Source organism: Furipterus horrens, unplaced genomic scaffold, assembly GCF_987537825.1.
Source record: "Furipterus horrens unplaced genomic scaffold, mFurHor1.1.pri manual_scaffold_9, whole genome shotgun sequence".
Classification (NCBI taxonomy): Eukaryota; Metazoa; Chordata; class Mammalia; order Chiroptera; family Furipteridae; genus Furipterus; species Furipterus horrens.
Genome location: NW_028327179.1, coordinates 19,726,570 through 19,787,517, shown reverse-complemented (window position 1 = coordinate 19,787,517; position 60,948 = coordinate 19,726,570). Strand labels below are relative to the sequence as shown.

Below are 60,948 nucleotides of genomic sequence, written 5' to 3'. Positions count from 1 at the left end.
TTTCGTAGCAGATCTTATGAATAGTCCTAATCTCTTGAAGCAGGAAGCCTGTTTATACAAAGAAGGGAGCTTGAGCAAAGACTGAAGGGACTCGATAAGGATCAGCAATAAGGCAGGTGCACAGGAAAAGTCACATTAACATCTGCTTGTGTAGGTAATGAATGAGTTAGGCACTCCATGACTCAACTAGGGTTGCACAAAGACTACTGGGACCTAGGAGATGCTCAGTAAATGTTTGGTGCTTGAGTGAATATTATTAGAAAATGTCCTTATCATATAACAACTGGCCTGGTAACATTGGAAAACACAATTTTTGTTGAGGTAGATCTGACACTTGTTTTTGACTAAATTTTGGCATCTGAATCCAAAAATTACCTTAGTTTTTCTCTATCACATCAACTACTTAAGGTACAGGATACCCCCCCCCCTTTGTCCCAAAAATAATACAAAATGTACATACAAAGGAAAATAAAGAAAAAAATTACCTGAATATACTGTTTATTTAGAGTTATTTTATTTGTATAAAGGCTATATATTGTTACTGTAAGTCAAATTGTGTACAAGTAGTAAAGTTCTGCTACCAAACATACATATTAAGGTATTTTATCTTTTCAAACGACAGGCTAGGAAATGACAAAATGAGACACTTAAAACAGTCTCTGTCAGTTGGCAAAGCTTTAACAAATTGCTTCATGAGACCCAGTTTTATGTGCAAAGGTGGGAATATAATGTTCTTTCTGTCAACAAGTGGCTCGTGTACAATGTTTGGATCACCAGGTTTGAGGTCAGATCTTAGAGGCCAGTTCGACTCCACCCAATGATTCTCACGAGCTCTGCTGTCCCACATACACAGAAAACAGGGATACTTGGTATATCTGCGTTGCTGACCAAGAAGGAAGCAGACCATTTTAAGGTCAACACAGATGACCCAATTGTACTTGTGATATTGCAACAGATCAATGACTCTCTTCATGTCTTCATATTCTTCACAAAAACAAACTGAATGGCCAATTGGGACTGCACCAAATACATTGTCATTGTGAAGGAAGACACACTTCAAGCTCTGCTTTGAGCTATCAATGAACAGTAGCCATTCAATTGCATTATAGATTGGAATTTCCAATTCTCCATTAAACCATATATGTTATAGTAATACACAAAGCCACCGTCACTTCGAAAGTACTGCAGAAATGCACTGTTTCTTGATCGAAAATAAGATGCCTTTGCTCCTTTTTAAAGCAAGTTTTTCTCATACAGTCTTGATGCTAGGAGTTCTGAAGCTTTTTTGGATAGTCCCAAATCTCATGCCAAATCATTCACCTCATGCTGATCAAATTCCTTATGAACTGAGTCTTCAATTTCAAAATCTTCATCGTTGCTGTCACTTAGTTCTTCTCCATACTCCTGTTTTTTGAAAGAGGGTAGTTCAATAAAAACTGGCACTGGGATTTCAGCTGAATGAGACACTGGGCATATAGCTGATGATAGACTAGGATACTCTATTTTACATTTATTTTTCTTGTTATATCCTGACGTTTTCACTATACAAAAGTAACAGTCACTTGAATGATCTCTGGGCTCTCACCAAACCGTAGGTATACCGAATGGCAATTTATCACGTGTTTCTTTCGTCCATATCTGTACACTCTGGACACACTGCATGCACAGCTTGTGAGGGGCCCAAGATTTATCTTGATCACCAAGTTTTACTTTAAAATATGCAAAATAGGCTCGCCTGAAAAATGCAATGATGTTTGTCCTTCAGGAATGGTAAAACTGCCATGGATAGAACAAAATGAATCAGGGTTGTTTAGACACTTATGACGAGAAATAGCAGAGACAGACATGATCTGAAGGAAGGGAAATAAGTACATATGTAAATAAAAAAATAAATTCTGCTAACTCCTTGTATACAGACAAGAACTCGGACTACACTTCAGAATATGATTCACTATTAAGAGTGGCACACAACCTCTCACCACACTGTCTCATGTGTAACTGAATAGCCACACAAGTATGAACCTGTCTCCGGTCGTCAAGGTTGTCCACCTCTCCCCACTCGAGGAAGGTTTGCTCTCAGCCAATAGGAGAGCACTAGTACTTCCCTCAATCCAGGCTCGATTCAGCCTAGAGTGGTTGCATTAAGATAAGCTGTACAGAAATAAACTTGATGTTCTAGAAGAAAGCTAACTGAAGTTTTGAAGTCAGCATGCCTGTGTAAGTCTAAAAAGCTGAAAAATCGAACTCAACGGGAATTATGTTAAAAATTGTTCACCTGTGTAATTAGTGTAAAATATGTTCTAATTTCTTCTGCAACAGAATATTTGTTTGTACCTCTGGGTTTCATGTTGGTTTAAGATTAAGACTGTAATTCTGAGGTTATAGCCCACAAATAGCATAAGCAGTGGTCTAAGTGGAGTGACAGGCAGTTTCTTCCTTGAGTGTTACTTGTTCCCATTTGCAGAACATTTTTATGTTTATTTTCTGTGTTGACTGCACCAGCTAAGAAGGGTAATATTTGTCCTACTTTTCCAAAGAGGAAACTTAAATTTCAGAGGTTATGTCCCTGCCTAATGTGTTATGATTATTACTTTGCAGAGATGGGACTAGAAATGAGCTTCATATCCCTCTATTCTTTTTCCTTCCTAAAAAGGTCCCCTGGTAAAAACAAATACTGAATGCATAACTAACATATGAAGGTCAGACCTTTAATACAATTTTAGATGAAAGTACTGAGAGCCTCTGTAAAATAAAAATAAGTTGCCTAGCAAAGGTCTATCATTAATAATCCTTATGGAAAATCATGTTATATTAGTTGGAATAATAGGAATAGCAAATACTAGGTCCCAGACAGTCTCCTGAGTGCTTAATAGATATTAAATAGTTCACTCATCACAACAACTCTATGATATAGATACCACAAATACTCATTACTATCATTTCTTCTTAGTTATTGAGTTTGGGTTTCAAAGTTAAATAACAAGGGCTATCATACCATCCAAATCAAATTGGGTCCTGACCTTCAGATGGCAAATAGTGGGAGTCTGGATAATAAGTGATTTATTTCAATTTACTCAGTTCTTATAGTTAAATGATAAGGATACCTATTTTGTTATATTTACTCAACACTGGAAGAAAGTGAAGTAACTTGCTATGGACACTCAGTTCATAAATTATAGGTGCTGTACCTAGACTTTGAACCTAGGTGGTCTGGCTGCCAAGTGTTATGCACCAGAAAATTTAGGGTCTTAAGTTTTGAATAGAGAAGAGAAGAAAATAAAACATGGGATATTACAATGTGGGTGGGGGATAAGAACAAAAAAACATTGCTAGTGATGCTGATGGATTAATTTGGGCTTAATGACATCTGCTTACCTGCCATTTTACTTTAAAACCTGGGAAGCAAATGTGTTGTTTCTAAAATATCTGCTGCCCAGAAGCCCGATTTACTTAAATGTTACGAGAATAGGGATTAGCACAGCTGGAATCAGTGTTAGCTACTGCACCATCTTTCCGTGGGTCTGTCTGCAATTCCAGCTCTGAGGCATATGCTGAATAGGTTATGCTTCATTCAGCAAGTTGTACAAGAAAAAAAAAAATGTATTAGTGCTATTTCCTAATGATACTTACTGATATGTTTCTTAGGAAAACAGCTCTATAGTCAAATAAGCCTAGAACTCACTGCATCATATAGTGTCCATGGAGTATTGCACATTAGCATATTAAAAGCTTTATAAAGTTCTACAGGAAAGAAGTCTGTTTAACTTTGCTTAACCAAGCATTTTTTTCCAGACTATTTAATTAAAAAAAAATTGGAAGGGGTTTTATTGTTATTTGCATAGTACCTATTAACTGTCCATGGGACACACTTAAAGAAATCTTGAATTAATGTAAAAAAATGATTCATCAAGATAGATATTTTATAGAATTAGATCACTGCTTTGTTGATATTATAATGTTTCCTAGAAAGATGAAGCTACTTATACCTTCCAAGTCCATATGCTTTTGGGTATACAAAATTCTTACATACACATGATGTCATCTGAATTTTAAAGCCACTGTTTGAGAAAGCAGGGAAGCTATGCCTATCTCACTGGACACAAGGAAAAATGTGGCTCAGAAGGGTAGTGTCGTGCTCCGCAGATATCCAGAGTTGCATTCACTGATGCAGAAACTATTTCACAAATATGTTGAATTGTTGTTGGATGTACTTGTGCTTTAAGTTGTATTTTTCATCATGGTGACTGGTTTGTGTTGATTTATCACCTTTTGGACTGGTTCTACTGTGAGATATCTTATATAACATCTGTCCGCGGTGGAAAGACAAGTTTATGACCTTGGAAACAAAAAAAGAAAAATGTTCTGTGAGAAAACAGTGATGTTAATGTGTGTTCTAGACGGTGAAAATAACTAAATAATGCTAAAAACACTTTTAAAAAAGTCCAAAGGTTGGTCATTGTGAAGTTGTGTTAACTTTCACAAAAACTATTGGATGTAGAGTTATCACAAGAAACCAAGAAGAATTATAAATATCATGTTCTTCATCCAATCAGGACTAGAAGTTTGTCTTGACAACATTTTCAAGAGGATCATGGGATTTTACATTTGAGAATGATTTTAGAGATAAATTACTCTGGATTCATTATATTACAAGTGGGGAAATAGGTTCAGAAGAGTTAAGGGGTCTACCAAACTCTTACTGCTTCAGTGCGAGACTGGACAAAATTCCAAACTCTATCCCCTTTCCGTTAAGTGCTGCCCATTACAGGGAGACAATGTGGAGGAATTTCCAGGGCCAGATCTGGATGGCTTTTGACATGCAACTATGTTTAGAACCCTTGAGAAAGTGAATAGCAAGCCAGCCACCATAAGAGAATCTGACTATTAAGAAATATCCCTTCAATTGTCTCCTTACCTCCAATAGCATTTAAACGTCTGCTATCCTACAATTTCTAGAGTTCTTGTATGCTTTTGATTTCTGCCTAATAGCACCTAGGAAGCTCCTCATGTGTGAGAACCTATCCGGGTGATCTGATGACCTCTTCTCTTCCTTCCTGGTGGCTATAAGGGTTTTCCTCTACTTTTCTCTTCATTGGGCATTCATAGATTCAGTGCACTCTCCTGGCTATTCATCCTGATTACTTTGGGTTGTCTGTTAGCCTTTGAATTTTAATTCATGACAGCAATTATACTCTCAGCTAAACTCAGAATTTCCCCCTGGTATCTCCTCCTAATGAGAATAATGTGAAGTCATAAAACAAATTTTTGCAATAAAATTATATAGTCACAGTCTAAGTGGATTGTTATAAGAATTAATGATAATTTATACAAGATGTCTGGTATGTAAGAGGTGCCCAACAATGGGCGATACCAGTATTATTATTAATATTAGATGCAGGGCTCTCTCTTGGAAAAACCTTCATATCAATTTAGCTGATAGCTTTATACAAAATCCAAATATCATAAAAGCTATTCTGCATGTATATGGGGGAGAAGAGGCAGGAGTTTAACCAAGTGTAGCCCAAGAGCCCTTATTTCCAATGATTTTGCTTGATTCAGGGTTAGAATGACCTTCTGGGAAAACAGGCCTTTTGTTTTTCAACCAACCCTGAGTATTATTTTTCTCAACACAACTTTCGAATAACATTGAATCCAAGACTATAGTGGCTAGTAACAGGACCCATTGAGTATATAGACCCATGTGTTATAATCAATAGTCACAGTAGAGGCAGGGTGAAGCTGGGTCACAGCTTGTATTGGTGAAGGACATAACTAAGCCACCAGCAATTTTACTAAAATCTCAATGGAATAATATCTTTTTTCTGTCTCACTGTAGGCTACTTGAACATTTTTATAGAAGTTTATTTTGAATTGTATGTAGTATTTCTGAGTGTATCTTTTTGTATATACTATCTAGTTGTTGCTCTACTATTATGATACATATACACACCATAGTTTGCTGGCTTTGACATTTACCAGTTGAGTGAATGGTAGAAACTTCACCTTTCTTCAAGTCACTTTATCTTTGTCTTTTTATAATAGTCTTAAATCCTTTCTCTATGCATCTTGAGCACCACATGGCATAATTTTTGCTTCAGGCATCAAGCATAACTTGGAAACCTCAAAGGAGAAGGAAGATATGGGTACTTATCTATGTTTTTATTCTTTATAGTGTTCTTTCCCCTTTCTTAAAGTTTCAAGATTTCTTCTTTTCACATTTGCATTCTGTTGGAAGGATTTTTTTCAGCCATTCATTTAGGGTAGGTGCTGGCAACCAGAATACTCTGTTTATTTTACTGGAGAATGTCTTGATTTCCATTTAATTCCTGGTGAGCATTTTCCTGGATAAGGGATTCTGGGTTCATATTTTTTCTCCATTCAACATTTGAAAAATGTCTTCTTTTTCTGGCTTCCAGGGTTTTTTATGAAAATCTGTTATTTTGATTGTTTTTCCTTTATAAATAAGGTGATTTGTTATTTCTCTCTCTGCTTCCAAGTCCTTTTCTTTGTCTTTAGTTTTCAGCACTTCAGTTCTTTTATGTCTTGGTGTGGATACCTATAAATTTATCCTGTTTGTGTTCTGTAGGTTTATGACTATTGCTAAACTTGCAACTTGTCAGCCATTATTTTTTCAGACTTTCAGTCCCGACCTTTTTCTTCTTTCTTTCCAAGATGCCAGTGACTTAGATGTTAAATATTTTGATGTAGTCCTGTAGGTCCTTGAGTCTGTGTTCATTTTTTTCCCAGCATCTTTATTATCTGTTGTCCAAATGAGTAATTTTTTTTCCTCCTTCTATCTTCAAGTTCATGGATTCTTTCCTCTATTCTCTCCAGGGAGGGTGGTGGTTTGTCTTGATGCTAAGACGCAAAGACACTTGTTCCAAAAGAAAAGTTTACCTTGCTTTGTTAGTTCTCTCCAAAAACCCTAGGTAGCTTCATGACCAACAAGGAAAAAACATCATTATTATATATTATTACTTCTCTCCGGTCCCTTTTTGCTCTTTTAATTCAAACTTTGACCATTGATGAGTCTGAATTTCTAGGTACAAGAGAGGGAAAAGAAACTTCGAGTTGAACACTTTTCATAGTGCAACTATATAAATGATAAGTACCACTTTGGAACAGTGCATTTCTGGTTGCCATGAAGTCATATGTCAATTACCATTAATTTGAATTTTATGATAATGTATATCCGGCTAGTTTGACGTTAATCTTTGATATGCCTTTGGAAAAGTAAGTCTCTGCCAAAAACAATGGTGTAAATAAGATTTCAAGTGGGAACATTTATTTATTTAAGACAACAGAGTAGTTAAAAATTTGAGCAGTTTAACATGAAACCTAATATCAATAGTTTGAGATAAATGCTTCTTATGCCATTCAGGTTATATTAAAAACAGACCAATTTATCCATTCACTGGAGTGAAGCCTTTAATAGCAGTTGGATATGCTAGATCCAGTTGCTATCTAAACTTGGAAATAAACTATATTTACTTTTAACTAGTCTAGTTTCTGCCATTTCCTACAGTATGAAGGAAGCATTTATTGAGTATTTAGAGGGAGTTCCAGATCTGTGTTCACCAGTTTAATAGTCTACATCAATCTGTTGACTGATGGAGTCGATGGGTGTCTATGAACGCTCTGAGAGCTCTGAAGGTAGAAACAAAAACAATGTAAAACACTGTTTTTAGGAAATGGATAGGAAGACTTCAGAACATTTCTCACCCAACAGTACTCTCCATATTCTTTTAGTGTTTATAGTTCCTTCTAAAAAATTCTTCTAATATTTCTTAGTTTTCTCTGAAGCTGTGGGCAACAGATAAAGATGACATCTTGCTAAATAACTAGTTACCTTCCCCTTGGGTCCCACTTGTACTTCAAAATCAAAGCTTGAAAAATAACTGTTCAAATTATGTCCTACTCAATAATGGATTTGAATTTAGATCTGTAGGTGCAGATGAATAATGGTGTTTATCGCCACCCCCCCCAAGAGCATTTCCCCCATTTTTGAGAATAAGTTGAAGATCATGAAGTGCGGCCCTTTGAGTCATCATCGTTTATAGGAGCGTAAACATTGATCAAGTATCAGGTTGTGAAATTATTATTTCTCTCTTTTTAGGGAGTAAGTTACAGCAGACAGAGCGTTTCCACAAGTCAGGAAGCACTGGATAGATCTCTGGTGATTTTCTTCAGGTCCATCCATCCTGGGTCAGATGATAAGGGGCACAAACAGATCTTCTGGTAATCCCTTGAGAAAATATTTTAATTGCCTTTTTTCCCCTAAAATGATAATTCTTACTCTATGACAAAATGGTAAAGAAAAAAACACTTAATAGTTATTGTATATTTTGAATGTAAAGCTTAACAAATCAGGTCTCAGATATAGAAGTTTTTGAACAGGGAAAATTTTAAAGCATCAGTAACTAGCTTTAGATAATATAGAAAATGCTTAAAAAACAAGAAAGACACCACCTTGCTTTTGTGTCCTGACTCATTCCACTGTGTGTGTGTGTGTGTGTGTGTGTGTGTGTGTGTGTGTGTGTTGTGAGCATGAGTGCATTTAAAATTGTTTTCCTGTGGAGGCTTTCAAATCTGTACAATTAATAGCTTGGGGAAATTTAGCATTTTGTTATAAAATGGCATACATGAACTGTTACTGGGAGAGGCTTCAACAATGCCCCCCCCTCCCCCGCCGCCAAATAGCCAGAACTAGCTTATTTGTGGAAAGAATGTGGCTTAATATTCTTAATTTGCTGTTGCATTTCTTCCTATGGACCTGTACATAGAAAGTTGCTTTCACTTCTTAATATAAGAATGAAAAGTTTTCCCTAACTTCTTCAGTAATGCATCCAATAATAGCCAGCTTTATAGGAGAGCTCTATGCACTACATAGATGAAGATATTAGTTGTAGATTATTTTTTATAAAGTTTAGTTCTATGACTTTTTATGCTCTGTGACACATAGTTACAAAAAAGTATCCAAGTTTCCCGCAGCTTAAGTAGCAAACCACAATAAAATTTCCTTATTGCACTATCTTGAAAGGAATCTTTCTAAATAAAAAAAAGTTTCACTAGCTCAATATAAAACATTATCATCTGAAAGAAATCTGGAAGGGCATGTTAATACAGACAATGAGAAAAATGCAAATCTAGCACTGTCCCTATGGAAAGTTCAGGTTACAGACTGAGAAGTTAAATAAGAATAACGGGAAAACTGGGCCCACGAAACAGTCTGTGGTGTTAAAACTTGTGAAACATTTTGCTATCACTGTCTGCTTCTTAATGGCAATAGTGAGCTCCAGAAACATTGATTTTACATCTGTATTTATTTTTCCAGCCAATTAACCCAGTCAACTTCAGATTTGTATTCACATTACTCATTTGTCCCTATTGATTTTTGGAACTACCTCTGAATATTTACACTTTTTGTTCCAAAAACTCTGTTTTATCTCCTTAAGAAATCTCCTTAAAGATGTCTGCTTTCTTCTTGTTTGAAGTTAATTATATTTCCCTCTTGGTTTATGCTCTTCACAGAAATACTTAAAATCAAGTTAGGCCCTGTGTAACGCAGCCTCTTTAAAAGCATGTTACTTCCAAGACCCATTGGGCTTGCTGTTGACTAGGGACATTAAATGCCCTGTTCTTTAGGATTTTTAGTATATTAAAAATAAAAAAGCTTTCTATAGTACTTTGAATTCTATTTCCCTGCTTTAAACTCTGGTCAGATCTGCCTATTTGATACTTTTAACTAAATATCCTCTAGAAGATAATTTTATAAACCAATCAAAAGCGTTGTGTGGTAATGGAAAGTGCATAGAATTTGAATCAAATTATTTAGCTTCTCTGAGCCTCAGCCTTCTTGTCTGTAAAATGGGAGCAATTATACTCATCTCAAAATGTTGCAAAGATCAGATATTAAAAAGTAAACATTTTAATAGGGCACTTTGCACACAAATTAATATAAGGTTACTGTTTTTAAAATCATAAGAATTCTGTAATTGAGTCTATGATTTTTTTGAAATTTATTTTTTATTTTTATTCTATTACAGTTGTCCCAGTTTTTCCCCCTTTGCCCTGCTCTGCCCAGCCCAACCCCCACTCCCACAGTCAATCCCCACACTGTTGTCCATGTCGGTGGGTCATTCATAGGTGTTTTTTGACTGATCTTTTCCACTTCATTCCATTATTCATCTATTCCTCCCTCCCCTCCGGTCACTGTCAGTCCGTTCCATGTTTCCATGTCTCTGGTTCTCTTTTGCTTATCAGTTTATTTTGTTCATTAGGGTCCTATTATAAGTGAGATCATATGGTATGTCTTTCCCAATTGGTTTATTTCACTTAGCATAATATTCTCCAGTCTCACCTATGCTGTCACAAATGGTTAAGAGTTCCTTCTTTCTTTCTTCTGTGTAGCATTCCATTCTGTAAGTGTAACAGATTTTTGACCCACTCATCTACTGATGTACAATTTAATCTTTAAAACAAACAGAACACATGCATAGAGTTGTTTTTGCTCACTCTCCTTTCTAGGCAGAGGCTGGCTGAATTTCTCTCAACTAGTTAATGATGGGTCCTGAGTATGTATATATCTAACAACTTTATTTTATTGTTCTCTTTACTCTACTTAGTTTGAGAAGCAGCTTTAACAATTTTGCTATGGTCTGCTCTGTAAGTGAGTTTGTGTTTGGGCAGTGGTTTATCTGACACTTCAAAATTAAATGCCTCTCCAAATTGTTTTGCTGCATGGCTATGCCATACGAGGTATTCTTCTTACAGGTCATCTTAAAAGTTTGTCTCTCTGTCACTCATTCTATTTCCCTCTTTTTAGCAGATTGTATTTGCAAAACCCTTTGCAACAATATCTCCCATTCCACACACCCTCCTTTCAATGTGCCTTTGACATTCCTCCCATTAAAACATGAGTTCTATGTTTCCAATTAGTAATAAACCTGGTGGTGTAATATTATGTGACTTCCGAAGCTAGGTCATAAAAGCAATACAACTGTTGCCTGCTTCTCTTGGGATGCTTGCTCTTGGAACCCACCACTGTGCTGTGAGGATGCCCACACTAGTCCACATTGAGAGACCACAAGGAGAATACACTTACATATTTTCTGGTGGACAGACTAGCTGAGATGGAATTAGAGGAGACATTATGGGCTTATGGAGACATTGTAGGTAAAAAATGAAGGAGCGCCTAGCACTGAGCCTTAGTGCTTTTGAAGTTTGGAGGTTGATTATAGAGCATCAGAGGATCGTAGGAAAGATTGGTCACAAAAGCAGGTAAAAACTCGGCAGTATGGAGAACTATGTAACCACAAGGGAAAATATTTCAAGAGAGGTATCAACTCTGTGGAATTCTCCTGAGAGTCTCAGTAATTGGGGAGAGACAGCTGTTCGGGCATTTGTTTGGGCATGATGAAATCTGAGCCATGGAAAGTCTCTCAATAATCAAAGAATAATTTTTTTCTTAACACAGGTATGTTCTAGTATCTATGCTTTGAAGATAATGTGTCATGAATTATGAATCACAATTAGGCAGAATGTTTGATCAAAGTAAGAATTCTAATTCAGATAAGTCTCAGCCCCTGTATGGCTCTAGCCAACAAAATAATTAAACATGATTTCAATTTTACTTGAACTTCTCAACATTAATGAAGGTCTATGTCATAACTCATAGCCTCATTTCTAAGTCCCTTTTCCTTTCTCTTCTAATTATCTTGAACTCATAGCTGGGGCAGGGCAAGGGGGGGAAATGTGTGGAGGAACTGTGTGGAGGGGGGTGAGAGAGAGAGAGAACACTTGTGTGTTATTGTCTGTCCCCAATATTTTCACCGAATCTTTCCCAGTTACCCATCCTGGACTCTCTCTTTTGTTCCACCTTCCTCCAGGCTCACCACACTGCCTTGTCCCAGTAGTTGCTGAGATTTGTGGTCCTAGTACGAGCCATCTTTGTCCATTCTTGAATGATTAGAAGGCCCAATGACTGCTTTTTTCCAGACCTCCCTTCTGAAGGGAAATGCAAGAAGCCCTTGGAAATTGTATCTTACGCTGATTGTTTTTTCCTTGTGGATAAATTCAAATGAGTCAAATTATCTTCCTTCTTCAATTTAATTTTCCAGGAACGGTGGATGAGGTTTATAGGTCAAACTATTTGACTTTTGGAGGAAGATTCATTTAAATAAGTTTTCCACTGTTAACAATTTTCAAAAGTCAAAAAAAAAAAAAAAAAAACATTTCAGGGGCCTTAAAACATTTACTGCATTTGTGAAAGTTATGATCATTTCAATGGTTGACTCTTGCTCTTTTGGTGTTGTGGTGATTGCTGCTTTGGAGAAGGTTACGTGTTTTCCATAACGCCAATCTCCCCTTGAAATCAGTCTGTCTCATTCCTGCGGCAGTAGGGCAACTCTTTCAAGTTCAACAAGGAGACTAAATCAAATACTCATTGCTACTGTTTCAATAAGTGTATGAAAAACAAAAGCAAGAAAACCAGGCTCACATGGAAAAGATGACTGTGCATACTTGTGCTGTAAAGGTATAAAGTGACACTGATATTCTGTTAAACCTGTTGAGCATTTACTCAGATTCCTTCATCAGCATATTTCCAGGTAGGATAAAACATGAACAAATCATATTGTGGAAACTGTAAATTACTAGAGAAAGAAAACGAGCTAGGCTACACTTTTAGAGCTAAAGTATGCTTATACTGCACACTTCAAAGAGCTCTCCAAGTGAGAAAAATCCTGTAATTTCCGAATACACTCTGCCTATCAACCTTTTTCCTTATTGGTCAAGCAGATTTTAAGCAGAAGAAAATGAGAGCTAGAACTCATGGTTCATTCACTCACTTCCTACGATAGTTTAAATGCTGAGGTGTCCTAAAACTTGGGATAGTCTTTGGAAACTAAGCTGAGGAATTTTTTTCTTGTTTATTCTGGTCCAGTGCAAATATTTGTCTATTGAGACATATATAATACATTAGACTTGTAGACCCACCATCTGCTTGAAGTGAGCCAACACCCACCTGCAAGGAGACGGATACGAGTTGGTATCCTGTTCCTGCCGCCCTGCCGCCCTGGTTTGTTTGAGCTGCCCCACACTAAGATTTCCTGATAAACTTACAAAAGGGTGTGTACATTTTTGCAACCCATAAAGATTACTTTCAGGTCCTCTTCGTGTAATCTTGTGACAGTAATGGGATCAAAAGGAGGCTAAAAAATACCATCGGCTTTGGGCACATGGGTGTATCTATGAATTCTTCATGCTAATGATTTGGGGCAAGGACTAAAATAAATGAATAAATGAAGCCACTCCTGTTTTTCAATGATGACAGCAGGTCTGACTGTCTACGTTAGCAGAAAGAAAGAGATCTTCATCGGTGGAGAGGGCGATGGCTGAGAGGGCACTCTACTCTCAGGGGTTTGTCTTCTTAACTGACCGGAAGTCCTCATTTTAACTGACAAAGACATTTGGTTGACACTTGACCTTAGAGGGCTCCCTGAAATGCTTGCACTTCCTACTTAACAACAAGCTTATAGAACCTGGGGAATGAATCTGTAGTAGAACATTGTTCTTTGAAGCAGCTGCCATTTCTTTTTTCTCTCCTTTTCTTTCTTTCTTTCTTTCTTTTTTTCTTTCTTTCTTCCTTCCTTCCTTCCTTCCTTCCTTCCTTCCTTCCTTCCTTCCTTCCTTCCTTCCTTCCTTCCTTCCTTCCTTCCTTTCTTTCTTTCTTTCTTTCTTTCTTTCTTTCTTTCTTTCTTTCTTCTTTCTTTCTCTCTCTCTCTCCTCTCTCTCTCTCTCTCCTCTCTCTCTCTCCCTCCCTCCCTCCCTTCTTTCCTTTCTTCCTTTCTTTCTTTTTTTTTTGCCATTTCTTTTTGAAGAAGCCCTCCAGAGGACAAAACTTTCAGGGTGATCACCATGTCACCGAAAGTGTCCCCCTGAAGGGCTTGCCTCCATGATTGTTCTTTGGGAAGCCCCTAATACACAATAAAGACAGAAAGATGACTAGTTATTATATTTTAGAGTCTGCAAGTTTTAAAACAAATTACCAAGGAGTTTTTATGAAGGTTTTAGACTGGTATTAACATGCTGGAACCAAGAAAGATGATGGTCTAAGACCCCTGAGGGGATTTATGCAGTTTATGTGTCAAATCTAGTCATGAAAGCAATTAAGCTACACCTGCTCTTTGGAGGCACATTGACTTAGCCTGCAATTTTTCTTAGTATACCAAAAAGTTATATGATTAGTGTAAATAAAATTATTAAGGGTCCCTTAGGATCATTATAATTGGAAAGAGTGACTTCAGTGTGGTACCAGATGCAGGTTTTTAGGTAAACAGACAGTTTTAAGATGCGGTTGAAAGACCACTTATTGTTATACCTGGAATCTCTGAAACTTTAATCTTTCCAGCTCTCCATCATTAAATGTGGAAATACAGGTGAAAGTATTAACCACATATATCTTATGGAGAACAGCAGAAGTTGCTGAAGTAAAAATATACCTAGAGCCAGTCTAACAGAGAGAGACTTTGGGCTGTGGGCAATGTCAAGATGACACTATGTAACTCGGGAAGAGATTTTAGGAAAATTCAGAATGCTCTTATTTTATCAAATAAGAAAAATTCATCATTTCAATCAGAGATTTTATTTTATTTTTTATTTTTAGAGAGAGGGAAAAGGATAAAGAGAGGGAGAGAAACATCACTGTGTGGTTGCCTCTCACTCTTGCCCCCAAATGGGGACCTAACATGCAACCTATTAATGTGCCCTGACTGGGAATTGAACCAGCGACACTTGGCTCGCAGGCCAACACTTAATCCACTGAGCCACAGCAGCCAGCGCTCAATCAGAGATTTTAAATGAGGAGGCGTGTGGAGAATATTTCTCCTCTCCTGGCCCCCACGATTCTCAGGTTGAGCATCACGGTTATCCCGAGTCTCCAAAAGCTGATGGAAGCTTGACCTTTAGTTTGTTAAGGGTAGAGGCTGTCCTTCTTTTATAAAGGACATACTCTGAATATTTTCAGTTCTTGCACAATATAAGTTTTAATTAAATCTTATGGTTTGACAACATGAAACTCTGAAGCAGAACATGGTAGTGAAATGTGCTGACCCCAGAGCCAGACTTTCTGGGTTTGAGTACTGGCTCTGCTAATTAGCGGTGAACTTTTTTAAAAAAAACCAAGTTATTGAACATCTTTAGGCCCAAGCTAATGCATTAGTGAAATGAGGATAACAGTATTTCACACTTATGTGGGACATTAATGAGATAATCCATGCAAGGACCTCAGCACAGTGACTGGAACATGGAAACATCCATCATATATCTGTTTTAATAATAACTAAAAGTACCAAATATAATAATCAGCTCTTTCTTTGGGAATGACTTTTGTTTTTGAACTAAAACCACTGTATTGCTGTAGCTAGTTCATAATCCTGACTAAATTAATTTATTTTATAAAACTCTTGGAGTACTGCAATAATGAGGTGCGTCTGCCTGTGTTTGGGCACCAGATGAAGCCCCATGTCTGGGCACCAGGTGAGGCAGAGTTGCTTCCAATGCATAGGCTTGGTTGTATACTACTCTGTCCAGCAGAGGTTTTGAGACCATGGTGAAGTAAATCTATCCAGGACACTGTATTTTACCTTGGGGGGTAGGGAGGCGGCTGTTCCCTCTAGTGGAGAAAGCACAAGACCTCCGTCCCTCATGGTTTTTACTGAGAAGGGTACGCATGGGAAATACAAGGTCAAAATTCATAAATCATCAATAGCTTTAGGTGCCTGGATTACAGATGACAATAATAGGTTACAAGTGCCAGTACAGAAGGGGCAGTGACCAGTCTGTGACAGGGTCTATCAAACATCTTGACACCACACTGGCATTAGGTGCAAGGTTTCATACATTCTTTGCTAGAGATTGTTTATGCTTAACTAAGAGATAAGAAAAGCAGAGCAAGTTCTAAAGCATAATAAGCATTCTTTAAATCCAATTCTCGTGGAAACCCTCTGAATGGTTTTCGGTTATGTCTCTCATGCAGCCTTCTGTCGAGACTTAAAGACAAGCTGTGGGGGCAACTCAGGCTCATGGCCGGGGTTGCAATTCCCTAAACCACAAGGAGCGGTTCTCCACACAATAACATTTAATTGGGCAGAAAGTTTTTTGGAGGGTGTAACTAGAACCAGACAAATTTACTGTGAGAAATGATTCTTCTGTTCCATCAGGACTACTTTGAAAGTGTGTCATGGGAAGTTTTTCTGTTTATTTATCCATAGAAATCGTGCAAATTGGGGAAGGGAGGGAAAGGCATCTGCATTGGTTTGCTAGAGTTGACATCACAAAATACCACATACAAGGTGACTTAACAACAGAAATGTATTGCCTCGTTGTTCCGGAAGCTAGATCTGAGATCAAGGTGTTGCCAAGACTGGTTCCTTCTCCGGGCGTGAGGGAGAATCTGCTCCGCGCGTCTCACCTAGCTTCTGGTGGTTCTCTGGCAGCCTTTGGCATTTATTGTTTCTTGGTTTCCGCTATCAGGCCTGGATCTTTACCTTCATCTTCATGTGAGGTTCTCTCTCCACATGTCTGTGTCCAAGTTTCCCCTTTTTATGTCATATTAGTACAGGAGCCCACTATACTCTAATATGACCTTCACTGAATGAATCATTTCTTCAATGACTCTATTTCCAAATAAGTTCATATTCTGAGGTGCTGGGGGTTTAGGACTTCAGCCTATGAATCGGGGGAGGGGGATACGATTTAAACTGTAACAGCAGTCTATATCGGAAATAACTCTAAAACACTTTCAGAATTTGCAGTGATCAATACTCTGCAAAAATCCAGTTGCATGTTTATAAAGTTGTAGACAGCAGATTTATTTCATTTCTTATGAAATTATGTTTATAAACTGGTATTCATAAAGTTAATCTCAGAAACCACCAGGAGACTTACACAGGAAATGACGTCCTGCTGTGGCCACTTGCTCAACATTCACAATTTGTTTTGGGAGAGGGAGAGAGTGTGTGTGTGAGTGAGTAGAGACAGATTGCTTTCAAGGGCTTTCCACTTAGCAAAAAACGATAAACATTGCATAAAAAACGATTTTTTAATAAACAGAAAAAAAGATTATCTTTCTTTACTCAGTGAGGACGTCTGTGAATAGGCAGATTGTGTATTATGAACCATTTTCAGTGCAATGTGTTTTAAAGAGTACTACTCTAAACTCTCAAGCAAATCTCTATAAATCTTTGATGTAAATCAGTTTGTTGAAAATTTGAGTTTATCTGAGCTTAGCACAGTACCTTTTTAAACCTAATCTAAAATTTTGAAAAGGTCCACCAAGAAAACCTGACTTATGTTTATATTTTAGAGTTAACCCAATGAACAAGAATCTCTTTAGCCCCTGCAGTATGCCTTACTCTTTACTTTATTCTTGGTTTATATATGGTGGAATACATTCTTGTATCACTCAAGATTCACAGATGCTACATCTGTGTGAAGCCTGACAGCCCTACTAGATGGCTGGGCCATCTCCCACATGATCTTATTACATATTTAATTAAGAATTATAGATCTTACCACTAGGCTATAAAGGTTGCAGGGGAACAATATTGTCTTATTTTTATCTAGTTCATCTTTCAGCCCACTATACCAAACACAATGCCTGGTAAAGATTATAAACAAAATGTTTGAATAATTGGGAAATGATCAATTCTAAACCACTAATTTCATAAAGTGAAGAAATTAGATAGAAACATCAACTACCTTATAGAGTTTGTTAAAGTAGGGTAGAGCGAAAAACTAAATTGGCTACAAAATTATCCTGACTAATGTAACTTATGAAATAATTGTATATATTACATGTGTATATTAAGTATTAGCATATCTATAACCGTACTCATAATTCATTTATATGTAATAAAATACAATCATGTGTATTAAAATACAAAGGCACATACTTAGTAGCATTTTTATACTAATTGAAGAAAAATATTGAATATTTTATTTTACTTATTAGCTCTTAAAACAGCAACTAAATTGACAACTGACCTTTTTTAGTTCATTGCGTTTTCTGCCTCTGCACTGCTGATGCAACAGCAGAATCAGCTATATTTCTTTAGTCTTCATACTTTAAATTATTAAATATGAGAATTCCGATGCACTTTGATGTCTTAGCATTCATTAAAAAAATCAACTTTCAGTCTTTGATCTAAAATTTCAAAAATTAAATATAAGACATTTAATATTTTTTGCACATGGATATCTAGCACTGATACCTAGTTACTGTTCAAGTAACCTTCTTATATCCAAATAGGTTAGTTATTAAGTCTGCTTAAAATGAATGTGACAGTGATCAATAAACCCTGAAAAATACTTCTCTTTTTCTGACTCATGAAAAATTGGAATTAACAAAAAATCTATATATAGACATTGTATATCTATCTCATATTAAATTATACTTTTATACCTCAAGACAATTTAAATTATTTAAATGCAATGAAATCCAATGGGTAGTAAAATTTCTGTCCATCTTAAATACTCTCTTGCTTCTGAGAATTACTCCCAGATGATTATGAGAATATTTTCCATTAAAATACTAGGAATTTTTGTGGTATTTAAAGGAACAGAAGACATGGTACTGATTCTCCTGAGCTTTGTGTGACCAACTGAATTGGTGGTTAGATGTTTGATAATTTCAGAATGGCTGTAATCCTCTCCTCCTAGTTAACTAGAGAAATTTTTCAGTCTGCCAGAGGCAGTTACACTTGTCTTAAAATTATTAAAAGTATTAAATATCTACCCAATAATTAAGAAAAATACATAGTTGAAATGTTAAAAAATATTTTTAATTACTGTAATTAGTTTTTAAATCTATATTTTAATTTAAGGTAAAAAAGAAATAAATGGTTAACTCTGAAATATGCTGTTGAAAGTTCAAATAATAAGTGCACAAAGGTGTATCCATTTGCTCCGGCAACACGCACATTATTTACGATCTACTCTAGCAGGTTCAATACAGTGGAGAATTGGATATAGATTAGATTACATAGTGGAGTGAATGAGAGGTGAAAAAAAAGAAAGACAACCAGTGGAGACACCTCTTATTTAGGTCCTCCTGTCTCTACCCTGACCTAGCGCTCAGCTCATGACGAGCTTTCTTTGCTACCAATGCAGTCAAACTACTACATTGTCATGCTCAGGTTTTGACATTTATTAAAATATAATCTTACCTTTTACTGTATAAGAGTATTGCAAACACAAGTAGGAGGATAAATGGTAATGGGAAAGTACAATAAAAATGAACTATTCAAAAACATCTAAGGAGTAATGTTACAGAATCCGTATAGCACATTTAATATTAGTCCGATAACCAGAAGGTTGTCTTCGTGACATTTGACCTCTTTGAGGTAATCCCTTATAACTCTGATTGAATAAGTTTTAATGCTCTCTTCATGTTTTCTATCACTGAAATAAAAATAAATATATATTATTCTATTAGTAAATGAGAAGTATCAAATATTACACTCTTTTACCCCTGAATATAAAATTGGCCTACTTAAATCAATTGCTATGAAAATATGGGAATTTACCTACAACATTAAAGAATATTGCTTTCTTGATCCTCATCTGAACACTTGACACTGTATATAGTTTCTTTTAACACACACACAAACACCCAAGAATATTATGTTAAAGGTATACATATAGATATGTATATTTAGATCTGATTAATAAACTTTCTACATGTTAAAATAAAAAATATTATAAGAGGGTTTTGAGCGAGCATCTATATTTTTAACTGAACATTTTGTATTTGTATCACTGGATCTGACATGCATAGTTATCTTATTAAATATGGTTGACAGTGAATGTTGTAAAATATTAGATTAAGCCCTGGCTGGGTGGCTCAGTTGGTTGGAGCATCATCCCACCCACCAAAAGGTTACGAGTTTGATTCCTGGTCAGGGCAAATACCTAGTTTGCATGTTTGATCCCCATTTGGGTGCGTACAGGAAGCAACTGATCCATGTTTCGCTCTCACATCTATGTCTCTCTCTCTCTCCTTCTCTCTCTAAAAATCAATACATATATCCTCAAGTGAGGATTAAAGAAAAGATGTTGAAGTACCCCAGAAATTCTGATTTTGAAGGGAACTAAAGGTTTGCACTTTAAAGCCTACCATCCCCCTACTCCAGTGATTGTGATTTGCCGATAGCACTGTTTGAGGGAAGGTGCTGATGTAGGGCTTCATTGACTGTTCTAACAGTCAAGTGTCCACTACTACTGTAGTTCAAGATAATTTGTGAATACTTACATATTGGTAAATCCTGAGGTTCATATGTATATAGTCTATTAGAGTATCTTCCAGTTATATCAGCTCTGACTGTTAACGAAGGATCTGCGAAGAAAAAATAATTCAGTAATGCATTATCTAAAGTGTTCTTAAAATCATTCTTGCCTCAGAATTGAAAACAAATAAATGTTAGACAAACTTATAATGAGTTACCCTGATTTTTATTTTATTTTAATGTGTCACAGTTTCTTGTCAATGCAGTTTAGGGAACTTTACTGAAAGTTAATTGGGATATTGTTTTAATGGCATCATTTAGTTTACAAATATTTAAATTTACATATTATAAGTATAGTGAATTTTAATTGTAGAACTAATAAGAGCTGTTGCTGACTGGGTTAGAAATGACTTCCCTTGAACTAGGTTTTAAAATAAAGAAAAGTAAGAATGCTATCCATTTTGCAAATCGAATGGAATGAGATTATACACATACCCACAAACATGATTCTAGGCACATATTGTCCATCGGGTGATAAATTTTTATCTGTGGTCTCATGCTATGAAGAGGAGAAATATTGTTATTGGATTGGATTGTGTTTGACAGTCAATTTTGCACAAGGTTTTCATAAATTGTATATTTTTCCTTTTTACAATTTCACATAATATTCTATAACCACCAATACCTTATAGCTCTTTTTGTATTAAAAACAGAAAAAGGGGATTTAAATTTTCCAATGAATCATAATATCAAGAAAATATTGTAGAAAATACCATGAGATTCAGCATGATGAAATTATTCTGAGCCATTTTTTGTATTTCTTCATTTTGAGCAAACACTTTTTTGAGTGCTGTGGGAGAAAAACGTAAAGAGTGCCAGTCAGTTTTTTTTTTTTTTTTTTTTTGCCAGTCAGTTTTAAGGATAAAGACAGCTTCAGTATAAAGAACATAGCAAAGTAAAACTAGTATTTTCCATTTACATCTGTACCTTGGATGTAAGCAGTGCACTGGCCCAATGACCCTTGTCTCTCCCTGGGAAGCAATGATGGACAGTCTGTCCATGAAGACCTCAGGGGGTAATCCCATTAATGAAGTTGAATTTTATAATTTCATGTAACTGGTTAAAACAGCAAGTTCAACAAGTTTTCCCACCTTTTTAAAAATTTTATTTATTTATTTTTTTGGTGGGAGGAAGAAAGAAATAAAATTCTAAAGAACATATAAATATATTCAATGGCTTCCTAACAGTAACTGTAGTCTTTAAGCACCTGAACAAAATGATGGTATGGCAGTTGTCTTTTTAATTTTTAAATGGGATTTGCTGAGTGCTACGTTACCAATTTTTATCAGGTCACTTCTTCTAGTTCTTTTGGAAATGCAATAAGATCTAAGGAGCTAAAGTTACCTTGGCAGTATTGACAGTCCTCCAAGTGATGAATAACCATCAATGGCTTGTTACTAAACAGAGAGATTGTGGAGTTAACTGATTAACTCTGAGTCAAATGTACAGTGAAATTAGATGTCAAGTGTTCATACTTTCAACAAGACTTAAAGTAAAAATACTGATATTATTGACAAATCATAGCAATGTAGCCCGTAGTAGTATTGCTCAAAACACACCCCAGAATTTAGAGCATCATTGGGTAGCTCAGTGAAAATGGAAATTCTTAGGCTCCATCCCAGGCCCACTAAGAATCTCTACGGTGGGGTTCCAGGAATCTGTAGCTTAACATGCTCACCAGGTCATTTCTATGTACACTTTAGTACAGTTATAAAAATAAAATCTATTCTGTATTGAGAGATAAAAAGGTATTATTAATAAGATGTTAATTTCCAATGAACACCTGGTATAAGAGTTCAGGAGAGTAGAGTGAAAATTTTAATTTAGTTTGGGTTTTTTTTTTTTTTTTTTAGTTTTCACAAAAATTCTATTAATATTTGACTATGTGACAACTCATTATATACAAATAATCTCAGAGAGACTTCCCTCTTTATACATTTTTCAGTTTTATTTTGATTTTAACTATGAAAAAAACTTTTTGTGGTAGCTAGTGACTTTCCTGCTTGTTAGAATAAGAAAATACGATATTAACTATAATGAAGGAAAAAGGAATTATGACTTGGATATATAGGATGTTTTTTTTTTAAATTTGAAAAGATGCTGGGTACAAAAAGAGATAGACTAATGTATGCGCATTAAGCATAAATCTTTTAAAAACAATGCACAATCATGTGAAATACTTGTCGTTGAATAAAAATATTTTTAAAATTTATTCTCAGACGTGTTAAATAACAAACTTTGAATTGTTATTAATTTTATTTAATCCACAAACTTTGAATATAAGTAAATTTTAGGTAAAAATAAATCCTACAACTCACCTTTAAGCTTTATGGCAGATAGAAAGCTAGCCATTTGCCAACAACTTCAAACTTATTGCTGACAAAGCAGACTAGAAAGCCTATGAATGAAATATAATCCCTGCTTTTCAAGAAAACACTAAGAATATTTATTGGTATTTTTTAGAGGCACGTATAGAACTTAGTTCTTTCGATTACATAGCCCTCCTCTGCCGAATTTAGGTAGGTATAGATGTCCTGAGACAGAACAGCTCAGCACCGTGAGCCATTCTAATTTCTTCCCAGCACCTGCCCGACAGCTGGAAACAAGGACAGATAGGTGGAGGGAAAGACATTGATGTAACTCTTGGAAAACTAATTTCCACATCGGATTTCTGGGCAATACGAGTCCAAGGGAAAATTGATCAAGACCACAGAAATCTCAGTCTTAACAGTTCAGCTATGAATAGGTTGTCCAGGTATTCAAACCAAGACACCATTTCATTTCAGGAAAAGCAGAGAAGTATTTCCGGTGGACATTGAAGTAGAAACAGTCTTTTTAAAAGAGGGCTCTTTCCAGCAAAGAAGCAAGTTGTAAATTTTTGCAGTTTTGTAGGCTGTGGAGTCTTATTCATAACTATTCAACTCTGCCAGGATTGCACCAAACAGCCACAGAAAATAGGTAACAAAATGAGTGTGGCTGTGTTACAGTGAATCTAAATTTAGAGTCCTGAAACTTGAATATTATATAAGTTTCATGTGTCCAAAATACTCACTTTCTTTTGATTAAAAAAACTTTTTAAAAGTAAAAGTCATTGTTAGTTTATAGGTCAGATAAAATCAGGTGGTCCCTGGTCTAAAATCTCATGGACTAGCCGACCAGATTGTGATAAACTTGAGTTGAAAGAAAAAGTAAAAATTTTTTATAGCTGTACTCCTGAGATTCTCTACAAGCAGACCCTTCCAAGCCCAGTTTATCAGCATCATTTGGTGAATAATCTTTTAAGGTTCTACTTTTTTTCTTTTAAAATGAGTTACAAATTCAAATGGTTTAAAATCCAAAAGGCAAAAGGTAGAAATATTTCCTCTCACTCCTGCCTTCCAGAAGTAAACAATGCTACCATTTCTTATGTGTCCTTCCAGAGGTTTATGTATATAAATAGCATATGCATGTGTTTATGTGTGCATATATTTCTATAAATGTATATGACTTTGTTTATGCACATGAATATGTCAATGTCGATATCCATATGCATGCCCATGTGTATGTATATATTTCTTAGTTTTTTAAAAATATAAATATCAGCACACTAATCATATGTATTTCCATTTTGCCTTTTTAATAAGTTTCTCAGCTTCATTCCCAAAGATTAAGTAAGTCAGTAAGGACAAAAATTGTGTCACTTGGGCGATGAGCCTAGAACAGTGCCTGGCACAAAGCAGTGGCCACTCAGTAAGTATTTGATTGGTCATGAGTATGGATTAAAAAAAAATTCTCTGAATTGTTCTGTTCAGAGAGGCTTGGGAACTGCTATTCTAAACAAGTTTCCTATGTAAGCCGGTATAATGCCTAATGACCAGTATTGCTTTTTATATGGCTTATATTAAAAACTTGCTTGCTAATTAAGAAATTAATGTTGTTATTAAACATTCTAATGGCAACTCTTAGTCAAAAAAGCATACAATAGTAGAGCAAACAATTGCAGTATCCTTTCAGAAGCTAACTTGCTAGTCATTTTTGGGTCTTCTGTGAAGAGGTATTTATGTGATCTGTCAAAATTAACTGAGAGATATGTTACCTTCTTTGAATATGGAAGAGACCTTCTTCATAAGTCTGTACCCAAGTGATATCATCTCCCCATCCTGAAACAGAAGAGAAATCATGCACTAACTTAGGATCACAGAATAGCTCTGAAACAGGCATGTGACAAGCAGATATCTATTTATAGATACTTAAGCTACCAAGCAGTCGCTTGACATATGGTAGAGAGGATATATAATTATAACTAGATATGAAGAGGTGGTACCCTTTCAGATTATAGTGCTGAGATTTTGTGACTGTGTTTCAACCCTCAAGGTCCATAGCCTTGAAGCCAATAAGTGCTCTATAAAATGCTGTTATTAGTGATTATTGAAAAGACATTTCTGGGCTAATGAAACCTCTGGTTTCAGAACGAAGAGCAGAAAATAACAGTCTTTGCATACTTTGTAAGTCTGTTGGGAATACTTCGGATCATACTATACAGTGCCCTTGTATCTTGAGTGCCAAGAGATGTTGACTTCTAAGTTATTATATATCATGACAAAAGGAATTCCAAATTTTGCTTTGGAAAATATTCTAGTGTTTCATGTTTGAGAAACACAATAAAACACAGGTGTCTGGAAGCACCCAGAAGAGTGAAGGAGAGGGAAACAGAAAGCAATCAGTAGAGAGAGACCCACTATCTTTTAAGAAAGTGATACGGGTAGCTGGAAAGGTATATTAGAGATTAAAGAGTAAAATCAGTGAGTAGAATGCCCAAAAAATGTTCAGAAATACTGTAGAGTATTTTTAGGAAATGTCTCAGTTTACAGATAAGGAAGATTAAACTAATTTGAAATCAGAAATATTTGTATGTTAGTTTAGACCCAGATTTTCTTGTATGTTTAACATGTCACACTGCAGTTCCTGGTTTTGATATTATGGCTAAAAGATGGCCAGAAATTGTAAGCAGAATTATAAAACAAGATAAACACATTTCCAGGGTTTTTGCTTTTTGGTTTGTTTTTGATTTGTAAACTTTTTGGTAACAACTGTATTAAAATATAATTCACATAAAAATACAATTCATTGAAAGTGTACACTTTTTTGTATATACACAGTTATGCAATCATCACTATAATGATCAATTCTAGAACATTTTCATCACTTCAAAAAGAAACTCTGTACCCTTTAGCTATCACCCCCTAATCCCTTCTTCTCCACCAGCCCTGAGAAACACCTAATCTACTTGCTGTTCCTGGATATTTCATATAAATGGAATCATGCAATATGTGGTCTTTTGTGACTGGATGCTTTTCCTTAATATAATGTTTTCAAGGTTTATCTGTATCGTGGCATGTATCAGCACTTTGTTCCTTTCTATGACCAAATATTATTCCATTGTATGGATGTATCACACTTTATTTCCCCGTTCATCAATTGATGCACATTGAGGTTGTTTCTGCTTTTTGGCTTTTATGAATAATGCTATTATGAACATTAATATACAACCTTTGGTGTAGACACATTTTAAATTTCTCTTGAGTTATCTATTCGGCACAGAATTGCTGAGTCCCATGGTATCTACTATTAGTCATTTGAGGAACTGCCAGACTTTTATCCAAGTGGTTGCACTATTTTGCACTCTTACCAACAGTGTTATTGATTTGTTTTTGCCTGATCTTAGTGTCTTAACATTGGAAGACATGTTATGTTAGTTTCATAATCTATCTGTAATAATCCTGAAAGATTTTCTTTACAACTCTGCTTGAACACATGTAGTAACTTTACATAATATTCTGTATTAAAGAAGAGTTATTCTATGGCCATCATCAACAAATCAACAAACAACAAATGCTGGCGTGGATGTGGAGAAACGGGAACCCTACTGCACTGTTGGTGGGAATGCAGACTGGTGCAGCCACTATGGAGAACAGTATGGAATTACCTCAAAAGATTAAAAATGGAACTGCCTTTTGAACCAGCGATCCCACTACTAGGATTATACCCGAAGAATCTTGAAACACCAATTCAAAAGAACTTATGCACCCCTATGTTCATTGCAGTACTGTTTACAATAGCTAAGTGCTGGAAACAGCCTAGGTGACCGTCTGTAGATGAGTGGATCAAAAAACTGTGGTACATTTACACAATGGAATACTATGTAGCAGAAAGAAAGAAGGAACTCCTGCCATTTGCAACAACATGGATGGAACTAGAGAGAATTATGCTTAGTGAAATAAGCCAGGCAAAGAAAGAAAAATACCATATATTACCTAATACAGGAAACTAAAGAACAACACAAACAAAAGAACTAAATAGAACAAGGAGCAGAATAGCAGTCAATGGGGAGGAGGGGGGAGGGAGAGAAGGGGGATAAGTAAGGGAGGGGTTTAGTCAAGGAACGTGTATGAATGACTCATGGATACGGACAAAGGGGAGGGATATGATTGTGGGAGAAGGGGTGGGCTGGGGGGGGAGCAATGGGGGAAAAATGGGACAACTGTAATTGAAAAACCAAAATTTAAAACAAATAAATAAATTAAAAAAAAAGAAAGAAGAAGAGTTATTCTAGGAACAGCCAGTGAGACTGGTCTTCTACTTAGTATTTCTGTTCTGTTGTAAATATCATTCAATGCTGGAATTTCAGCAATGGGAGGAATTCCTATTCTCTACTCCTGTTCAATTTAGTCCCACAAAGATTAGAGGAACATCTACTGCATGCTTTTCTGCTCTAGCACTGGGTATGTAAAGGTAAGATAACATGGTTGCTGCTCTCAAACAATTAATTGTAGGGGAGCCATATTGTATTATAATTATTTGTTATAGATAATACCTTATCTCATAATCACAACAAACCAAAGGTGATACAGAGTTTGAACTCTCTTCAGGGTCTTTGTTCATTACCACAATTCTATTTCCAGCTATGCCTGCTTGTCTTCTGAGATTTTATTTATTCATACAATATATACTTATTGAGTACCTACTAGTGATATATGCCAGACACTGGGTTGGGTGCTGGGCAGTTCTTTTGGTTCAAAAAACAGTTAGGATTTTGGGGTCACTTTTTATTTTTTTGAAACTTTTATTACCTTTTCCCAATAATCTTTTTCTTCTTTCTAACATATTCTTTACTTCACTCTTTGATATTGCCCCCTGTTCTAAGGGACCCCATTTGTGACTCTGTACACTGTACCCAAACTCTTTCCTCTCACCCCTACCTTTAATCCTTGTTCCTACTGAGCCTCATTCTCCCTTATTTCCTACATGCTAATGGACGGTAAAAGGCTTAACCAAATGTGGGCCAGTTCTTAGTGATGGAGTTCCCAGCTGATATCAGTCATCTTCCCTATTAAAATAGTTTTTAAATAACTGAAATAGCAGACTCATCAACTTGTTTAAAATTTACCATGTATGTTGAATATATGTCTCATGAAATTCACGAAACATTTTAAAACAGACCTTTGAAAATGAATACACAGAATGTTGGTGATTTATTGTACAGTTGTAACATTCTGTTTAACTCAGTCCTGGAGGGTCTTAAAGGGCAAAGATAAGCTTAGCATTCACTCTTTAATACTACTGAGCTCATTGTTTTATAACTATTGTGATTATATAGGGAGATAGATAATAAATTATACTTTGGAAAATATTTTCTTTTAATTTAGTTCTTTCTAAAAACTTACTTGTCTTTTTGGTTTCTAGTTTCTGTGGTTTTAAACTGAAGTAGAATGAATTAACTTGGCTGCACTTTGATGGGCAATTGGCTGGTACTCAATACAGCAGTTAAGAAATGAACAAACTTCGAAAGTCAATATTTTAGGATTTGAAATTATTCTATAATTGGTCTTCATTTGTTTGCTCCATTCATATACTATTCCAAGTAGTGGTCCAGTGTTTTGTGGTTTATACTACTAATATTAAATTAGCTATGTGGATATAAATGATTTTGTTCCCATTTCTGTTACCTGGAGATGTAGGAACTGATTTTGAGAGTTTTCTCCTTAAACTGTTTCTTTACAGATGAAGATGAATATGTTTCTTAGGCCAAAGGAAAGCAGTAGTACAAAATAGAAATGTTTTCTAAACATGTAGCCAACAATAGATCTAGATTATAATGTCAAAAACCACTGCAGCTTTTTTCTGGAGTCAATATAGCAAACATTTGGTTAACCAAAATTCATAGAGGGCAGGATAAAATATAATCTTCTGGAGGCAGGATAAAATATAATTTTCTGGAGATTTTTGTATAGGATAATTCCAAATTTTTTTTTGCTTGAATAGAGGACAGGGCATTGGAGCAGATTTTGAGGATCTTAATTGTTTTTAGGACTTCACTATGACACATGAATTAATATTATTTTCCAGGACTCTGGCTACCAAAGTTACAAGCAACCAAACCAATTCACCACTATTTCTATAAAAGCTATAGCAAATTGTTATCATTTTTCAGATGATTTGTTTTACTCTTAAAAATCAACTGATCCTTTCTGGATTTTGTTTTTGCCTATTTCAAAGTGGTAAATAACAAAATGTTACAGTTGAGGTTGCTTTATAAGTAGTCTGTGGGTAAGAGACTAGGAATTTTTAAACAATCAAAATGGCTGAGTTTAGAAACTAAAATAAGATTCTAGTACCTCTTGAGAGTGTCTGAGGAGGCCTCTTTTCTTTTTTGATTGCAATAGCAAGGTTGGAAGAAACTGCGACCAGTAAGAGGCAGAGGGCTGAAGCTGAGTGGAGCATCACGTGTTCCTGAGAATCCCTCAGAAGCTAGATGATAGAAAATAATTTTTAGAATCCAGTAGGTGACTTCAAGCTGTCATTTAAGATTCAGACCCCACCTATGCTAGCCATTTGCTCTGCTTGTGTGAGTTGACATGGCATAATTTCTTATAACTTTCATTCACATGTTAAGTTGAAAAATATTTTTAGAATGCAATCAACTTAACAAATGTCCACGTGGTGAAAAGCCACATTCCAGGCATCCTGGGAGCATTACAATGAAGTTGAAAGAAAACTGGACTCAGGCTCAAAGCTCACTTCTGACTGCATTTTCGTACTCACAGCACTGTAGTGAAACTCAAAAAAGATTGGGTTTATTAAAGGTCTTTCAACTCCGTAAAGTGCAATGCAAAGGTGACTTGTGGCATGCATAAATATTCTTTTGATTCTTTTTGATCTGATAGATTAAAACGACATTTTAATTATATGCCAAGATAATAAGATTAGGCATGACTGAATGTTGCTTACAATAGAATTCAGAGTTAAAAAGCAGAATACGGAGTATTCTTGTTTTTCAAGTTCTCTCTAGTCATTCTTCATTCTCATTCTTCCATCAGTTACTCAGCCTCTTGCCCTTCAGTTTACAACCAGCTTTTTACAAAGTGAAGTTTATTGTCACGTTGCTATAAATTAAATGTACCTGTAAAGAAGAACAGATTTGCTGCGTCTGTAGCTCGCTCTTGATTTGCTAGAATTCAAGTAGATTTTCAAGTCAATGTACTGTGCCTTGTACTCTGCATGTTAAAATATAATCAAAAGTCTACAGCTGGATCTGAGCTGGACTTAAACCAGTTCACAAATATCTTGTATGAAGTGTTTAATGCTTCTGAGATGTTGTTCAGTTACAGTATTTGTAGCACATAAAACCCTTGTGAAAAACAGTCAACATATGCAATTTTGAAATCACCACAAAATATGAAATAAATACACAGCAATATTTCATGTTTATTGAAAATTCCTTCGAAGCCGTTTTCTTGTTGACTTATATTATTTAGTAGTGAATTCCCCATCAAAATAGGGAACGATCGTGCTGTGGTTCTGCTCAAACACTAATATGGGTGTATGTAACTGTACTAGGCATTGTGAGAAATTGAAAGATCAGTAAAACAAATGCACCTTAAAATACCTTACTCTTTGACACTGGAAACAAGCTCATTATGTTTATAGCCACAGTAGTCACGGAGTCGGCCTGCGAGCTAAGTGTCGCTGGTTCGATCTTCCAGTCAGGGCACATCAGAGAAGGAAAACTCTGACTCCAAAAAACCTCTGCTGCCTTGCGGCATACCTCTTCAGGGGAAAGGCTAAGGGAGTAAACCCCGACAGAAAATCCGGAGCCGGAGTCCCTAAGGCGGTTTGACGTTGTAGTCAACACCGGCAACTCCTGCGGCGCACCTGAAGCCAAGCTGTATTGACTCCGTCTTTCCCTTGGACCCTTCAGCTGCGAAGAGAGGGGGGGTCTGCTGCATGGGCAACAGCAGACCCTCCATATCACCCTGTCCAGGCTCTGTAGCTTCAGCTTCACTGGAGAGGACACTCCAGCGTCATCGCAAGATGTCGATTCAACACGGGAGGAGACAGATACCGTGTCACTCCCGAGTCGGACTGCACAGCCATTCTCGGCGGTGCAGATAGACTCTTAAGAAGCTACACCATCGTCTCTCGAGACAGACGGCTGCCGACGACGAGTCATGGAGAGAAAAACTTGGTGCTGGGGAAGTTTCTTGACTGTAGTTTTCTCCAGGCACTTCCTCATTCTTCTCTTTACAGCACCTGTTGTTTATCCCTTCAGTCCCACTCTGGATTGAAAAGGGTTGCCTCTCCAGCTCAGCCCTATTTAAATGATTTCCCTTCCTAATCTGAAATGAACCCATTTTTGAATTTATGTGTCTTTAATTACTGAAAAACCCTGTTAAGAAATAGCCATGGTGCCTGACAGGAACATCAAATCCAATTCCTATAAGTTATTAATTCCATAAAGCATTCAGACTGCCATCTTTTACCTTGAGGACTGGTCATCCTGTACCCTAAACACTGAAATAAAGACCGGGTAGGTTTTAGTAGGGGGTAGAGAGAGGTGAATCTGGAACACGGAGTCCAATGAGGGGAGGGGAGTCTCTGTCATGTTGAAAACTGCAGCAGAGAAATCGAAGCAGCCATGGAAGCAAGGTCTTGATCCAGTGACTTCTAGAAAGTCTATGATTGAATTACAGGAGGATCGAAAAGCCTGAAATTGCATTTAAAATTATATGTGACTCAGTTCATTTTCCTGGGGAAATGCCTTAAGATCTGCCTTAAGGTTCTTCCAGGGTCTTCGTTAGGAGGCAGAATTAGGAAAGTTAATCTGGAGGAAGCATCAGAAGAGGCTCTCCGTGGTGGAGACCAGATAAGTAGGTGAGGTCTGCACTAAAAGAAAGAAAATAGAACCTCACCATTCTTCTGATTTGAAGCTGCCAGTTTAGAGTTGAGTGGGAACCAAACTTTAAAAAAATTTTCAAGTTATTGTGTGTTATTGTCAAAGATCACTCTTAAAAAAAGTCAAAATGTTGAATTTCTGTTTTACATAATTTGATAGATTGTAAAATCGATGTTGCCTATATTCTGTGGTAAAGCTGATGGATTTATATATTTTTATTTTGGGGCAAACATGTTTTCCTTGGTAAAATAGAATGCACAGGCTGCTGATGTTTCTCTAACCCCAGATGCATGTTTAGCTGCTTTGAGGACACAGACGGAGATGACATGGTTATGGCCTCAGAGCAGCTGGCAGTTCATAGGACGCACAAAACCAAATGTCCACAATTAGGTGTTATAAACATTGGCCAGTGAGCATTTAACACATTAGTATTTTACTTTTCAAAAGTACTTTAACATAAACCATTTATTTAGATGTTATATAAAATATCTCCTATTTTAAAATAAAATATAAAAGAAAACAGAAGAAAAATTGTTACTTGTAGCATAATTTTTGAAAGGTCATTTTTAGTCAATGTTAGTTTATAATAATATTATGAATATAAATATGATGAATATAAAGAATAAAAGTATGAAGCCACCAGAGGAAATCCAGTTAATTTAAAGAAATATATACAATTTCATTGAATGTTCCATACCCTTTACTGAAGATCTCCCTTTCAAATAGCAATCATACACGGATTATTTAAATATAGCAGAGCTTGACCACTGATTAAATAATCGGGTGCTTTTGCTTGCTTACCTGAACTAGCCAGTGCTCTTGCTGGAAGTGTATTCTGGATGTTTCTGGTTAAAAATGGGTGTGGATTTATAGACACAGGCAAACACACACACCCCTGACCTGCAGCCCCACCTGCATCGAAACAAGAGGATATTCACCTGCAAACTTATAAAAATAGGCTTGTCTGACAAACCCTGGACTTCTTTCCAGTTCTCATGCTTCTCATGCTAAAAAAGCCTTCTCTCATGCTCTAAATTAAGATTGAGTGTCCTTCTAAAAGGACGCCAAATATAGTCTTTGGAGTTTTTTCTCTTCTACCTTTTACTTCCCAAGGTAACTTAATGGTTGGCTGAAGTTCAACACCAGACAAAATAAAAAGGGAGGAAGAAAGAAACTGGTCTGAATGCAGGAAATGTGTGTAGACCATTGTTCTCAATGAAAGTTCAGTGAGGCTTGCAGATTAGATATAAAGCAAACAGAAATTCCTAGGGGTTACTCTGTTTACAGAAATGCAATTAACAGCTTAAGAGATCAGGTCCTATTTTACTGTGAGAGAGAGAGACTGCTGTTTCAAAATTTAACATTTTAATAATTTGATTACTCTTTATAGTCTTTCTATGAAACCCTTAGCTTTTTAGCTATGCAAAAAAAATAGGGAAACGGGCAATTAGATGTTTGTTTATATTTATAAAATAGTTAGATTTAATTTTTTTCAATTAATCTATGGTTATGGAAAACCTTTTTAAAAAGATTTTATTTATTTATTTTTAGAGAGAGGGCAAGGGAGAGAGAAACAAAAGGAGAGAAACGTGATGTCCTAGAGAAACAGCAATCAGCTGCCTCTCTAACACACCCAGCTGGGGACCTGACCTGCAAACCAGGAATGTGCCCTGACTGGGAATTGAACTGGCAATCTTTTGGTCCACAGGCCGATGCTCAATCCGCTGAGCCACGTCAGCCAGTGCGGTAAAACATTTTTTAAGTATAGAGTTGAGTCAGAAAAAAAAGAGTAAAATTCTCTGCTGCCTTCTCCAATACTGTGTTTCCTTGTGCACCCCATTCAACACTTCACCACGTATGGCACGCGCGCGCACACACACACACACACACACACACACACAATCCCCTTCGCCCCCCGAAGTTCCACTTCCTGGAGTTAATCACTGTTGAAATGATTTAAGCCAGGGTTACCAAATCTGCCCCACCTGTTTTTGTACAACCTAGGAGCTAAGAATTATTTTTACATTTTTAAGTGGTTGGGGGAAAATAATCAAAGGAAGAATCATATTTTGTGATGCATGAAAATTATATGAAATTCAAATTTGATGTCCATAAATAGAGATGACTGGATGGACCCAGCCACGTTCATGTCCTTAGATATTATCTATGGCTACCTCTGCGCTGTAACTGCAACATTGAGTACTGTGACAGGGACTGCGTGGCCTGCAAGCCCTAAAATATCTACTGTCTGGTCTTTACAGAAAATGTTTGCTGATACCTAATCTTGGTTATTGTTTCATAAATTTCCTCCTTCCCTCCTTCCCTTCTTCCTCTCTTTCTCTCTTTTTGTCTAATTACTCAATATATTAACAAATGCACTGCTACAGAGGGGGTGATAATTGTTTTGCTTCTGACATTAAAGTGAGTGTGCTACTAGTATTTTAATTTTAGACATAGTTTTGGTTTGAGTGACCCTGTTAAGAAGGTGGCCATTACATATTCCTATACTACATCTCTTAAAATCAGGGATATTGGATTTTTTTTTTACGTAGATGGATATAATAAATTTATAGTTTTCCTCATTGAAGCTCCTTTGTGATCCTGAGAGAAACCCCGTTCAGCCAGGTTGCAGTATTCTTGTACTATACCACTGATTGGTGTATTTGTTTAAATTCTACTTTTTTCCTTATAAAGGACTCTCAAAGGGAACCTTCCTTGAGACATGCTATTCAAATGGAATTCCACCTGTTGAAGGTGAGAAAACTTGACCTACAATTATAATTTTAAATCCGGAAATTGCAAAACAAAGTGAGTCATACTTTTCTCTTTCAGAGGAGGGTGGGAAGGCTTTCACCTTGTTCTTGACTGAGGTATCTATGGAAAAAGCTCAAAACTGTTCAACTCCTCACATTGTATCTATTTTATGGATAATGAGAAAGAAGTCAATTACCTAAGGGGGAGTGAAACTAGGTCCCATGGTGTCTGAGCTGATCCATGTCATTGGTTCTCTCCCACTAGTGTGACCATGCACAATAGCTCTTAAACCAGGACAACTTTGAGAATAAAAAGAGGTAATAACATCGATTGAAATTTTTAAATAATATTTTGAAATATGTATATGTCAGCTAAAACTGTTTTTTAATATAATAGATTACAAATAGTTATATTAAAATCATTCTCAACAGTAGCGTTTTTATAAAAGACTTTATTTATTTTTAGAGAGAGGGGAAGGGTGGGAGAAAGAGACAGAGAGAAACATCAAATGATTGCCTTTTCTACATGCCCAGCTGGGGAACTGAATCCACAACCCAGGCACATGCCCTGATTGGGAATAGAACTGGCAACCCTTTGCCTCTCAGGAGGATGCTCAACCAACTGAGCCACACCAGTCAGGGCAACAGCAACACTTTAAACGTGTTTTTTCTTTATATATGTTTATATTTACTTCTTAACTGTACTTGTCTCTGTTACCAGATGGCTGGTATTTTTCTGAAGATTTTTTTCTGGTATTATCAGTTCTTAGTTTTCTCAGTGGGGTCTTATATTTATTTGTTAATAAAATTGCCCAAAATCATCTTCAAAGTTGTTCTTATGGTAAATATATTTAGGATTGTCATCAGCTTCAACTGGCACTTCTCTGTAGATCACACTGTTTTTAATTAAGAACATTTTCTGTAGGTGCTTGGTTACCTGGTAAGTTTGAGAACATTTATTTCAGTGGAGGATGGCATCAATTCTAATTTTAATTTTATTGAAAAAATATACAGTGTTGAGTCTCTGTTAAGAGTCCCTCATGAGAAAATTTTATAAGATGAAACATGTAAAGTAAGTCACTGTATTTCTCTTCATTATTATTTTAAATGTTTCATTAAATTTTCAAGCTACAAAATTGAAGGTCCTTTCTATTTCATTCTATTCAGGAACAGAATATAAATTTAGCCAATTAAATAAAGACTATTTTAATAAGTCAAGATATTTCATAGTTGGGACTAATTCTTTCAAAAGTAATTGCCTATATCTTTATAAGATTAACTGGTCACATAGTCAAAAATTGAATTTAGGATTAGGATTACCTAAAAAGTGTTGTATATGTTTAATTGTTCATGTGTCTATTTGTGTTTCAGTTTGTCAATCTCTAAAATATATAGAAAATAAACAGTACAAAAAGGTCAACAGTAGAAAATAGATCCCTCCCACCCATCTTTCAGCTATCGGTCTCCTAACCAGAGACAATAGTCATCAACGTCTTCAGTCTTTTTCCAGAAATATTTTCTCTATATTCAAGCATGTCCCTATCCAGTTATTATCTATATGTCTATGTATTATGTCTCTCTATCATCTTGGTGTATATCTACTTGTATATTTTTATTATTTATTTATTATTAACATAAATGGTGCCATTCTATCAATACTTTTGGCCTTTTTTTCATTTAATAATATTGAATATTGTACCATATCAGAACAGGTATTTATGAAACTATTTAGTACATCAAAGAGTAAAAATATTCTGTAAAGAACATATATCTGTCTTTATTTTCTAAATCTTGTAGATGCAAATACTAACTTAAAAATGTTGGTTTCTGGGAGGAAAAACCTTAGATTCTTTCAATTAAAGGAATAGATGTTCTCCAGGAGTTGTCATTGAGCAGTGGTATTTTATACCAAACATTTAAAATTGTAATGTTTTCATAAGCCTTCCATGTTCAGTGTCTACAACCTATAAACTCTTGCTTTGTCCAGAATGGTTACATTTCCCATTGCAAAATAATAATCCTTTCGTTAAGCATCTCAAGTCTTCTTTTTTTTCAGGGTATCATAACTAAACGCTTTGTAAGCATGTAGTATTTTCACAGTATAAATGTAAATGGATTTTTTTCCCTTCATTCTTGCCCCGTGGGCCAGATAAGATTAAAAAGACTTGTGAATGTAGCTTTTGGGTTATTGATCAAGTCCTTCAATCAGGCTCTTACCTGTAGCCTGTGGGGGTAACATTTTACTTTTATCCTTCAGATGTCTCTGCGCCTTGACTAGGCAGAGCATTTTTCCTCCCATGGATGGAAGGAGATCAGGGACCTCGGCTGGCCACTCAGTTTCCCCATCCAGTTGGGGGAGAGCCTGCTTTAGATATTATGGGTGAAATTTCAATGGAGAGTGCAGAGTTGAGAGGCACTAGCCATGGCAAGTCTGCAGAGGGATCCAAAAATGATTTTCAAATGGGTGAAGAGCAGTACAGACAATGGGAAGGAGAAAGCTGAGCCAGCCTGTCATAGGACCGGGGAAGGAGAGGAATGAGCCGTGGGTCTAGGGAGTAGACAGGGGCAGGACTCGGTGATGTGTGCACAGCTGGTTCCATTTAAAGAGCTGGAGAGAGCGTGGATGTGGCTTTGTCATGAGATTAGAGAATAAAGAATCGTAAGATAGGCAAATAGAATGCTTATCATGAGATAAATTTGAGTTTAAAAGCTTTTGATTTAATCTGTAAAAACTAAATTATATTCATAAACTGCGGATGTGAAAGCACGAAGCCACAGAATAAATTATGCTTCTAGGGGAATTATATGTCTTTGTGGAGGGACTCATTTTAACTTGATAATTTCAAAGAATATTAATAGAGAAATGTTCCCTGAAGGAAGATACAGCTCATCCAGCTGATCTTTCTCTTCACAAAGTCAAATGCAATACTTGGTCAGTGTTCTTAGGGACTGAGTGTTGTACATAGAAATCCACAATGAAAATTAACGCTTAAAAACATTCTACAAGTCAACTGAACTGTATATTATAATTTCCAAAGGACAGATTTATTTTTGATGTGCTTGGAGTGAATCATACACCTATAGTCCTCAGTCCTGCTAAAGCACTTTTTGTAGTTTTCCTCTCTTTTGTTCCATATAATACAGGACTTTAATTTTGCATTTTACACTTGCTCTTATCCCTTTTAAAGAATTACTATACTAAATCCCCCTGGCTGGTTTGGCTCAGTGGATTGAGCGTCGGCCTGCGAGCTAAGTGTCGCTGGTTCGATCTTCCAGTCAGGGCACATCAGAGAAGGAAAACTCTGACTCCAAACAACCTCCGCTGCCTTGCGGCATACCTCTTCAGGGGAAAGGCTAAGGGAGTAAACCCCGACAGAAAATCCGGAGCCGGAGTCCCTAAGGCGGTTTGACGTTGTAGTCAACACCGGCAACTCCTGCGGCGCACCTGAAGCCAAGCTGTATTGACTCCGTCTTTCCCTTGGACCCTTCAGCTGCGAAGAGAGGGAGGGTCTGCTGCATGGGCAACAGCAGACCCTCCATATCACCCTGCCCAGGCTCTGTAGCTTCAGCTTCACTGGAGAGGACACTCCAGCGTCATCGCAAGATGTCGATTCAACACGGGAGGAGACAGATACCGTGTCACTCCCGAGTCGGACTGCACAGCCATTCTCGGCGGTGCAGATAGACTCTTAAGAAGCTACACCATCGTCTCTCAAGACGGACGGCTGCCGACGACGATACTAAATACTGTAGACTATTTTTCTTTCACATAGGCCTCTTTTCTGAAAGACACTGATTTCCTTCTGATATTCCCTTTTCTCTGTGCTGTTGTATGTCTGGGGGAGGTGGGCCCCATAGCTAGCTCCGGAGGGAAATCTTGATTATATTCTGGTGGTCTTCAACCAGGGGAATCTGGCAACGAATGGATACGTTTTTGATTGTCAGAACTGGAGAGGGTTCCACTGGCATTCAGTGACTAGAGGCCAGGAGGGATTTTAAACACCCCACAATGCACAGGACAATTGCCACAAGAAAGTATTATATCCAGGCCACATATCGGCAGTGCCACGCTTGAGAACCCCTGATCTATTTTAATTCTATCACAATGGTCCCATTCTAAACCAGTGTTGGTTTAGCATGAATATGTGATATGATTCTGGCCAATGAAATATGAGGGGAAATAAAGAAAAGGGATTTTTTTCTTCATTAATAAAAGTCAATCACAAAAAGGGCCCCTTTTTCAGTGTATGTAATAATGTGGCAGCCACCTTATTATAATGAGAGTGGTTAAGAAGGACAAAGTTGATGTGCTTCAAAGAGCCTGATAGAAAGATGCAAAGAACCTATGCGTTTAAATATCAGAGTCATTGTTTTAACTATTCTTGGAACCATTGTGACTTAGGGCTTGCTCTATAAAACAATAAATTCATTTCTACAGTTTAAGTCAGCTAGGTCAGAGTTTTTGGTGACTCTTAGTCAACATCATCCGAACTGATAAAATTACTTAGCATTCGCTTGTTTCATAATTAAGTTTTCAAATTTTTTTGACATTTAGTTTCGTTGGCTTCGTTTCTCATTGACATTTCTTTCATGTCTTATTTTTCTCATGGATTAAAAAAAAAAAGAATTGTAGAGCAAGGGTATGTGGATGATATATATTGATCTGTGTAAGTCTGAAATGGCTTTCTTTTCCTCTCATGGGAGTAAGATCTTGCTTTGGTGTTAAATTATTTGTGGTTCAGTAAATTCAAGATGTAGCTGTTCAGAATTCTAATTGTTTAGTATCTTCTACTGTTTAGTGTAGGAGAAAGACTTGAGGCCAGTGTGAGTCTCTTGAAGTTAAAAAAAAAGTTAATCAAGATATCGTACAGTATATATTTCTACTCTTTAACTTTGGCTAGAACTCAATAAGTTTGTTTAACATAAACACCCAAATCTGTGTTCAGTTCCTGGAAGTGCTCTCTTTCTTTCTTTTTAAAGATTATGCAGCTAGTTGTTGATTTTAATTCCGTTCCACTTTTTCTTTCTGGAAATCTTGTATTGTGTATATTGGATTTTTTGACACTATTATCTATGTGTCTTTAATAATTTTCATCTCTTCAGCCTCTTCCTCAGAGGTCAGAATTCCTCATATTTGTTTTCTAACTAACTGGTTTGATTCTTGTAGCATGCAATTTATTATTGCTTCCATTGATAGTATAAGAGTTAGCAGTCACAGTTTTCAATTATTAACCTATTTTCTGTTTTTTTAATTGGTCTTTGTTTATGACTACAGATATTATTTTTACACATTTCAGGTAAGGTGCCTCTGCAGAGGTGTGTCCTGTCAGATATTAAACCTTGGGGGTGACCTTGGTTTCCTAAGCCAACATCACTTGGTCGGATTTACACTGTGGGTGCCTTCATGGCTCCCCCACTCTATGAAGACTCCAAGTTTTATTGCACTTTCTGAAAACTCCAGCAAAACTGAAATTTACTCCCACTGATCCTCTCATGACTTAGCCTTAGTTTCAGGTGTCACTGCGAACTTGCTAGAGCGGTCCCTTCATTTACCAGTATGTGCTGAAATGCAAAAAACAAACAAACAAACAAACAAACAAAAAAAAACACCCCACTAAAAACACTGCAAATTAGCACTTCTTATATTTATATAAGAATAAACATAATTTTTATTTGTTTTTAGTTGCAATCTAGAAATTATTAAGCAAGGAAATATAAAAGCGTAAAGAATAAAAAATTTTCTTTTCAAATAATGGAAACAGGGGTATTGCTAAAAAGTACAAGCAAAAACAGTCTTTAAGGGAGGCATCATACATAGTGGTTAAGAACGTAGGCCCTAGAGAAGGGCAGACAGGCTCTCACATCTGGAATAGTGGTCCCATATTGAGCCAGAATAGGGAACTCATACTCCAAGGCTGAGTGGAGGGAAAGGAAGAATATAAAAAGGGAATTTTTTTTTTATTACACTCTTTACAGTGGGACCACTGATTTTAATCCCAGATTTTATAATGCTTCCTCTAGCATTTTCATCAATGCCTTCATAATTGTCATGACAACTTATTACTTGCAGGAGTCACTGGATGAACAGTGACCGTGAGGCCATTCACCCTCTGCATCCAGCCTCCGGGTGTCCCTCTGCTCTAGGGCCACGATGTCTGGGTTCAAATACCTGATTTTGTAGCCACTGTGGCCCCAAACAAGCTATTCATATAAATAGAAATGATAATAATGTTCATTTTACAGAGTTCTTGAGAAGATTAAATGAGAGTGAACAACAAAAGTGACAGAAAGTACCATCCCAGACATGTCCTGTGCTGAACAAGCTTTCTTCTAGTTACTGGAGATGAGACAGAGTACAGAGGTCAAGATGCTTAATATTTTGGAAGCGATAACAAATGAATATAAACAAAATGATGTTTGATTAATTTCTGATAAATATTAGTTTTGTTCTTTAATGTTATAACTATTACTCAGATGAGCCCAGTAAGCCTAGAAACTTAGTAAGAAAACTATCAATAAGATGTACTGATTGGGTATTAGGTATAAAACTATTTAGGTAAAATGGAAGCGTCTCTTAAGAAACAGCCAGTTTTTAAAAACTATGGTTCAAATAGTTTGAAGCAATAATTCAATTTTCATTTTAAACAAATTTAACTCAGTTTTGATTATGTTTTTAATGGCTCAACAAGTTATTTTAATGAGGTTATGCCCTGAAGAGCCTAGTTAGTTGGGAAGCTTGACCAGGGGCTGAGCTGACAGTATTCTTTGATTCTGACATTAGGTGTCGCTGCAGTCAAGGGAAAGCCAAGCAAGTAACTGATCAGTGACGTAGAACTTGAACATGGAGGCGGGAAAATACCTTTATATTGTGGCACAAAGTATTTGGAGAAGAACCTGTGAAGTCAAGATTTACATATCCACATTGCCATGGAGAAAAAAAGACCATCGTAATATAGGTATGGCAATCATCTCCATTTTCCTAAAACATTGATTAGAACCAACTACTAATCATTTTGCATATCTTGCTATTTCTCCCCCCAATCAACGATAAAACTGATAGAGGTCTCCAAGTATGTTCAAGGCAGAATAACCCTAATAGGTTATAAATGAGAATTTCATGAACTGTCCCACTGAGAGTCTAGTTCTTCTAATGAGCTTAAAGTTTAAATTTTAAATCTTCTTTATATTTGTTTGGCGTTTATTGACAATGTTTTTATCTTTTCTGTTCTAATTAATTAATTAATTAAATTATTTATTTATATATCGTTGACACTATTACAGATATACCCCATTTTACTCTCCATTGCCTCCCTCCGCTCTGCCCCCCGCCCCCCATCCTACCGGCCTTCACCACATCATTGTCTGTGTCCATGGGCTTTGCATATATACATAGATGTTCTTTGGCTAATCTCTTCCTGTCCCTGCCCTCTGACAGCTGTCAGTCTGTCCCATGTATCCATGCCTCTGGTTTTATTTTGTTCATCAGTTATTTTGTTCATTAGATTCCACATATGATCATACAAGATTTGTTAAACATTTTAAAATTATATAACTTATCAGGTGTTTCAAAAGTTCCTTTGCTTGCTAAAGTTGTGAAGAACCAAAAAATTCAGTGAATTTAAATTAAAAATGTATTTCATACATTTGTGTGTTACATGTACAGTTACCAGATAATCTACATTTGCTTAAGCAAAATATCTACAAACAATTGGAGAGAATGGAGCCCCCTAAATGTTTCCTTTTATTATTAGGCAAATGGTAAACTGACAAATCCATCCTCCCAGGAGATACTGTATTTAGTTTATTTTCCCATGTATATGAGTTAGCACACACTTTTGGCACAGATTCAGAGTATCTAACAATTGATATGCCATAGGTACTAACAAATCAATAGATGCTAACTCTAGTGGTGACTGGAGGTCCTAGGGGCAAAGAAGGGGGCCTCCACGTGTGTGTGGGAGAGGACACTTGGCAACACCATTTTATCAACTCGTAGAGGAAGCACATCAAGATATTAACAACTGGAAAGATGGCATTGGTACTTACTGGTTGAATATCAGCCTTGTGTATATTTAACTTGGCTTATCAAGGGCTCATAAGAGCTCTGGTTTAGACTCTACATACAAGTATCAAAAGTTTAGCTTGTTTCCCTCTTGATAATGATCCCTACTGCAGATTTTTGCAGAGAAATGGCTTTAGTGGTGGGAAGGTTGCACCTGGGGAAAAACTGAAAGATTTAGGGAGAAGCTTGGTCTGTACATCTCTACAATATTTTGCTTCCTCAAGCTGTGACGGAGGCCTTCATTCATCTGCTGTCATAATTCTGATGGGTACCATGAGGTTATGCATTGCTGACGGTTCGGAAAGCCAGATGTGTTTCTGACATAATGACCTGATCTTGGTGATGCCAGGGTGTATACTGATATTGGAAATAGGAGTGGCATTCTCAGAACTGGTGACGAATACAGTTTGTTTAAGTTGTCTTGAAAACTCTTCTTTCCTTTGTTGCACCTAATAACCAACGTACTAGATTGCATTGTATACAAACTGTTGCATTTACATTGGCAGGAAAGACTAGTTTGTAGGGGCCTGGAGGGCTGGCAATTATCCTGTTCAAAGTGTTTCTGTATTATTTGCAGTTCTTTGATTATGAGCCCATTGTAGTTGTCCAACTCTTATTTAATAGATGATGGGTACTTTGGTTTTTTGTGGATTGTTCTTGTCATGTTTTGAATATGATTTGAGTTATGCTCGGCCAACACACCAGAAATAATATCTAAAAGAAGACAACTGATGGGTTGTGCTGTCAAGGGTGGGAAGGGCAGTGTGAGGAATGAATAAACTAGAAGATAGGCTTCTGTGTGCCAGGGCCTCTTGGGGTAGCTTTTGTCCCCAAGTCCCTCTGATGGGATTTGTGTCACAGATCGTGTGTAGAAGGGCCTCACTGCCCTGGGAAAGCCTGAGAGAGCTTTCTCTCATCTCAGATCTGTCCTGGTTCACTTCTGAAAGGTAAAATGTCAGGGGCCGATGTCCAGGAACACTGTTCTGGTAAAGGAAGTCCTTTGGTGTTTGTGTTATGCCAGAGAAACAAGAGGAGGAATTTGGTCCAGTCTGGCTAACTAGATTCTATCCTAGGTGCCTGGGGAGAAAACCTTATTCAATTTCTTAAAATAGTGCTCACAGCCTTTCAGTTCCCCTTCTTCTCCTGAAAGGTGGTGGCATTAAATGATTGAATGGGAATACAGAGTCCTGGGTTATGACATATCCCCAATTTATCTTAACTTCAGAGATGACTAGCATTTGTTGTTTTAGATTGAGGGAAAAACTCTCACTGTGTTGATTTCAGTTTTATCAGATAACCTTTATAAATTAACATATGGGATTTACTCCTGTGCCTTACTGGCTTTCTCTTCAACTTTTGTGTGATGCATTTAACTTGTTACTCAGAATTGTGCCACAACAAATTCCTGGATTTTCCCCTGAACAATTCAGAAAAATATCAGATCATGAAAAAGTCAAATTTTAGGTATGCAAACATACTTCTTTCTCGTTTCTTTGCTACTAGACGGAATATCTCCTTAATTAGCTTCTCACACACTAAGTGGAGTTTACATCATTTCTGTTTCAGATTGCCTTTTATTCTGACTGTCGTTCAAGGTCTTTGACCTAGCAGTTTAACTCAATGGGATATCGCTTTTCTTAATTGTCAGAAAACAGAAATAAGGTCAAACTTGTTTTAAACTTTAAATGAATTATGAATACAAGCAGCATTTGGGAGTTAAATCATAATAGCTTTTTAAATGATGTGAGTTATGGCCACCTGTATGTTTGGTGGTTTAAGATTACTTAGCTTAGTTCCTGGTGATGTCAGTCCTCAGTTCAGCAACCTCGGTTCTTGAGTTTGGCAAAGAAAGAATTCAGAGCCAAGAACTCAGATGCAAAGAGAAGTTTATTTAGCAAGTAAAGCAAAAGTACATTCGGAAGAAAGAATCAAGGGGGCTGCTTAGAGGGGTGCTTTGGCCTCTTAGAAAGAAAACCACAGAGGCAGGAGGAGTGAGCCATCTGGGCTGCGTGGACTCAGGAAACAAGTTACAGGAGGCAGAAGGAGGGCCTGGGGTGACAGGTTGGGGGGTCATCCTGGGGTGAGCCGCTCCCCTGGTTATAGGTTTCCTGGGAACCTTTGGAGCTTAGAAGAAAAAAAAAAAGCAAAGATATGCACCTGAAGAAAGAAGAGGGGGAAAGGCTTGTGTTCTCCAGAGAGAACTAGAGTGAGAACATGAGAGAGAGAGAGAGAAAGAGAGAGAGAGAAAGAGAGAGAGAGAGAGAGAGAGAGAGAGAGAGAGAGAGAAAGCACAAGCACATGTGTATACGTGCTAGGTTCTTTGGCTTAAGGGTTTTGTCTGTTTTCTAAAGGCAGAAGTTTTAGGGGAGGTCTCAGGGAAGGATCTCAATAGGGTATTTATCAGCTTTCCAGGTATGTCCTTTCAGGTTTCAGGTTGGTGGTCTCTGCTGATTGGTCGGTACAGTGGGAGGGAGTCATTCATTAGTCATTGCCTCTGGTCCCAATGTCAGCCATGGCATCACTTCATCTGCTTTTCCTGCTTTTCTGGGCCTGGAGCTGAAACACAACCGAGGCCTTGGTGTCATCTCTAGTTTGACCAAAACTCTGTCTTTGTGGTCAACAGACCTGAGGTTTTGTCTCTAAGATTACTTGACGCTGACCAGAACCTCATTGTTCTGAGCACTGAATGCTTTCGGGAGCAATCATGAAAGGCAGAGGGAGGCAGGTGAGTCAGAGTGCTGGATGAGGCCAGTTTGAATCAGCCATCTGGCTCTGTTTCCCCATTTCCACACTTCCCAAGGAGTTTTTCTGACTTCCTACTATTCTGCTTCATCTTGATATTTATTTAATAAGCCTGTCTTTTCCAGAATTCTGGGGATATTATTATACCATGGCACCATGTGTGACATTGGGGGTAATGTGGTTAAGGACATGGGTGTTGGAGGGAGACTGCCTCAGTTTGAACCCTGGTTCTGTCTCTTACACAAATGTGTGGCTTGGGCAAAGGATATAACTTATCCAAGCCTCACTTTTCTCTTTTGTAAAATGGAAATAATACCCTTTCACTTTGTTAGGATTAAGTAAGAAGCTTATGTGAAGACCCAGTAAAGTGCCTACACCACAAAAAGTTACCAATCTGTGTTAGTTAATATTAATGTTAAAAAACAAAATTCAACTGAGTGAATTTACAAGATCTAATTGGCTTTAGTAAGCAATTCATGAATTGAACAGCATCCCATTTATCAACTAGAAGGGCCCTCTTGGAGCAGTTATACAGAATGGGAGGTTTTTATATGAAGAAGGGTACAAGGGAACTATTAACACCAGGAAAGAAGGGACTTGGGGATAGGATATCTGTTCTTTGGGGAAAGGGAAGGAGAAGGGTTCTTATCATGCCAATTGCTCCCTTCTTTCTGTGGGGAGGGAGAGGGCCCAGGTGACAGATTATCTTATTGATGCTTGTCCAGGGAATTCCAGACTGGTTGATTAAGATGGCATTTCTAGAAGAGGTTAGAACTACAATTAGATCAGGTATTAGCATGAGTGATACCATTTTGGGCTTATGGTTTTCTCTTTTACAATTAAAACATTAAAAGATAATGTTTGAAAAGTCCTTTCTACGTGGTAATTGAATTAAATTTCTTTTGGAACTTTGGAGGCGACTCATTAATGTCAAGAGTACTAGTCTTTATTACAAGCACGGCATTGATACAAAAAATAAATTATTCCAAATTTCCTATGTTATAAAGGAATTAGTGAAAGTGGATGTTGTCATCTTTTTAATTTCAGCAATATGTTGGCAGTGCCACCTGCTGATTGAAAAAAAACACTTCTGTAATATTTGGCAAAGCAAGAAAGGTAATTTAGTTTTTTGCTGTCTTTTTTCAGCAAGGATAGGCCAATCTGTCATTATCTTCACTTAGGAAATTTAACTTTACTAAAGAGTTTGGACATATACTTGTAACATTCTTTTATAGTCACTGTCTTTAAGAAAATGATTCCCTAATGTTATCATCATTAACTTCATGGTCCACTTAGTAGCTGACTCTTATTACCAAGGGATTGTAGGGGAGCAGAACACGTCACCCCAAATTCTGCCTCTTTGGCATAAGGATTATGTTAGGTTGGTTATTTTGAAGAAATAGCAAACGAGAGAGAAGCTCTGGAAACCAAGCATAAGTTATCCTTTTGTAAGAGACATTTACTTTTATAAGGGAAATCCGCACTTGTAAGGTTTTTCTCCTCTTGGTATCAGGAAGAAAGGATGACTCTAAATTTCTAGAAACTTTTATCTGTGGAGAAGGCAAGGACTTAGATCTGCATAACAATCGTTCCTTTGTTGACTGTGCTTTTCCTGGTAACCTCTCATAACTGACCTCCTCGTACCCTATCTTCCTTGTCTTTAGCTGAAGAAGGTATTTAAGGGGGTGGCTTAGGCCATTACTCAGTTCTTTCTGGGTATCTTGCATGCATACAGGAAGTACACATTAAACTGTTTTTTTCCTTGTTAATCTGTTTTTTGTTACTGGGGGGTCTCTGCCAAGACCCTGGATAGTTAGAGGTAAAATTATTTTTTCTCCTCTACAGTTCTATTTTTTTTTAAATTAAGCTATCTTTGATCTCATACTAAAATTGTAAAATAAAAGATCTGTGCAGGCCTAAATTTTGTATAGTGTTTCTTGCTCACTGAAAGGCTAGTCATGAATCAGAATAACCTGGACAAATGTCATTGAATAATTTTCTACTCCTTTTTACAAGATGAGCTATATGTAGACAACAGAGTATAGGCTGACAACAGAGTCCCATGTGAAAGGATTTCTGGTTCTGATTCTGATAAATCGTGGAGAGATGTATGTGCTATGCATTCTAGACTGGACCCTTGAAAGAGAAGAAATAATCCAACTCCCAAAGCCACTTGGAGCAAGAACAGGATTTAAAGTGTCTGCCAGTATAACAATAAGTTGAAGTGAATGTCTGTAGAATGTGGCAAATAAATAAATGTGCTATATGAAATACATTTCCAATAATCCTTTTTATTGCAGTAAAATTCACATGACGTGAAATTCACCATTTTAACCTGTACAATCACAAAGCTCTCAGTCCATTCACAATGTTGTACAACCATCTCTGCTACCTGGTTCCAGAATGTTTTCATCTCTCTCAAAGGAAACTCTGTACCCACTGGGCAGTAACTCCCATTTTCCCACAACCCCTGGCAACCACTAGTTCTGCTTTCTGTCTTTAAGGATTTTCCTGCTATGTATTTTTTTATACAAATGGAATCACAATTTGTAGCCTTTGTGTCTGGTTTTTTCAATTAGCATTATGTTTTCTAGGTTCAGCCATGTTGTGGCATATGTAAGTTCTTCGTTTCTCTTTTATGGGTGAATAATATTCCATTGTGTGTACGTACCAAAATTTGTTTAGCTGCTCATCTACTGATAGACATTATTATTATTTCTACTGTTTGGCTAATGTGAATAGTGCCACTGAGAACATTTGTGTACAGGTTTTTGTTTGAACACGTATTTTATGTAGTCTTTTGTGGATTATACCTAGGAACACTGGGTCATATTATAATTCTGTTTAATTTACTGAGGAACTACCAAAATGTTTTGTGTGATGGTTTACCTACCTTCTACCAGGCATGTATGAGAGTTCTAATTTTACCACATCTTGAACACTTTTTTGAGTATAGCCATCCTAATGCATGTGAAGTAGTATCCTTATAGTTTTGCTCTGCATTTCTCTAATGGCTGAGTACCTTTTCAAGTGCTTGTTTGCAATTCGTATAGCTTCTCTGAAGAAATGTCAATTCCTTTGCCCTCAATAATCTGTTAAGAGGATGATACTAGGGCAGAGAGAGAATCATAATTAGTTTTTTTTATGATTATAAAGGACAGGACCTACTTAGGACATCTCAGGTAGCATGTGGCCACTTATAACTACATGGAAAATAAGGAAGCACAAGAGCCAACCTCAGCAGCAATCCAGGGCTCATGAAGAACTGAATGCAATTGCTTTTAAATATATTTTATTGATTATGTTATTATAATTGTCCCAGTTTTTCCCTCTTTGCCCCCCTCTGCCTGGCATCCCCCTTCCCTCCAGCAATCCCCTCCCTTAGTTCATGTCCATGGGTTGTCATGTAAGTTCTTTGGCTGCTCCCTTTCCTAGATCGTTCTTAACATCCTCTGTCTAAGTTGTACCTATCGATTTGTACTTCTTAATCTCTGCACCTTACCCCCCTTTCTCCCCCTTTGCCTTCCCAGCTGATAACCCTCCAAATAATCTCCATTATTTATGATTCTGTTCCTATTCTGCTTGTTTGCTTAGTTTGTTTTTCAAATTCAGTTGTTGATAGTGTATATTTGCTGCCATTTTAATGTTCATTAGTTTTGATATTTTTCTTGTATAGATTCTTTTAACATTTCATATAAAAATGGCTTGGTGATGATGAACTCCTTTAGTTTTATCTTGTCTGGGAGACACTTAATCTACCCTTCAATTCTAAATGATAGCTTTTCTGGATAAAATAATCTAGGTTTGTGGGTCCTTGCTTTTCATTACTTTGAATACTTCTTGCCAGTCCCTTCTAGCCTGTAAAGTATCTTTTGAGAAAACAGCTGATAGTCTTATGGGAACTTCTTTGTAGGTAACCCTCTGCTTTTCTCTTGTTGCTTTTAAGATTCTCTCTTTACTTTTAACCTTTGGTATTTTAATTATGATGTGTCTTGGTGTGGTCCTCTTTGGGTCCAACTTTTTGGGACTCCATGCTTCCTGGACTTGTAAGTCTATTTCCTTCATTAAATTGGGGGATTTTTCTTTCATTATTTTTTCAAATAAGTTGTCAAATTCTTGCTCTTCCTCTTCTCCTTCTGATACCCCTATGATTTGGATGTTGGTATGTTTGGAGATGTCCCAGAGGCTATTTATTCTCTTCTCATTTTTAAAAAATGGTTTTTTCTTCCTGCTGGTCTGATTGAATGCTTTTTTCCCCTTCCTTATGTTCCAAATTGTTGATTTGAGTCTTGGCTTCATACCCTCCACTGTCAGTTCCCTGTGGGTTTTTATTTATTTCACTTAATGCAAACTTCATTTCTGCCTGGGTCTTCTTTTATGCTGTTGTGGTGCCCAATGATTTCTTTGAGCATCCTTATCACCAGTGTTTTGAATTCTGCCTCTGACAGGTTGCTTATCTCCATTTCATTTAGTTATTTTTCTAAAGTTTTGTTCTGTTCTTTCATTTGGGCCATATATCTTTGTCTCCTCATTTTGGCAGCCTCTCTTTGTTTGTTTCTGTGTTTTAGGTAGAGCTGTTTTGACTTTCTGTCTTAGTAGTGCGGCCAATTGTAGAAAAGGCACCCATCTAGATGAATGTGGCTTCTTTAAATCCTTGGTTGTTGGACTTCCATACATTTTGATTTTCTGATGAAGTTGGGTGATGTTTCTTTTGTAGTTTAGTTATAATTTTTCCTGTAGTTGTGTGTGGAGGCAAAGCATGTTTACTTATACCTCCATCTTGGCTAAAAGTCTCTCAATCTGCCTGTGGCCAGCTGGCTGGTCCCTAAATGCAATTTATTACTCTTCATCCATTCAATAGTTAATTGCACAGCTTTCTGTGCAGGGCTACTGCAGGCATTGGGAACCATGGGGCAGTGTGGCTGCCTGGTCCTAAAAATTTGGTGCCCTCTGCTCCCTCTTCTACTTACTCTGGGACAAAGAGCTGTCCCTCAGCTTTTCTGTACCTTTTCACCCTTTCTTTACACTCCTCTTTTTGGGTGGTGGCACTTTTACTGCCTTCTTGGTACTCAAAATTCCCTGGGAGAGGATCTGATTCCTTCCCCTGATCACTATCCTATGGAACATCTCAAGGGGCAGACTTCTCGCACTTACCTTCCTTATATCCTTAGGCTGCCATTACTGTAATTCTAGGTGATCCAATCAGATGTACCCCAGACGATGGACAGCTTATACCTGAGGAACTGTCTGGGCACTATGTTGTCACAAAATGGCTGAGGGTGAGGCAGCATGAAGGTTTTATGGGCTAGTTACTATGTTTTGAACTTTTCATACATTTATAAGTGGGTCTGGTTTAGGTTTTCTGGTCGCTGTGTAATAAACTGGCTTAAAACAACACAACTTTCTTGTCTTACAGTTCTGGAGGTTAGAAGTCTGAAATGAGTCTTATAGAGTTCAAATGAAGCTGTTGGAAGGGCTGGTTCCTTCGGGAGGCTCTACGGGAGGACCGGTTTTTGGTTCTTCCAGCCCCTAGAGGCTGCTGTATTGTTGGCTTGAGGCTGCATCACTCCAATCTCTGTTTCCACCATCCCCTTGCCTCCTCCTGTCCTGACCTTCCTGTGTTCCTCTTATGAGGATCCTTGTGATCAAATTGTTCCTACCTGGATAATCCAGAACAATCACCCTGACACAGCACCCTTGACTTAATTACATCTGCAAAATTCCTATTGCCACTTAAGGTAACACCCACAGGTCCTGGGATTAGGTGGTCGACATCTTCGGAGAGTTATTATTTAGTCTACCACAGAGTCATACTAAGGAAAAGCTAGACTGCTTAGATCGAGTGGTTTTACTCTTTAAAGCACTCAGTGGAACAATTGAGGAAAGTGAATGTAATTCAAAGTTTCTTCTCTTTTATTTGCCAGACTGTGGTTTGCAAACAACGTTGTCGCCTTAGTGTTAACATTTTGGAAATGAGCCAGGGAAGGTCTAACACAGACTGAGTGTTGCTTGGCAAAATTAATGAAGTGGATTACTCACAGGAGTTCAGCAGTTCTGAAAGCAATTAGGCCACCCCTGGCGTTCTTTATACTTGTGCATTCATTAATATTTAACAGGTCATCCTGCAGGTGGTGCAGGGGCTTGCTCCAGGTCTGATACAAACGGCAGACCTGCCTCTCTTTCTGGAAGAGCGCCATAGTCCTGGGTCTCAGAAGTAACCTTCGCACCGAGGGTTAGTTTCTCAGGCAAGTTACTTCCCACATGATTTACCTTTTCCCCCACATAGTCCAAGTCCCCAAGCTGTGAGGAGATGGGGTCAAGTGATACAAACAAGTCCATAGGCATTCGACTAGTTAGACCTTTTCTAGAGCCAACCTGTCTCAGAGAAATGAAGTGCAGTGTTATCTACACAGGGAGATTGTTTTCTTTCTGTTCGTTTAAAATATTTGCCTAGGGAGTAGGCAGGGAGTATATTTCATCGAAATATAAGTTCAAAGTGTTTCTCTAGTGAAAGACTGATTTTGTTTCTGTTCATGTATCACCTCAACTCCACTTCCCAGATCTATGGGACTTCAAGCCCAAATGTAAATGCTTTTTACACACACACGCACACACACACACACACACACACACACACACACAAGCTGTCATTTCAGTCAGTCATATTTGTCCTCTCCACGCCTCCACCTACCTAACTCCAAACCTGTACACACAGAACTTTGCTTTCTCTCTGCTTTAGTAATTGAGACCTTGGTTTGGACTCTGAATCTCTGTCTATCGCAAGCAATGGGACTGGCGGCCTCAGTCTGCCAATCCTCTGAGCGTGCCTTATTGTCAAATCATCACTTTTTGGTTTTCCTCAGTTAAGATCCATGTCCCCAAGCAACACAACTCACCCTCTGAGACACCCTCAACTCACTTCTCAGCTTTCCCCCAAAACTGTCATCGTTAGTTTTACATAGAATTCAGCGTGGTAGTACAGCTCTGTCCCAAGGCTGAGTTCAAGTTTCCATTTCTGGTAAATGCATTTTTCAGTTTCTATTCTTCCTGTTATCTCTTTTGTGGTCTCAAAGATATTTAGTCAGAGTATAAGGTCACAGTTCTGGCTTTCTTCACTCTTGCAGTTTCTGCATGATAAACATAGGTTCTGACATATCCAGCCTGGGAATGAGACCTCAGCTTAAATCCTACCACTGTTTCTTCTCCCATTACAGTTTACACGAAGTGATGGCAATATAATGGGAGTTGCCAATGTTTCTACTGGAACTAGACCTAGCAGGTTGTCTTCAGTGACTGGCTACCAGGCCAGTTAACACTAAAGCTTCACTGTTACCATAGCTTGGGATCCAGTCTTCAGCTTTGAAGTGGCACGCATTTGATATCAATCTCAGGGCTGGACTTGCAGGGCCTAATTCACAAAGTTCATGGAAGACTCCCATGTAAAACCAGAATGCCAGTTTATTACTTGGTCATGAAAGAAAATCAATATCCAATAAGGTGGATTAAGAGACCAGCAATGCCTCTGAAGAGCACAGGGACCCCTTTTCTAGACCGTGGCTTAGTCCAATGGAGGAAGTGTTGCACACTCAGCTCTCCATCTCCTTGGGTTTTGTATCCATGGATTCAAATGACAGCAAACTTTGAGGCAGACAAAGATTAAAAAAAAAAGACATAAAACATGAATTATTAAGTAAATTTTGATAAATTGAACTAAATTAAAATTAAGGAGTTTTGTTCATTAGAAGATGCCATTAAGAAAGTGAAGAAAAGGAACCAGAACAGGAGTAGGTATTTGTAATATATAAATCTGACAGTGGACTTGTTCAGAGTATAGAAATCATTTTTTAAAACATCAGACAGACCAATAGAAAAATGAGCACATTCTTGAACTCCCAGGAGATAATATTCAAATCAACAATAAACATACAACAAGACAGGCAGCCTCATGACTTACCAGGGAAATAGTCACTAAAACTGCTGACCATAGTAAGACTTGTAACAATACAAAATTTTGCTGAGGGTGAGAAGCAGCTAGAAGTCTCACAATCCACTTTGGAAAATCCTTCATTGTTATCTACTAAAGCTGAACATACACCTACCCTATGACCTAGGAAATGCACTCCTGAATATATGCCCAACATAAATGTACATATATGTTCACTAAGTGTGTATAACACTGTATAGATAGGAATGTTTGTAGCATCACTGTTCACAATATTCGCATATTGTCAACAACCCACGTGACCATCGGCTCTGAGAGGAAAGTAAATTGTGTGTGTTCATACATCACTGAGAGTGAATGCAGCCACTGCTAAGCATAGCAATGAGGATAATTTTTATAGTGTAATGCTCAGTGAAAGAAGCCAAACATGAAAGGGTACATAAAAGGCAAAACAGGCACAAGTCATCTGTAGCATTAGCAGTCATGACAGCAGGAGGGTGTGACTAGGTGAGGCATGAAATAATATTCCATGTCTTGATCTGGCTAGTCTCATACAGTTGCCCTGGGAATTGACGCATAGAAGAGGGAAAGGGTCTGCTTTGATTTTCCTCACACCTCACACAGCTCAGCCCCTGCGCAGCCAAGAGAATAACGTATCTGTTAATGTTTGAAACAGTCAAACCTGTAGAGAATTTGTGTGAGCTTATTTGAGCCAAACTGATGACAATTGCCAGGAAGCAAAATATCAATGGATAGAGAAAATGCTCTGGGAAGTGGCAGTTTTGCACCTTACTTTATACATTACAATCAAAAGTCCCTGGCTGGTTTGGCTCAGTGGATTGAGCGTTGGCCTGCGAGCTAAGTGTCGCTGGTTCGATCTTCCAGTCAGGGCACATCAGAGAAGGAAAACTCTGATTCCAAAAAACCTCCGCTGCCTTGCGGCATACCTCTTCAGGGGAAAGGCTAAGGGAGTAAACCCCGACAGAAAATCCGGAGCCGGAGTCCCTAAGGCGGTTTCACGTTGTAGTCAACACCGGCAACTCCTGCGGCGCACCTGAAGCCAAGCTGTATTGACTCCATCTTTCCCTTGGATCCTTCAGCTGCAAAGAGAGGGGAGTTCTGCTGCATGGGCAACAGCAGACCCTCCATATCACCCTGCCCAGGCTCTGTAGCTTCAGCTTCACTGGAGAGGACACTCCAGTGTCATCAAGATGTTGATTCAACACGGGAGGAGACAGATACTGTGTCACTCCCGAGTCGGACTGCACAACCATTCTCGGCGGTGCAGATAGACTCTTAAGAAGCTACACCATCGTCTCTCGAGACGGACGGCTGCCGATGACAATCAAAAGAAAAGACATAAATAGATTACATGAAATCCATTGGTGATAGAGTAGGGAGGTGGGAGAAAGCAAAGCGGGGCTGGGAGGTTACCTTTGGGATTGGATAAAAAGTAAAATGATAGACATGTGCTGCTTTTACACAGGTGGGTGCAGGATGGTTAACAGTCAACAATCAACATGATGACCATAAGAATGAGAAGATGTGTGGTTTCTGCTCAGTGGGAAGTTTGCCCTGGCAATAGATGGGCTCAGTTAAGGTAAAGATTGACTTTTGTCAGGGAAGATTCAAGCCTAGGCCATGACTATCTGCCATAAACTGCTTTTAGTTAATAAGCTTTCATTTCAGACCATCCTCGGTGGTTACTTTAGGTCTCTGAGTTTGGAAGGCTGCCACGCAGGCCTCCCCTGAGCTTGTCAGGCTTAGCATGTGGCCCCCTTTCCACCCACATATCTAATCTCACTCCTGTGAACTCTCTGTATTCCCTATAAAGGTTCTTCCCAAGATAGAGTCTTGGGAAGAGAAAACTTTTGGCTCCTAGCAGAAGCACATTGCCAATTTTCTAGGACTGGGTCCCTAGGGAGGGTCACGTGCCAAAAATGGCTCCACTGTGTGCAGTATCTTCCTCTTACACCCCATGGCACCCTGGAGGCAATCACTGAAGTCTGTGGTTTTGCTGGACCTGACCGTGGTACCGGCCTCCCCTTCATGAGAGTGTTTTCATTGCTTCAGTGTTTGGCAATTTTCTTTTCACCACCCCCCAAGTGTCTTGATAAGCATCACTGGGCAATCCAGATGGAGCTTCAAGAATTTCGCTGCTCCACATTTACACAGCATCACAACAATAAGAGTTATATGACTTCCATGAAAGTCCACATTCTCCCAGCAGAATTGTGCCTGGGCTAACACAATGCAATGCTGGCAAGCATGCTTAGGCCAGTAAGGAATGATCTTATTTGGTTGAATCCATCAAAGTGGATTAAATGGCTGATATGAAAACATTTTCTCAATACCAACTAGTAATTCCTCTAGTGTGATTCACTTTTGCTCACTTTGCACACCTTGTATGCGGTTTCTCGAGGGTTGCAAGCCAGCCTGGCCTCCTGGTCCACAGGCACGATTGATAACCTACTGCAGGTCATGTGGCATCGTTATCATGATTATTGGGGGCAGCAGGGGATGCCTGGAGCTAATCAAAAGGAAAAGAATGCACAATGAAGCAAGGCTCAGGGATGAGGTGAGATAGAGTGGGGTGTCTTCTGTATATATGACTCATTTTTCTAAAAAAAGAAAACTCAAACTTTACCATTTGTTATTCTGTCTGCATGGAAGTCTGTTATGTCAAAACATCAGCATCAGCTTCAACTAGTAGGCATTAAGGTAACTGTGTTACTGGGGTCACACACTGTGATAAAGAGCATGACTCCTTTTAAATGTTTTTAATGTTTCTAACAGCTTTTAAGTCTCACACATTGCTCTTCTCCTTGTGGTCAAGCTGATAAGAAAGTCTGGTGCTCTCTCCCCTTTGGCACCAGCAAGAAGTTCAAGCACACAGGGAATCCTCACCTGGCCCGATCCCCAAACATGTAATACCCCCAAGCCTTTCTCTGCTCTCTCCAGCCATTTCAGACCTGTTTGGAAGCTGCCCTACTCTCCCCAGTAACAAACCTTCTCATGCCCTTTTGCGGGGTGTGTGGTATGGAGTGTCATCAGTCCCAACATCCCAACCAGAGTTGGGTTGAAGGTCCATTCTGTTTCTTCTAAGTGGCCACAGCATTCACCCATAGCATATGTCTCATCTCAAATACTCAAGTAATGTTAAAAAACAAAATCCAATGTAATACATTTGAAGATCTAATTGGCTCTATCAAGCAATCCCTGAATTGAACAGAATCCCATTGAACAGCATGTCCTTTGGTAAGGATTAATAAAAGTAATAAATAAATAACAAAATGCATACACCATCTGATAGAATAAATTCACTAGGAGGAATGTGGTGTGGCTTTCACTTATACAAAGGGCTTATATCCAGAGATACCTGTTATAGCATTATTTAGAAACAATCTAAATGTCCCTCACCAGAGGATTGATTAAATAAACAAATGAATGAGTTAGTTACAAAATAAAAAAAAGAATGACTTCTGCCTGAAAGCTGCCAATTTTCCTGGTCAGGGCACATACAAGAATCAACCAATGAATGCATAAAGAAGTGAAACAGCAAATCAATGTCTGTCTGTCTACCTGCCTCTCTCTAACATCAATAAGTAAAAACTTACAAGAATAAATGTAGAGCACTTCCTTCTGTTTTCTGCATCCCCTTAAGAAAATAAGAATGACTTTCAAGGTGAAATGTTAACTGTTTGGTTAAAAGTTACATAGAGAAAATACTTCTCTATTTATATATCCAGGAAGGACATATAAGACTTGATAATAGCGGCAACTGTGAACAAACCACTTGGGCCCAACCCTACCACTTACAGGCCATACCAGTCAGGGATCAGGAAATGAAATCTGTTTAGCATCACCTGTGATAGGGAATAGTGCAAAGCCCTTCGGCCTTTGTCTCCAGAAATTTCTGCCCCACTACCAGGAAAAGAATTTAGGGCAGTGTAGTTATATTAAGCAAACTGGCTGGGAAGCCAGACCAGCTGGGTTCTAGCTCTACTGCTCATAAATCATGTACACTTGGGCAAGTTATTGAACTTCTCTTTGATATAATTTTCTTGTCTGAAAAATAAGGATCATAAACAGAACATATTTGAGAGTTGTGGGGTGTGTGAATAAGTTAATATATGCAGGAAATTTATTTCTGGAATATAGTAACAACTAAAAATAAAAGCTATTATTAATATTATTAGATGCAGAGAGGGAAGAAAAACAGTCTCTAATTCTGGTAATCTTAAAACAATGACACTTGCTTTTCATGGTATAAACGTTAGTGATCTTCATTCCTCTTCTGCCTCCCCCACCTTCCACAAGCATTATTTCCTTCAGGGGGAAAAAGTTATTCTGCTGAATGTATTTTGTAAAATCATGGCTCAGCAATTTTTGAAGTCACAACTAAGTAATTTTATAAAATCGTGACTCAGCAATTTTATAAATAGATGATTCAGTAATTTTATAGATTGATAATCCAGCAATTTTAAAAACCATGACTCAGCAAATTAAAAAAGTCATGACTAAGCAATATCATAAATAAAAGACTAAATAGAAGACCCAGCAATTTTATAAAATCATGACTCAGTGATTTTAAAGGATGACTCAACAATTTTTAAAAATCATGACAGCAGTTTCATAAATTCATGACTCAGTGATTTTTAAAATGGATGACAGCAATTTTATAAAATTGTGACTCAGTGGCTTTATAAATTGATGACTTGGCAATTTTTAAAATGATGACTCAGCAACTTTCAAAAACGACTAGGCAATTCTATAAAGCCATGACGCAGCATTTATAAAGACACTTCAGCAATTTTCAAAAACCATACTCAGCAATTTTCTCAAATCGTCACTCAATGATTTCATAAAATCATGATTCAGCAAATTTACACATTGATGGCAGCAATTTTATAAAACCACAACTCAGCAATTTAATAAAATCATGACTTGGTGATTTTATAAAATGACAGCATTTTCTAAAACTGTGACTCGGCAATTTTCAAAAACCATGCCTCAGCATTGATTCTATAAAATCTTGACTCAGCACATTTATTAACTGGTGACTCAGCGTTTTCTAAAATTATGACTCAGTGATTTTTAAAAATCACGACTCAGCAATTTTATAAATTTATGACCCAGCAAATTTTTAAAACCATGACTGAGGCGAATTTGCCTCACACACCCTAGGTTCGGTTGGAAGCTGCTCTGTCCAGCAGAGGCTTTGTAACCACGGCGGAATAAACTTTTACCCAGGACATTTCATTATGTCTGGGGGAAGGAAGGTGACTGCTCTCTCTAGTGGAGAACATCGATTAACCCTTCTTCCCTCATGCCTTTTATTGAGGAGGATACGCATGAGAGATACAAGGTCAAGATCTATGAATCATCAATAGCCTGGAGGAGTTAGGATTACAGTTGACAGAAACAGATTACATGTACCAGTACAGAGGGTACAGTGACCAGTCTGCGTCAGGGTCTATCAAACATCTTGATGCCACACTGGCAGTAGGTGCAAGGTTTCATACACTTCTTGCTAGAGGTTGTTTATGTTATATTAGAAGATAAGCAGAGCAAGTTCTAAAGCATAATAAGCATTGCTTAAATCCAATTCCCACGGAAACCCTCTGAGAGGCTTTCAGTTATGTTTCACACGCACCCTTATGTTGAGACTTAAAGACAAGCACAACCGGGATGCCGGCAGCAGTCATGCTCAGACAGGGGCTACAATTCCCTAAACCACAAGAAGTGGTTCCCTACATATGACCTACTGATTTTATAAGATGATCTCTCAGCAGTTTAATAAATGATGGCCCAGGATCTTTACTACATCATCTCTCAGCATTTTGTCAAACAATGATTCAATGTTTTTCCCAAATTGTGACCCAGTATTTTTACTAAATCATGAGCCAGCATTTTTGCCAAACCATGACTCAGCATTTTTACCAAATGATGACTCACCTTTTTTACTAAATCGTGATTCATAATGTTTACCAAGCCATTGACCCAGCATTTTTATATAACAGTCACTCAGCATTTATGCAATGTAAAATTTATGTGTGTGTTCCTTCCTTTTTATATACATATCTTATTTAATCTAATATAATTATTTATTTTAAAATATTTTAAAATTAAAGTTATTGGGGTAATAAAAAACTCATACAATTCAACACAAAACAGACAATCCAGTTATAAAACTGGCAGAGGAAGTAAACAAATGACTCTCCCAAGAAGACATACAAATGGCTGAGAGATATTTTAAAAGATGTTCAACTTCAATAGCTAGGAGAGAAGTGGAGATCAAAACTACAACGAGATATCACCTCATACCTGTTAGAATGACTACTATCAACAAGAATAGTAATAACAAGTGTTGTAGAAGAAGGAACCCTCCCTCACTGCTGGTGGGAATGTAAACTGGTATAGCCAGTATAGAAAACAGCATGGAGGCTCTGTAAAAAGAAGCAAAATAGGAATCTTCCATTATCAACATGCAGTAGATACCTTCGCCAATGCTGAAAGTAAAGAATTCAAATAGTCTTTCTTTTGCGGGAATTGGGGGAGCTATAATTTGTCACTGGTTTCAATTACAAAGTCTTCCCTCCTTTTCTGGGTGTAAAGTCTCTCTTGATTCAATTCAGAAATGGGTTATCTTTTTATATTCCTTTGAACAAATAAAATATCTGACTAGGAATTGATCATTTCCAACTATCTTGGCCCTTTTCTCCCCCAAGGTTTTATTAATACTGTCAATTGGATCAGTTCTTTAGAGTTGGGAACCTACAGAAGATAGCTTTCAAAGAATTCAAGTCCTTTCTTGAATGACCAAATTGATATTATCTAATACTTATATAAAGAGATTTAGATCAACCTCAACATCTATATTTGGAAAATTTATTCTAGTGTATTTTGCTGGAATTTAAATTCATGACATTTGAAAAATGTAAATTGTAATTAAACATCGACAGAACTTCTTGTGATTATTATATATTTCTTAAATATTCCATGGTAAATATGACCTATAAATCTGTTGAAATTAAATGGTTGAGGATAAATTTACTTTTACTTCCCATGGGAACATTTAGATTAATCCAGGGGTAAAAATAACAGATTGATAATATAATATTATTTATTTTCAACTATTTTGATTATATGCCATCCAAATGTCAAAAATTCATGAAGTGGTTCACTTAAGGTTTGTGCACCAAAATAAAATGGAGTATTAGGTAGATAGAGGGATGATTAAATGGATGTACTTTTATGTGATAAGACAACTGTAAATTTAGTTGTACAATCTAGATAGTGGGTATATGGGTGTTTATTGTATGTCTTCCAATATTTTTATAATTTTGAAAATTTCCATAATTAATTGTGAAGAACAACTTAAAATATGATTAAATTACAGTTCTATAAAAACTATTAAAATAATCAAAATATCCATGCTTCATCAAAGTTCCTTACATTCACAAAACTTAATGGTTTTGTACTGGGAAAGCACTTAATAATGATTTTTTAAAATTAAGTAAGAAATATAGAACTTCTGTTGAAAATTTGAATTTATGTTTAAGATATCGTGCAGTATGTTAAATTTTAAAGATACATTGTTCTTTATTTTCTGCTATTAATGGAGCCTTTACCTGCCATGTGTTACTGTACATTTTCTTTAATGCTTTAGACATCATTGGATACTTTCAATACCATTTTTAATTAGTAAGCTGTAAATAATCAGTTTTATCTTTAGATTCAGAAATAAATTTCCCATTGAGTTTGGGAGATAATTTAGTAGTGAAAAGGTATTGTCAGTAAAATTTTGATAGTTATTAATTAGCTTTAATTTTATTTTTTGAGAATAACAGACTTAATGTTCTAAATGGTATGGTCACTTCACAATCACT

The 60,948-nt window shown here is 37.2% G+C and overlaps 1 protein-coding gene across 1 annotated transcript; it reads right to left on the bottom strand.

The window, feature by feature from the left end:
* Nucleotides 1–19,348: 19,348 nt before the first annotated feature.
* On the bottom strand, nucleotides 19,349–29,124 carry AGR3 (anterior gradient 3, protein disulphide isomerase family member). Its single transcript, XM_090287815.1, has 7 exons — nucleotides 29,000–29,124; nucleotides 24,421–24,484; nucleotides 21,690–21,742; nucleotides 21,059–21,135; nucleotides 20,781–20,844; nucleotides 20,312–20,395; nucleotides 19,349–19,461 (listed from the first exon to the last, which is right to left on the bottom strand). The coding sequence occupies exons 1-7, from the start codon at nucleotides 29,103–29,105 to the stop codon at nucleotides 19,412–19,414; spliced, it is 498 nt and encodes a 165-aa protein (XP_090143941.1). The 5' UTR covers nucleotides 29,106–29,124; the 3' UTR covers nucleotides 19,349–19,411.
* Nucleotides 29,125–60,948: the final 31,824 nt, after the last annotated feature.

Coding starts and splice junctions, on each gene's coding strand:
- AGR3 (XM_090287815.1), bottom strand. CDS start 29,105: ATGCTCCACTCAGCTTCAGCCCTCTGCCTCTTACTGGTCGCAGTTTCT. Junction 20,845..21,058: donor TCATCATGCTGAATCTCATG/GTATTTTCTACA, acceptor TCCTCTTCATAG/CATGAGACCACAGATAAAAA. Junction 19,462..20,311: donor ACCTCAGGATTTACCAATAT/GTAAGTATTCAC, acceptor TTTTTATTTCAG/TGATAGAAAACATGAAGAGA.